General features: G+C 36.5%; 1 protein-coding gene, 1 long non-coding RNA gene and 1 pseudogene across 3 annotated transcripts; 1 reads left to right on the forward strand and 2 right to left on the reverse strand.

Moving 5' to 3' along the window:
• Positions 1 to 10,725: 10,725 nt before the first annotated feature.
• On the reverse strand, positions 10,726 to 10,804 carry LOC129246612 (small nucleolar RNA U3; annotated as a pseudogene).
• An 8,084-nt stretch (positions 10,805 to 18,888) lies between these two features.
• On the reverse strand, positions 18,889 to 35,163 carry LOC129246127 (uncharacterized). 2 transcript variants are annotated; one of them, XR_008582443.1, is made up of 3 exons: positions 34,957 to 35,163; positions 26,219 to 26,392; positions 18,889 to 19,457 (listed from the first exon to the last, which is right to left on the reverse strand). It is a non-coding gene; the product is annotated as an uncharacterized LOC129246127 (long non-coding RNA). The 2 variants fall into 2 exon arrangements; XR_008582442.1 differs by lacking the exon at positions 34,957 to 35,163 and adding an exon at positions 30,418 to 30,552.
• A 6,444-nt stretch (positions 35,164 to 41,607) lies between these two features.
• LOC129244393 (collagen alpha-1(I) chain-like) lies at positions 41,608 to 52,996 on the forward strand. Its single transcript, XM_054882014.1, has 10 exons — positions 41,608 to 41,857; positions 48,059 to 48,109; positions 48,174 to 49,045; positions 49,109 to 49,532; positions 49,597 to 50,396; positions 50,461 to 51,000; positions 51,060 to 51,393; positions 51,473 to 52,607; positions 52,669 to 52,762; positions 52,832 to 52,996. Exons 1-10 carry the CDS (start codon positions 41,608 to 41,610, stop codon positions 52,979 to 52,981), a joined length of 4,650 nt encoding a protein of 1,549 aa, XP_054737989.1. The 3' UTR covers positions 52,982 to 52,996.
• The last annotated feature ends 19,093 nt before the right edge of the window (positions 52,997 to 72,089 follow it).

Below are 72,089 nucleotides of genomic sequence, written 5' to 3' on the forward strand. Positions count from 1 at the left end.
AATTTTTCACAAAGGGAATCCGTGAATTGCCAGAAAGATGGGAAAAAGTAGTAGTAAGCGATGGACAATACTTTGAATATTAAATTTGTAACCATTTTACGTCAATAAAGTTTCAAATTTCGAAAAAAACCGCACGAACTTATTCATAGTCCTATTAGGTTGTGTCTTTTATATTAGCACATGTTAGCGGTCATATGTGTTTATATCTCCGCTTTATTTTGTGCTTGAATTTTCTACCTCAGTGTTTTTAATTCTATGTGGTATACTCGTAGCTTTAGCAATATTCGATTTTTAGCTTGTGCAGTTTTGGAATACCATCAATTTAGTAGTTCAAAACTTTTGCCGAGCCAAGCTGACGGGGCTTACACTCGAACGCTTTCGACTACTTTCTTCTGCTTTCCTTCGTCGCTATTTTTAAGGTGTTTCCACTTATGCTTCATGAATTTCTAGTTAAGTGCCATTTCGAGGCTAAGAATATTTTACAAGTCTGCCAAATGATACAAACTTCCGACTGAAGTCGCTGAGTTGAGTTGGGTAATCGCATAGCCTTTGCGATGTGAGCAGATGTTTACGGAAAAGTAGTTTTGTTTATTTATTGTAAGAGGGTGGTTAAATTTTAAGGGCCGATGTTGAATGTGAACCACACCTAAACGTCAAGTTTTTTCTGCATCTCATTTGACGTTTTTCAATCTCAGATTAACTCAATTTGAATTATAGAAAGATACACAAATATTCAGGCTTATTGTGAAAACGGGCGTTCACATCAAAATGTATATCGCGCGCTTCATCTTCAGTGATGAGGTACATTTTCACCGTTGGACTTCTTTCTTTGGAGTTATTTGAAAGAAAAGGTATACGTCGATAAGCCAGCAACAATTCAAGAGCTAATCGATGAGATGATTCGGCACATTAACGGCATAGAACCTCAATTATGCCTCAGCGTCATCGAAAATTTGGACCATCGGATGGAGGTGTGCCGTCGAGGCCATTTGGCCAATATTTTATTTCATACGTAATTGAGCCATACCATTATTATCTTAGTAAAGAGAAATGACAATAATTTCTTTAAAAAATTGTATTTTATTCAAAATCAACACCGGCCCTTGAAACTTAACCACCCTTTTGATAGCCCTGCGGTATAAACACCTTTAATTAATTTAGTTTACCTAAGAAATGCATCCTTCCTGCTCTTTTTTACCTTCTGCGTAGTATAGCCTTTAATGCACAGAGGCCGATCAACCGACAACGAAAATCCCATACGTTTTAACGGTAGTTTCTCATTTAAATTTATCATAAATATGCTATTGCTTTGCTGACATAATTACTAACTACTTTATACATATTTGTTCTTCTTATTTGCAAATGTTGCTGTTGTTGTATTGGTCATAAGCAATCATTAAAACGAATTATTCAACAATACAGCAAATAATCTGTGAAATTTATGCGCAATTCACAGGTCTATCACCACGGCGATGCTCGTGTTGGAGACTTGTAGTAGTGTGGCGACTGGTATGGTGCGGAGAGACATGGTAAGTATAGTGGTGAGTACGCATTGCAAATGGGAGTTCAAATGAGTGGAGCGAGAAATTGTCATTATGTCGGCGTTTTATTAACCATCAGCAGCGGAACAATTAAATCGTCATGACGGTCATAACTCAATTTAATAGCTGTTAATGAAAACAATTGAGGTCCACCAAGGATGCGGTGCTATAAAGAGAGGAGAGATAAATAGATGAGCAGACTAGCTAAGGAAGCTGAGGTGAAGCAGCATCTTCAGATATTCGCATTTGTGCATGGAAATGCGGTAGTTTATGCAAAGCCGAGGTGTGAATTATTGCTAATGAGACTTTTAAATAGACAATATGGCAGAATACTGTGAAAAAACAAATTAAATGAAAAAGTCAAATGGGAATATTTTTTATGCTGCTTTCAGTTTCAACGAAATATAATAGAAACTGTAAATTGTAATCTTGATTAAGTAATATGCTGATATTTATAAGAAGCAATATTATGACAAAGCACGCACATGGGAAGTATGAAAAATAGTGGATTTGGTAGTAAATTACATTGACTTGGGGGCAGTCACAAGGTGATATCAAGGGCATGCTAAGACAGAAAACGCATATTTATGTGCGCTAGCGAAATAAAATATAGCAACATTAGCTCTGATTGTTTGTCATCCCATCATAAAGCAAACACGGAAAGCCGGCGGGGCTCATTTAAATAAATAAGCAGACGCACCATGTACTCGATTTCATTCGTCAAATTTCCTTTTCAAGCTTATACAATAAATTCATTGGTAGGTATGCTTATAAGACAGGCGGTGGGACGTTAACAAGCGGCGGATCTTAAATTAAACCGCAGTAGAACATCAGACTATCAATTCACTGAAATCGCTTTGGGCCACAACTTCAACGTTCACTCTGCCGATAGAAATTTGATGCCATTCTTAGTAATGAGGGCACTCCAGTCCGGACAAAGGGTATAAAATTGGAACCTTAGAATTCTTTTTCTGCAATTATCATTCAGTTAAGCTTAGAGACGTTCAGACTACTGCAATAGCTTTCAAATCGAGATGAAAGCAATCTAAAATTTAGACACGACTGGCAGGCATTGGAATTTGTTGCTTCAAAACGCATCTTCATGGTGGCAGTTCAGTTGACAACGACTAACTTGAAATATTTGCAACAAAATTAAAGTTTTATACAATACGTGTGCCTGCACATTGACCCACGATACTCAGCCTGTACTGAAATATGGGCTAATGTAGTATTATGGGAAATGATGAAGCGGCCGAGCGCATTGGGAAGAGCTCTGAAACAAAGCTTGGAGATTCGAGTCCTCTATGGGCTTACTGTTTCCACAAGTAGGGTAGGTACCAAAGACAATAGGCACCCTCATCCGGGTGTCTGCAGAGCATTGCGCTTACTTTGCTAAGACTCCCAAAGATGATCGTTTGAGTTCTCGAGTACACTGAACTATTGGCCAGTTGGCTGGTAGCTGCAGAGCCCGAAATCTAACTTTTGTAGGTGTTGCAGAGATCATGAAAATATTAGAAGTTCTGTTCAGAAGTTCTTTTGTTAATTCTCTCAAATGTCGCAGGATGCACTTCGGATTCATGGCGGATTATTTTATTAAGCATGCAGTTTTAGCAGTGCCCCGATCAAGCAAAATATCCGATAGGTAGGGAAAGGACTGCAAAAATTTTTCAATGCATCGCAATGGACCTCTGTGACAAAAGCAGCCCATCTGAACCACTTAAACTATGAAACTCCAGGACACAAGGCTAGTAATGGCGAAGCTAGCTTTTTCGGCTTACTAACTGAGACAATATCCCTGGATTTTCCAGCTATTCCAAATATATTTTGCTGCTAAACCACAGAAAATAAGGTTCAAATTTTAAATGTTAACAAATAGAAACCATTTTAAAAATTCATAACAAAAATGATCTTGAATCAGGTAATTTATGCTATGCTATCGCCTTATTACTCAACGAACAATTACCTAGAGATTTATGCTTTAACAACAATAACCTTCACGACCAACGCTATGAACTTCACTCTGCCACACACTTAACAGCTGAGCACCAAGTAGTACAAGTACAATAGCGAGGCTGTCAATTTCGACAGCAATAAGCGAAAAGCTCCTTGTTCATATTCATTATAGGCCACTTACCTTGGCCGATGGCCGCAGTGCAGCATTGAGCATTAAAATTAAAGCCAGCTTTGCAATCCATTTTCTACAACTGACCTTCCTTCAATTGATGACTTGCAGTTGCCCGGAGTGGGCGGGGAGGCGCGTTTAAATAGGCATGTTGGTTGGTAAATGTGTGGCTAAAATCAGCGCAGTACTGCGAAAATCAATAATCCTTATTGCAGCAGCGCGAATGAACTCAAAAAACGGATGCGATGTTGAATTCTGTGGATGCAGCAACTGCACTGGCTATTGCTCTCATTTGTTGTTTGCTGCTTACTTGACTGCCACTACTGTTGGCGTTGACTTTTTTGTAATATTTTTGCATAGTTTTTACTATGCGATGCCTTTGATTTTTTCGGTTAATTTAAAATGCTTGCAAATATCCACTTCCCTGTACTTCATGCTTCCAGTGGCGACGGTCAATTGCACTTCATCAATGTTACGAGTGGGGTAGTAAAAGTTGGTTAATTGCATTTTCATGCCGCTTTAGCTAGCAATTGACCTTCGGCAGAGCAGCTTTTATTTAAAAAAAATTTCCAGTCGCTTTAATTGAGTTGATTGCCAATGGTCATAGGAGCCGTGAAAAGTTGAAACATCTGAAAGGCGTCATAATAAATTAAAATAATAAATCAATATTTTTTTACCATACAGTTAGCAAAGAAAAAGATTCTCAGCAAAGCCTAAATTTAATACAATTTTATTTATTCAACCAAAAGTGAGCTTGCACGTTGTTCAGGTGTAAGTCTGTTCATTATGAAATGGCAAACCAAACTGAGCATAAATCAAGTGACAGCTGTCAAAAAGACCATCTACGAAAAAAGTAGTGCCAACTTGAAAACCTAACCTCTAAAAAAAACACCCTGTACTAGTCAAAATACCCATTCTGCGACGGGAACAAACCACTTTTCGTATTTTTATTCGGGGTGCTTTGAAAAGGAAGAGTTTGCCAAAAACAAAAACAAAAAAAGAAATGCAGTGCTACCATATCATATGTATGTGTATGTTAAGTATCGTGGCATTTAAGGGAAATTATTTGTTTTGTTCACTAATCGCTAGGTGCTTGATGAGTCGAAAGCAGCTATTATAATTATACCTTCAAATTGTTTGTCTCTACACAGACTCGTTTTGAAAAAAAAAATTTGTTTATAAGTGCAGTTTTTAGAAAAAAGTAGAATTTCCCGAAATTTTAGCACTGAAATCGAGTTTCATTAAATTTTTATTATATTTTCTGTTTCAGTTTTAAAACAGAAATTTTTTTTAAATAATACAGATAATATATTAAAAATTAACTGATAGGTATTTGTTGCTCATATTGCGATATTTTATTTATAGTTTTGTTGAATAGTTAATATAAGTGGCAACATTATTTAAAAATATTTTTGAAAACAGTTAAAAACGTCATTAATTTGCTGCTAATATTGCTATTTTTTGAATAGTTAAATAGTATGTGGCAACCCTACTGAAAAATATTTCTGAATTAAAACAGCCAAAAATACCATTCATTTGCTATCTATATTGTGATTTTATTTATAATTTTGTTGAACAGTTAAATAAGTGGCAACCCTAAGTGGAAATCCTATTTCAAATATTTTTAAATTAAAACAGTTAAGAATACTTTTAAGCCTTCATCCATATTTTAATATATTGTATTACTGTTATACTGAATAATTCAAATAAGTGGCAACCTTGTTTAAAAATACTTCTGAGATAACAGCTAAAAATACCATTCACTTACTGTTAATATCGCGAAAAATGATTTACAATAATACTGATATAAATAATAATAAAAATAAATAAAATAAGTGGCAACCCTAATTAAACATATTTCTGAAATAAAACAGTAAAAAATGCCATTTATTTGTCACCCATATTTTATATTTTGCTTACAGTTATGTTGAATTGAATAGTTAATATAAGTGGTAACCCTTTTTAAAAATATTCCGGAATTGTAACAGTTAAAATTACCATTCATTTGCTACCCATATTATGATATTTAATTTCTAATTACAATGAAATGGTCAAAATAAGTGGCAACCTTATAAAAAAATATTTCCGAAAATACTATCCACTTGTTGCTGATATTGCGTTACATAATTTGTAGTTCTATTGAATAGTTTGTAATATAAGGGGCAATCCCATTAAAAAATATTTTTGAATTAAATTGTCGTAAATGCTATTGATTGCTGCTAATATTGCTGATTTTTTATTTACAGTTATATTGAATAGTCGAAATAAGTGACAGCTCTATTTTAAAGTATTTCGGAATCATAAAAGCTAAAAATACCATTAATTTGCTGCTCATAAGGGGGCGTCCATAAATTACGTGAGATATTTAAGGGGGGGAGGGGGTCGAGTCAAATCTCATCTAATCTTACGTTGGAGAGAGGGGGGTCTCGGCAAATATCACGCAATTTTTTTTCTGATTGACACAAAAAAATTATACTATTTTGGTCCAATATCCAGATTGAACATGCTTAAGATTTAATCTTAAGCGTAATCGTAGTATGATTAAGGTCATTCACTAATTCGTTCGAAAGAAAATAATTTCATTCATACTTCGACGTTATATATACATTACTACTGTCAAACCACTATATTTGTTTTATACCAAATAGCTCAATTTAATCTGAATTTACAGTACAGTGTAGCCCGTCGTTTGTTTTCGCGCCACTATCAGCCGAACGCGCGACTCAATGAACAAGAGCGTACGAGCTGAGTGGCAGCGACACACGGACAGGTTCCAACCTTCTTTGTTTATTATTGTAAATGTTTTACTCGACTCAGTTCATGCTCTTACTAATTTAAAATGAGTTATCCAGATTTTTATAACGCATACGTCAAAAGATACGTCTATAAGGCGAAGAAGTCCTGCCACGACGATGTGATAAAATTATGAAATACCTCGAAGCAAAAATTCCCGAAGAAAGAAGAGTTAATACATCACATTAAACAAGAGATTGAATGGCTTCTCAGGGAATCCACTGAGAGAAAAGTTCGGTCTACTTTAGCATTCCTTCAAAAGGTAGGTTAAATATATATGTTTTTAAGAAAATATTTTTTTTATATAAAGTTTATTGTTACAATTAATAGCATAAAAAAAACTGAAACAGTGAAATTCTTGATAAAATATGCTAAAATCATAACTACAAAATATTAGCGCGGTCATTTCCTTCACTGTTTTCACATAATTCAAAATCAGCTTCTTGTGATGAGCGATGATGTGGATGAAGCTATGTCGAACACTACACCATCTAACGTACGCCCCACTCCAGCACAAGATATTATGAAGAAACAGATTGCTAAGCTGCATATGGAGCTTGACCTAAGTGCTGCAGCACACGCCGGAGTGATGATATGATTCTTCACGACCGTTTTCTGCCACCTCAATACCCTATCACTCAGGTTGATGGACGTTTGACAACTTCGGACTTTAAAGAACATGACGGAAAGTCATTCGCTCCATTTCGAATACGCTTACCGATTCAACCGCTGAATGCCTTCATCAGCACGCCTTATGATCTCTATTGCCCAAGTATACGAGATAATTTAGAGAAAAGATGCTGCAGTACATGCGGTATTTACTTCGCATCTTTCACAAGAGCTGCAGAGCACAGGCGAGCAGCTCACATTGCACCAGCTAAGCAAGCGCGTATGTTCCGCAAAGTGCGACCCTCACGGATTGTCACAAGACGAGCTAATGAGTTACTGTGCGCAAGCGTCAACAGCTTAGAGTGGCTAGATCAGAACGAAGTTGAAGGAGCAAATGATTTTATTGAAAATCATATGGACATGTTGGTCCCAATAGTCTCTCTTGAAACCGCGCATGATTCTTCATGGACTGAATTAGAGTAGATATTCTTTTTTTAATAGCAGTAGTTACGATTTAAGTCTTCTATTGTTAAATTTTTATTACACTTATAACTCTCAGCAATATTGATTACTAGTCTTAAATAGTCGTAAATAAAAGCACGGAGCAAATTTTTTTTTCTTTTTACAATAACAATCCAATGCGTTTACATAAGAAACCCACATTTTGAAAAATCTCACGTGAGATTGGGGGATGGGGGAGGGGGTTGAATAAAATCTCACGACATCTCACCAGGGGGGGAGGGAGGTACAGAAAATAAAAAAAAACACCTAACGTAATTTATGGACGCCCCCTAATGCGATATTTTATTAATAGTTATGTTAAATGTACGCACTTCTAAAGGTTAAATTGTAGATTATGAAAACTTCGGTTTATTATTTCAAGGATTGGCCCTGTTCTTACCATTTTGCATCAGAGTGATAAGAGGGCACTGTTTTTTCTGTTTAATAAATTCTGGTAAGTTTTTATTAATCCCGAAATATCGTCAAGTTATGCTTTTCCTGTGGCCGCTACTATTGCCCCTAACAGCATATGATTTATCTTTACTTTACTTACTTTTACTTTTCTCAAATATTAACTAACAAATATACTAAATGATCAGCCCAAAACTAAATCATAAAAAACTTGACCCTCTTCTATACTTTTTATACATTGCAAACCCATTTTTACTCATCACATAAATAGCTAACAATGAAATTCCTGACCTTAATTCGTTCAAGTAACCACAAGAATTCAATTCATTACTTATGCAACAACCATTGGAAAAGCCGCTGCAAATTCGTGCTGCTTGCTATCAACAACCAACTGGTCGGCCGGTGTATCCACTTCCAATAAGCAACCCATTGCTGCTGTAAATGTGTATTTATTGCATTTCCACTTGAATAGCCATCGAAGTGAATGTTAAATTGCATTCCGCGCGAATTGCTTTCCTTAATAAACTCGCGCATTTGCACGCTCAGTCTGTTGCTCAGTAGCTGGCACTTTCTTTTTTTAAGCTGGCTTGCATTCCGCTATATTTCTACATAGCATGGCATACTCGTTTTGTCTGCTGCGAATAATGCAATTTTCTTTAGCAATAAATATCAGCTACCAGCGCGGGAACAAGGAGTAATGACAGCAAGTATAATACAACTTTTAATAATGGTTATAATAATAATAGTAATAAAAATAATAAACAGAAACCGCCAGAAACAGTTGCATGGCGAGCAGTTACACATTATGGAAAACCTAAATATCGACAAAACGAGGAGTCAGAGAGTAGGGCTTCATGCTGAAACAGAAGGGTTTATAATCGCTGTTCAAGATCAAGTAATCCTCACCCAAAGCTATCACAATTTCATAATCAAAGACCCGATTATAATAGTGACAAATGCCAAAGATGCCAAATACACCCAGAAACAATGTACCATATAACTGCACGGTGCCAAATTCTAGCAGGCACATATACACAACACAGTTGCCATAATAAAACATCAAGAAATAGCCAATAAACAAAACTTAACAAAAAACAAAGATTTGTAATATATAACAAATATACGAGATGCGGGAGAGAGTGAGGTGAGACAATAATGAAAATAATAATGAAAATATAAATAAGAACTTTGCACTCATTCTCTGCTGCAGTCGCTCATCCATTCATGTACTTGCGTAAGCCATCGATAATGCGGTGGATGTTCGAAAGCGCTGATGAATACGAAAGATTGCTCGGGAATCAATACCAACTTTAAATGCATACATTCAATCGACTCAATCAACGTTGTTATGAGCGGTTTTCCGCATTTCATACGGACTATTTGTGCAAATGCGAAGCTTGTTTCGAGAGTTGTGAGAAAATGAAAAAAAAAATTGAAATAAGTTTTGATTATATTTATGTACAAATGTATGTACTGCTGCATATGCTTAAATAAATTTGTATATCATAATTGATGCTATAAGTGAATGGGTGGTCCAGCGAGTGGAGATGAAGCAATGATACGTAGCAAGTGCTTTCAAGAAATTAAATCATTTGTACAGTTCAGATGATCTGTTCAACTGTGAAAAAGCTGCGCGCTTACTGCATATTTGTACCCTCATGCATATGTATATGTGTATGTAGACGCGCAGTACTCGATATTACTTACAGTAGCTCAATAATGTTTACTATTGGAGGTCTACCAAACGGTTTCGTTAAAAATTAATTCATATCATGCGTTCGCACAGGTGTTATTGCGCTGGTGCTGCTACAGCTGCTCCTTTGCGCTGGAGTAGCGGTCATCGCACTACTATCATGTGGAATTGAATTTATTGGCCAGAAAAGTGCAATTAAATGCAGACACGGTAAGAAAAAATGCGCTGTACTCAATTTAATATAAATACAAAATAATTTTTTTTACTACCAATAAGCAAGGCAGCAATTAATAGCTGAGTGCGCAGCTGATACAATCGGTGTTGCTCATAGGTAGCGTGGCGAGTTGTGCAACAATACGCTTTTGATGCTTGTCCCGCTGATTAACTAAGAGTGTGTGTGCGTGAACGTCAGTATATTTGCAGCTATAAAACAAAAGAATGACACACAGTAGACAAACATTTATTTAAAATGCTTGCGCGCTAATTGAATTTAAGTATTGAAATAAAATTCATGTCTATTGTTGAGCGTGGTTGGTTAAAAGTAATATTTTTGATGTTTAAATATATGTGTGTGTGTGTAAAAAGAAAAAAAAAATAAATAAATAAATAAGCAATATGTACATATTTCGCTATTTATGCAGCGACTACATTTGCGGTTAAGGGAGCAATGAGTGTGATCACTCATACGTCATGGCGGTCATCGTCTGTTAAATGCTGTTTGTAAGAGTGTGAATTGCTTAAGGGACTGGTACAAGGCAGAAATATTCAAACTCCCATATTGGATAGGATTAGTTGATATCCTCCAGTTTTTCCGCGCTATTAAGGGAGAAATTAAACAAATCGAGTATGAGCAATAAAAAAGTTTGCATTTTTGCAAGGTTTTTCATTTCATATATTTTCAAAAGGATGAGTACAAAATGATATTATTGAGTTGAAGTATGAGGAATAAAATATTTATAACTTTAAAACCGAAGGCGAATACACTGTTTTTTGGTCAACGGAATTTTCAGTATGACCGTTTTTTGTATTATTAGTTCCCATTCGTTGTAAAATTCGGCACCTTGACTTTTTTCATAATTGCATTGAAAGTAAATGAAGACTGACTACAGAAATGATCCTGGGAAGTATAGTCTTAATAATTATTTATGTATAATGAGTTGAATTAAAAAAAAAAACATTAAAAAGCAGAATTAAAATTTTTATCAAAGTTTGATTTTTTCTGAATTCATAGCCGGTCGAATTTCTCAAATAGTTAATCGGAAACAGACAATTCCTCTAGCTCGTTACAAAGACGTGATTTTCAAGGCTGCGCCTGAACCAACATTCATCAATTGCAACATTTCTGGAGACGAGATGTGGGTTAAAGAGTACGACACGTGGAAGTAATGGAGAAATCGAAGACGGCTCTGATGGCTATGCCGAAAATAGAGTTTCAAAAATTTTTCGTCAGCTGGGCCAAAGGTATAAGTGTGTTTTAGTTGATGGGAAGTACTTTGGTGGCGATAATACCACTTTTGAGAAATTAACTTGCATTTTGAATTTTCTGAACTTTTCCGGGAACTTTTTGATCAAGGTGGAAGTAGCAAACTTCTTAAAATGTCTAAAGTGCCTCGAAAAAAGTATTGTCATTAAAATACCGAAGAATATTTAATAATTTCGTTGGTTTTTGCATACAAGTTACACCTACTTCTTAAACTTTGATGCCACGCAGTGGTGTATTTGTAATAAAATGCGTTCGCTTTCTTCGTTTTTCCAATTGCTTCAACCACCTGAAGCTAGTGCAGTGTCTTGTTGTTGGATTCAATACCATATGGGCTTTGAATACAGTGCTTTGTGTAGAGAACTTTGAAGAGTCAGTGGAAAATACCATACCAATACAATTTAATTACATTCCTTTGCTCCATTGTTGAGCCAAACCTGTGATTACGTATACGCTAAGGTGCACACCTTAAAGCAATTTCGGTTAATGCCAACTTGCATGCTTCTATGACTCTTATCACTTTTATTTCAAATATCGTAGCTGTTGCAAAGAGGCAAAGATGTTCACAGCAATGAAAAGTAGAAAGCACAGAAAGCTAGATTTTCAGCAAAGCAAGCAGTTCTAATGCCATAGCGAACTCACTTCCTTGAATCCCTCGCTAGTCATTATAATTTTTTTTGTATTTTTTATTTTACATTTTGTTATTTTACTTGGCAAATTGTTGAAAATTTCAAATTGGAATATTTCCACTTCATTGATTTTCTTCAATGTGCCAAAGCTTCAGTTGGCGAATGTCTCGCATGTGTGTGTGTGTGTGACTGTTGAGTGTAGATCCTTGAAATACTTCAGTGCTATAACATTTGCATGTTGAATGCTGTAAATAAGCAACATATTCGCATAAATATAGAAAATTGAGACAATACGCAAATAAGTGGAGGACGTGTGGAGGTGGGCAGTGTGTGGGTGTGCAAAAACAGCAAGTAATCAATTACGTTACGTAGCGTTTAAGCACTAGAAAATAACAAAAAGCAAATAGCAAATAGCAAATACGAAATATATCTGAGCATTTAAATGCTTGAATGTGTGTGTTGCTTAATGTGAATATCTATGTATGTGAGTAATTCGTATTTATAGCGTGGAGGTGAATTTGCTGGTTTTAGAAAATGGGTAATTGAAATTTTCTTTCCTACATTTCGCAGAAATGTATGCTGTAGATTTAAGTTTGTAGAAGCAAAGTTGTATTTATTTGTCTTTCACACATACTAATGCATGTATTGATAAACTGTGCACGTGTAAATGTGCATTGCGCTGGTTTGAACTATGCAACTTCTGCAAAAATAATTAAATGTAATTTAAAATGACAAGTGGTTTCTTGAATCAGGCTTTTTATTTTGTTATATAAAATATTTTACACGCCGGAATTCACAATTTTTTTTGTTGAATAATTATTTTCATACAGGGTGGGCCATATAGCGTTTGCTTTTTGAACCACCTATTTTTTTGAGAATGGTAAGACAAATGACATATCAAATGTGTGCATAATATACTTAAATGTTTGACATTTACGAAATGGGACGCTATGCGCTTGAACAAAATTGGGAAATATTAAAAACCTATTTCCTAAGTGGTGAGTCTTCTTCTTCTTCCGCGGCTACAATAAATGACGAGCGTTACCGTGACATGCTCAATGAGTTTTTGTTTCCAAAAATTGAAGAGGATGACATGGACGACATTTGGTTTCAACAGAACGGTGCAACTTGTCACACTGCCAAAGTTACACTCGAACTTTTGGCTACCGTTTTTGAATTCCGATATCAATTGTCCGCGTCGGAGCTGTGATTTAAGCCCGTTGGACTATTTTTTGTGGAGAGCCGTTAAGGACAAATGCTATGCGAACCATCCAGAGACGATTGATGCTTTAAAACACGAAATCGAAGTTACCGTTCATGAAATTGGAGCCCAAACAATCGAAAATGTGCTTAAAACTTGGGTTGATCGAATGGCCTACTGTAAAGCCAGTCATGGCAGTCATTTGAACGATACTATTTTTTATTCATAAATGACAATGTTCAATCTTCAAAATGAAAAAAAGTTTGAAAAAATATTTATTAGTTGTTTCTTTATAGCCGATTCAAAAAGCAAATTTTACATGGCCAACCCTATAAAAAGGGTTCTCCAATAAGAGGTGTAATTTTGATAAAAGATCAATCGTTTCATTGCTTGTGTGGCACGTAGCGCCGTCTTGTTCAAAAGAAACGTTGTGCAGATCAATACCATGCAATTGCGTTCTCTAAAACTGGAGGATATTTACAGATTTGCCAAAGAATCTGGAAAATTCTCACAGAACTAACTATCTCTATCTCTGTCTCTATTCTTTCCTATCTCTTTGTCTGATACTTTTCTCCTTCCCTCCTTGACTATCTACCCTCTTTCCAGAGCTTTAAATACAATGGGATTTTTAGCCTTAGTGTTTTACGAGTCACTAAATCTCCTGGTGCTCCTTGGCTCGACCTTTTCAAATTCCAATTTCGGCCATAAAAAATCATTAAACATTTCTCGATAGCGCAATCCATTCACCGCAACTGTTGTTCCAGCTTCATTTTCGAAAAAGTAAGGCCCAATGACTCCGCCGCACTATAAACCGCACCAAACAGTCACACGTTGAAGATAAAGAGGCTTTTCAACAATAACTCTTGGATTTTCTGAGCCCCAGATCCGACAATTTTGCTTTTTGACGAAGCCACCGAGGTGGAAATGGGCCTCATCACTCAAGATGATTTTTCGATGGAATTCCAGATCATGTTCATGCATTTCAACGACCTAATCAGCCAAGACACGACGTTGTTGATGATCGGCCGGCTTGAGTTCTTGTATTAACTGAACTTTATTAGTCTGAATACTCAAATCTTAATGCTAAATACTGTGTAATGAAGTTATGGAATGCCTAATTCCAAAGAACGTCTAGGAATGGACAAAAATGGGTTGTCTTCAACACTTTCGGCTACAACAGCAATATCTTCGGATGTTATTGAGCGACGTTCCGGGGTTTTATTCTTCACATAACTAACTGTCCCAACAGCTCGAATTTTTTCAAAATATAATATAATAATATTCAAAATAACACCTGGTATTGGAAAGCCCTTTACATGCGTCCATGCTTAGATTAAAGCACAAAGATATTTATCTACGCATATTCACCGATATTTCTAAATTCAAATATACGTACATATTTTCTATTACCTCAACCAGTTACATATATGTATGCACATATGTATGCCCACACATTAATAAATAGTTAAACCATCTTAACCACATGAGACGCTAAGTCTCGTGGGAAACTCTCAGCGTGAATGTTCTTTAACAACTGTTGTGCTTTTTTTCCCCTATTTTCCGCGAAGCATGACAGAACTGCATAGTGGTATCTGGTGAATAGGTGTACCCAAGAGAATGGAAAAATGAAGTAAAAACATTGCGTGCACACTTGAAACAGTGAAAACAAAAAAAAATGTGCGCAAATAAGACACTTAACAATTAAAAATACAAATACTCATACTTCTCTATCAAACAGGAAAAAATGAATTTATTATGCTTGCTGTAGACTGTAATTTTTGAGCATAATTATGTGTATGCAATGGAGTTTCATATGCGCTTCTCCAGGTTAGAAACACATTTCGAAAATAAATCACTACTAATTTACATTTTTAAATTTTTTTAAATTTTTAATTCACTGTTGAGTCTGTTCTTCACATGTATATGGGTATACGGGCTCAATATTAAACACACAGACTAGTAATTGGACGCGTAATGACCAATATAACAACTTTCAGCACTAAAAATAATTTTGTTTTTATTTAGCAAAAAAATTATTCAAAACCAACCAACCATTGAATGATTAATTTTGTGCCGCCTTGAGTAGTTTTGAGTATTCTATTTTTTTTATGAATAACTATTGTTTACGGGCTACCCAAAACTCATACAAATCCATGTTCAAATGTACAAAAATTAGAAAAAAATATCAAAGATTAGAAAAATTGTACAAATTTTTCATTCCAAATTGCATGGTTTTTATTATTAATTTCTGGAAGCCGGAAATTGCTGAAAATTCGGTTGATTTCTCATAATTTTTTTCCACTACTTGTCTGTTTTGTATAGTGAAGTTCCCTAGTTTACAAGTGTGAAATATGATTGATGTACAAAGCCAATAGTAAAAATTACAACTGTCTTCCACTTCCCATCGTTTCCTAAATAGAGGAAGCATTCTTCGATGTACACAACAGCATATCCAGCTAAACTCGATTTTTTAAACAAATATATCGGCGCTTATGCTTCATTCACCATTTAAAGCTTTCACTTGCAGAATCAGTTGCGAGGGAGTGTAATATTCTGGGGGTCTTATTCGTCGAGTTGTCCATGAAGATCTCCTCTATAAGTCCTACGCAGAAGGCAGTTTTTGTCAAAGCAATCACGCGAACAGCAAATTATCCGACAAATTGCTTTATAGACAAAATTAAACACCCTGAAGCGCCGCAGAGTTATGGTTTTTTTCTGACGAAACATTTTTTTATCAAGTCCAACCGCAGAAATGGCTATAGAGTTTCCTTTTGTCATACACACGAAGTTTCCAGCCACTGTTATGGTTTAAGAAAATGGGAGCATGTTCAAGCCACCGCACTTCTTTACTCAAGAATTTTGAGTGAATTTAGTTGTATATATCGAGGTTCTAGAGACGATAGTGAGACCCTGGGTTGATGTGTGCAACATCACACAGCCCATGCACGATTAAGCAAGACTCTACTTCTTTACACAAAGTTCTGACCATCTTCATTTAGTTTTTTGAGCTTAGAACCATTGAGTAGCTTGAGCCATACCTCAGGATGTATACGTTGCTTCGAGTTTTGCTAAGCGGCACTTTAAAGGTGACATTAATAAAAGTTTTCTGGCAGTTTCGTATTTGGCGAATGCAGCATACATTTTTTAAAATGAAGGTGATAAAACAGAAAATTGTTGCATTTTTTTAGTAAGACCACGACCAAAGTAAAAATCGGCGCAGTTGGTGAAAAAAATGTGTGCCGCTTATGGATCCAATATATTTAGTATTGAATGCAATAGCAAAGCATTGGTTCTAGTGCTCAAGTGGACGTCGAAGGTGTGATATGGTGCTTATAAAATCAGGGAAATTGTGGAGCTTGCGAGCAATAATTCCATTATCGAAGAATTGAAGGTTCAACTATATCAAGAAATAAATTTAAGAAAGACTCCTTTTCCTAAGTTATTTTCAGTGCGTATTTATACCCGTATAAGTATATTGAACTACTATTGAACAGTGCACGCAGACGGCTGTCTATAACTAACGATTCAAAACTACTCATTAATGTCGTTTAGACTACCTCATTAACAGGAAATCAGCTAAAACGTATTTGTTCGTCAAGAAAAAAAAATAGTCGCAGGTATTCACTTCAGTACTTAATTAGCGCCAAACGGCTACAGTCCAGACGCTTGATGATGACATTCTACACGTCCGGTATGCGCGCGCCTCACACCATCACAGCTGGTGGCTACGGTCATGTCAATGGACCTGTAATACAAGTTAAACTGACGGCAAAACAATGGCGGTGCGCAAATGCCACATCCTGCCTCCATGTATGAGCATGCATGTATTTGTGTGCGTGTGAGTGTGCTTAAGCGCTTGTTTAGCCGCGCGCAAATATTTGCCACAAAGCGCCGAGTCAAACATTAGCCACTGCCAACGCCACGGCGGTTGAGATGGCCAAGGAGATAAAGGTGTACTGTCACAGCTACAGTTGGTCTTTGTCTTTTGCGTATCTTTTTTCGCACGGCCATTTAAAATAATGATCTCAGCCAGCCAGTCAGCAGTTAGTCGAGCCTGTCATACGCATGCATTTTTTTTTTCGTCTTTGCGTTGATTGTTTGCCAGCAAGCAGCTTGCCGTTTAGAATGTCCTCGCCAGTGGTGTGGACTGTCGCTCCTCGATGTACGTTGGTGTTTATGTGATGCTTATTTACGCCATTAAATTGGATGCGCTGGGCGTTGGGCGTGGCGTGTGGTGTGAGTGGCCAGCGTCTTGGCATCGTTAAGGTGACATTTAGATAAATATTATTAAGCTTGTTTCTATTTTTATTATTATTGTACTTGCACTCATTGTGTTGTGCTATGCGTGTTGTTGTTAGCTTCAGCTTTTCTTCTTTTGTTTTAGAATTTTAATACTTTTGTTCTCTTCAGCCGCCATGTGAAGTTTTTCGCTTTTTGCCGTTTGCCTTTAATGGTTGGCTTGCGGTGACTCTTGTTGCTCTGCGAGTGACACTTTATTTGTTGTGCTTGACCCGCAGTTTACTTTTATCACCGACGCAGACAGTAACTTCGCTTGGTAGTAGGCGAAAGGAAAGTACTATATTAATAATGGCAGCCTGCGAAATGAAGGCTTGGGAAATTATGAAGCTATTTCTGGGTATACTATGCGCTGAATTTATTAAAAATTCGAATGCAGCAAATTGAGTTTTAAACTTTAAATTCAGCTAATAGAGTGGAGAATTTTTTTAGAAAAAAATTGTTTAAATATGTGAAATCATTAAAGTATATACGAGTAATATTCAATTATTATTAGCAGCGTAAAACAGAAAAGTTTAGACTTTGATTTTTGGTTTTTTAGCTGAAAATTAAAAAAAAACAAAGAAAAAAATTAATAAAGCCTACTTGACGCCACAACGCCTACCAACGCGATAAATGATACTTAATGAATGAAAATTGATAATGAACCTTGTTATTTAGTCTTTTTGCGCTTTAAAATGGGCTACTAAACAAAAAAAAAAAAAAAAATAAATAAATAAATAACGCCTGCAAAGCTTATCTATGCGGTAAACGGATTTATTATGCTAATTACTTTATAAACAATGGATAAATCGCAATTGATTTCTATGAACTTAACTATGATTAGATAAAAAAAATTGTATTGAAAAAAAAAATCCAAAACAGAAAGTTTAAGTAATTTAAGTATTTTATAAACAACGTTTTTACTGGTAGTGACACCAATGCACAAAACAATTATTAAATGCTCAAAAAATAAATATTTATTTCGCTTTCAACCCTTTTCATTTTTCCCCCTTCATTTCATTTTTTCAGCGCTGCATTTTTCCTAAATGCCTAGCTTAAATTTCATTTAAATTCCTATCTATTTTTGTAAAATATTAAACAATATTAAAAATTCAAGCTCGTATTCCTCATTAATATTCAAATTTAGTAATAGTAGAGTGCCGCGTTTGAGTATCACTAAATGGAAACTTAGCCGCACTTGACGCGCGCTGAAATATGTGCTAAAATCAAAGCCGTGGGAAACGCTACATTTTAAAAGCCTGAAATGCAGCCAAACATTTTGTGTATACAAATATAATATACACACATGCACAATTTATGGCCTGCAACATATTGCCTTTAAAACGCTTTCAGTTCATTCAGCGTTGCGGGTAATTCAAATAATAATTTCCATTATTTTCCCTTGCCGCATTTCTACGCTGAAAAAATATTAAACTCTAATAGGCGCCAGTTTTGGGCATTTATTTTGGCAAATAATAATTAAGTGAGAAGTGAGCTTAAAAATATTTGCTTTATTTGTGTTTTTTTGGATTTATATACATATTTATTTAACGGCATTCCTGCTATTTTTGTCTAATTCAATAATTTCACACAGATACATTTCAATGTTGCGTATACCACCTGTCCGCCCGCTTGCATCATAAAAGTCAAATATTGATCAATTTTATTGCTTTTCGGTAATTTTTATTGGTAATTATTTATTTGATTTGCGTATTAAAGTGCTGTGAATGTATATATGTATGTGTGGTACCTAAAATACGCAGTTTTTGCAAGTGTGCGTTTTATGCAAATTTTTATAGAGCGCTTTTAAACGTGTCCGTGTGTGTGTTCGCAAAAACTAATATAAGTGGCCTAAATATTAGTTTGTAAGCACCGATTTATGACAACTATTTAAATTATTTGTAAATATTTGCTATTAATTTCAAGCGCTTTTCATTAAATGTTTACATAAAAATAATGTGATTTTAAGTGCGAAATTTTATTGCTTTAAAATAATCAGTGTTTTGCTCTCAAAGCTAAATACCCTAAATAGTTGCACGAATAGAAAATGTTTTAGCACACAGTTTCACTTGAATTTTTTCATACATATAACTGATATGTTTGTACATTTTAAGTGTTGAGACCCTGGCTGGCGGCTTCTACTATTAAAGCGCCACGGTTGCATCAGCCTCTTTAAAGTTGAAATGCAGGCAATTTGAGCTGAAGAAAGAGAAAGTTTACAAATAAAATTAGTATTCAGTAAAAGAAATATTATTTAAGTTGAATGAAGTTAAATAAATGAGTACACTCGGAGACTCCCCAAAAAGCTTACTGCGGTACAGAGTAAATAAAAATTTTCCCTCAAAACTGATTTCTGTTTATAAAGACTTACTCTGATTCCCAGCAAAGAAAATACGTTTTTACTTATATTTGAACCATCCTAAAGGTTTAGTACATACAGAGAACCATCTGCACAATGCAGAAGCTCGCACCAGTGTACCCTTCTAAAAATATTATATGCATGGCATCCTTCGAAGTCAGGGATCGAAAATAATTATTATTTTAAAATTGTCAATGAAGAAAATCAAAAGCTTTCAAATATCGTAAAACAATTTCGAATACTCATCTATACATGCCAATTCTTTTTTGCCATCGTTTCTAGCACATAAAACTATAAGAATTAATCAGAATTTATAAGAAATTGAAATTATTAGAAAAAAAGGTCTATTAGCATCTTAAAGCATAGCTCTAAATCCATTTTCGAGCTCAAGAAATTATCTTTCATTAATATCAAGCTAATATAGAGATTAATATTTATTTAAGTAGTATGAATGCACTTGGAAATTTCTTGATACGAGGAAATTATTTTCGATATAATTTTTTTTGTATAGCGTCAGATGGCGCTAAATATTAAAATAATATTTTGATTTTTAATTTTTTAAAAGCTTTAGCTTGTTTTACATAGACATAAAACATTTCGTGTAGCCACTTTTTTAACGAGGGTTATTTGAAAAGTCCGTGCTAAGTCAGAAAGATGGCACTACTGGCGCATATCGAGGTTATGTTTAATTAGTAACATCTCTTGAAAGAACATTCACCAAGTTTAAGCCAGCTTAATCCATTCATTTGTGTTTGATATACGTTTATATCGAGGAAGTTAAGTGATTTTCTATCACAACAACGAACCAGCTCGCGCCTCAGCAATTGTCGGGAAATGGAGTTCGAACTCGTTTCACAATCCCTATATTCTCCAGACTTGGCTCCCTTCGACTGTTATTTGTTCCCCAATTTGAAGAAATGGCTGGCGAGAAAAAGATTTTACTCAAACGAGGAGGTGATCGCAGAAAAGAATGCCTATTTTCCAGACTTGGACAAATCCTATTATTCGGAAGGGATCAATAAACTAGAACAGCTTTGAACAAATTGTATAAACATAAAAACATACTATTTCGTAAAATAACAAAGGTTCACCGCAAACAGTTGAGTATTTTTTTTTATTTTTGCATAGCCGTTTCAAAGAGCCCTGCAATTACAATTTAAAAAATCATATATAATTTAATATCAAAAATAATTTTTGCTTGTAAACGATATTGAACATTTTCTTTCATATTGGTGGATTTCGAACAAGTGTGTTGTACGAGTTTGCAATAAAATTCGGAAAACATCGGATGAAAAAGAATTGTCAAAATCGGAAACGATTTTTGAGCGAATTCATACTTGCACTTCTCTAGTCTATAATTTTATGAGCTATAAAACTGCTTAATCGAAATTTCTTTTAAGATTCTGATTGAAAAGTGTGACATTTTGATGGAAATTTGTATATTTGTTCTTAAATTATTAGGTGCGCAACTAAGTTCTTGCTGCTTTTTTGATGAAAATGCAACTTTATTCTGAAAGAAATGGTTACAAGTGTATGATTGAAAGTATTGCCCATCGCTGGCTATTACTTTTTCCAATCTTTCTGGTATGCCGAAGCGTTCATCTTTTGATGCTATCCACGGATCAAGCCATTTTTTGATATCTTCAAATGAATGGAACTGCTGGTCAGCTAGAGCATGTGCCATCGATCGGAACAAGTGATAATCGGACAACGCAATATCTGGAGAATATGGCAGGTGGGGTAGGATTTCCCTTTTCAGTGTTTCCAGGTAGGTTTTAACGGGTTTGGCAACCTCAGGTCGAGCGTTGTCATGCTGTAGAAAAACTTTTTCATGCCTCTCCGCGTATTGGGGCCGCTTCTCGCGCAGTGCTCGGCCGATGATGGTTTCGCTTGGTTTCAACAGTTCATTATAAATAACACCAACTTGGTCCCACCAAATACATAGCATAACTTTCGCAGCATGAATATTCGGCTGAGGCGACGACGTAGAAGCATGACCGGGCAGTCTCCATGACTTTCTGTGCTTTAGATTGGTGTAGTGAATCCATTTTCATCATCCGTCACGAAGCGATGAAACAAACCCTTCCTTTTCTTCCGCTGGTGCAGTTGTTTACAGGGGAAAATACGACGTTCAACATCCCTTGGTTTTAATTCATAAGGAACCCAAGTCCCCTGTTTCTGAATCATTCCCAAAGCATGCAATCGCTTGGAAATGGATTGGTGTGTAACTTCTAATGTTGAAGAAATCTCTTCTTGCGTTTGACATGGATCCTATTGAGCAATGCCTTCAATTCAGCGCCTTCGATGGTTTTTGGCCTTCCTTCACGCGGACAGTCGTCAACTTTGAAGCGACGGAACCAATCTTGGCACGTTGTTTCATTTAAAGCAGCATCTCCATAGACTTTTTGTAGCTCTTGATATGCTTCAACCGCCGTTTTTTTTCGAATGAAAGAGGAAAATCAACACTTCCCGCAAGTGACGATTATTCGACACAAAATCCGACATTTTCACAAAACCAAAAGTATACGATACCAAAACAAAATCACTAATGTGTCGAAGCAGTGCGCTTACCATATGTCTAAGCTTGGTTTATGACGTTTATGTTATGTTAGAATCGACTAGCACACACTGCTGGCGGCATCTTTGACAAACAGCGGGAACTTAGTTGCGCACCTAATATTAAAATTAAATATCATAAGATAAAGTATAAGATATATGGTACGCAGTTAGTGGTTTTAGAGGAAGAAAGCAAAAAAACTTTGGCGAAAACCGAGTCAAAATACCGTACGACGAAGAAAGTGCATTTGAGACTTGAGAAGCTAGTAGCTATGTACAATAATAGTCAGTTATTCCATCTGCGGCATAGTTACTTGAATAAAGGCTTCCTGGAAGTTTTTAAGTCCGAACTGTGTGAACTTTCACATCAAAAACTAAGGCGCTTAGACCTCAGCTTGTAGAACATGCAAGAACAAACAAATATTAATAATTTTAATTTCTTTTGTAAAATTTAAAATATTTTTTTCCATTTCAAACAAAGTCAGAGTGCAAAATTCGTACACACAAAGTCGGTGGTGGTCTCGAATAAAGCCTGTTGAGTAAAATTGGCGCTTGTCGCAAATAGCCATAACTAAGTTTGACAGCTATTGAATTCAATTTGAAATAATTATATAACGAGCCATGGCACAAGAACGGAGTTGTAAGCTTTTTTATTAATTTAATAAATATTGCTTAAACCAATTTTTTTTCAGCACAGAACGCATAAAAGTAAGCCACAATCCATGGCACTGTTGAACGATTTCAAACACGTCAGAAAATCACTTTATCAGTAACGCGCACGGTTTAAATTCATAAAAAAAGTAAAAAAAACGGCACAGAAGAAAAAAACGACTTCATTGCTTCAAAATATTTGCAACTAAGTGATGCGTAAAATTGGCATTCCTGTCAGTATTTGAAGTGTATAAAGACAGGCGCTTGGAAATATTTCATTGCCAGGAACAGAAAACAAGCAAAGTGAGTAGAAATACAAGATAAAAAAGCACGCATAAAACAGACAAAACGCAAAATGGCAAAAATTGCGAATATTCTAAGCATAAAATACTAAAATAAAAAGGAAAAAAATGCATAAAAAAGAAATTAAAAAAAAAAGGAAAACACAGCAGAAAAACAAAAGTGTCAATGGAATGTCGATAAGCGCAACGCATAACATCTTAGGCCAACTCAAGGTTTTCAGCTTCATCACTTGTACACTTTGCTTGATTTTGCTAGTTAAACAGTTATTTGTGTAGCCTTAACTGTTAAATTAATTTTAACAGTTTGTCCGTTTGCCGCAAAAACCACACACCCAAGTGGGGTCAAACTAACTTAGTGTACAAACAAATCGATTTGTTACGCCAATGACAGGTATGCGCACGTGCGTCTAAAAGACGCTAGGGCTCAAATCTAAGTACTTGGCTAAAAGCCAGGTCAAATTTTTGCAAAACAAAAAGGTGTAAAAACTGACCTGGGTTAATGCCGTAAAACAACTGCTTATCAGCTTTCTGTACGTATGCCCTTTTCGTTCTCTTTGTTTTTTTCACTGTATACATTACAACAACTGTACTTGCCTCATTTGTATTTGCTGAAACAAGTTCCAGCTTTGCGGTGGGCAACGAGCGAATCAATTTGGCGATTTAGCTTCACCTAAGCTAACTTAGTAGCATATCGTGGCATGGACACCCACGCACACACATACAAAACCCATCGCTTTGAGTGCTCAATACGCATACATATAAGAATGATGGATTATGTTTACTTTGGTTGAAAGTTGCGCAATATTGCCAATGACTTTTTCTTAGTTTTATTTTTTTCCTATTTTACGTGCACTTTGTGTGGTAATTATTTACAGTTTTCCGCAAATCTCTTGCTTCCTCTCCCCTTCCTTCCTCGTTACTATTTAGTTTGTTTCTTGATTTTTTTGTGTCGCTCAATGGACATCACAACTTGTGCGCTAAAGGTGTGACAGGCCTAAGCGAGAATTTGTATCTCATAAATATTTTGTTGATCTATACATTCAGGTTCAATTCATTCATATTCAAGTTGGCGTAAAATACCATAAAATATCTATTTCGTAGTTGATCAGTTAGATGCGGTTGAATAAATCCTTGAATTGCCTTGGCCTTTGACACTGCCCGAATATGAAGATGTATGCTTTGCAGTGGATAGCCAAAATATACAGCAAGTATTGTAACCCATGAACTGCTATTTAGTGTAAGAAGTCAAACTAGTCCAAGATGGAGTAGTACTGCATTAGTTGCAAAATGTATAATTTGAAATATATGCCAAAAAAAATATTTTTTATTATTAGGAAGAAACCAAAAAGAGGTTTCATCGGCATGTTGAAAATACTAGTTGCTTTTATTAAAATAAGAGAAAGATAAAAGTCACCCATGGAGCTCAAATGTGTAGAAGAAAATTCCTGTGGCTATGGCCCGAAAATCCTGAAGAGAATGTACACCCTGATAATTAGATGTGAGGGATGATTAATAATAATCAGTTTTGAAAAAAGATTCATGAAAGCACACCAAATGAACTGGAGTACAACTGCCTTTAAAAGGGAGTCCCTACCTTTATAGGACTGCACGGACAGCTCGAAGAAAACTGAAAGCATAGACGCTGGGATATTTGTCCCCAAAACAAAGCTGTCGGTGGCGTTACGTAGTTTTAAGAGCATCTCCTAAGGGAAAATGTATGTCATCTGTATGCGTGCCTAGATAAATTGCAGAAAATCATCCACAAAGATCAGATTATCATTCTAAGCAAAAGCCCGGCTGCACTGCAGCCTTTACCTTTTGGAGTTCCATATTTTCGCATTCAGCTTTTATGAGCCCGGTGCCACAAAAAGGTGAACCGGAACGAGTTAGCTGACTAAACTGACTAAGATCTGAGCCCTTTCTGGAGATAAGATAACATACCAACAAGGAGCTCAAGATACAACGACAACAATGTCCATATAACAAGATCTAAAGAACTTATAAGCCTCTTTAAGAATCAGCTGAGAAGCTCACTGGTATTCTCGTCAGGTACTGGAGATGGTGAGGTCATCTGCACAGGTTCGGGGGATAGACTTATAGTATAAGTCTTGCCCACTCTGGGACTCATTTTCAGAGAAATCATCGCATTTGCTGCGGTACTATATAAAAAAGGAGAAGTAAGTATCTTAGCTTGGCAAAGTCAGGGCGCTTAACTCAGCCCATTATCACCTTGGATTTCTTAAAAGAAATGGATTTTGACGAATATTATGAAGGTCATTAAAGGGCGTATTCCTCTATTACACGTGCCGCTGAAGGCTCGTTATATTGGGTTTGCTTTCTAAAAGGAGCAGAAAGTATCTTTTTTTTATTTAAATTTTTTTGCTTTTTATTTACTTTGATAAAAATTAAAAATTTTCTGCACTCGTACTTAACTTTTATGACTTTTTAATTCCATTAGCTCTTGTGGCAAACAGTCGCTGACTTGAAATTTAGCACGCAAAACGGATCCATGTCACGCCAAGTTAAGCCATTTCACGCAGCCAGGGACTAGAAGGTAATACTGGCAATGCCAGCAGCCTTTTAGGTTTCTTCAATATTGGTTAACCCTTCTTTGCTAATCAGGTAAATTTTGCATATAAACTATGGAATGAACTATTTTAGGCATTTATGTGAAGGAAAATTAAACAAAGTTGCCAGATTGCCAAGCCGAATGTATCCAGAATTGATCAATTGAATGGACTGAAACAAGAAGGCCAGATTGCTAGTTTCATACTGGTTAAATCGCTGTTGGAGTAATGACAAAATCACTTGAAGCTATTCTAAATTATATTTAAATATTTTACAAAATACTAACAAAACTCATTTTGGGCTCTAAAAGCAAAAATTTCTAAAGTGAAGTTAGGTATTTTATTAAGAGGTGGCTCCCAAGTGCGACTCTAGATGCGTTTTTTTAATTGATTTTTAATTGAAGTGCTAATCTATTGGTGAATGAATAAGGAAGCATTTACTGGACGGTTATGGGAGGTAACAGGCAAGCTAAGGCTTAATTGCGAAAACATCAGGAAGAAGTTCCAAAATACTTCTAAGCTTACCAATAAATCTGCTGTAGTAGTCCCTTTCTACTAGCCGTCACGCTTTCTACTGGACAGCGCAGAGAATCGAATCAGCGAATATTATTAGTCCAAGAACGAGAAGCAGCAGAGCTCTTAGTGCATTGGTGCACCGCATTTACCAGATCCAAATTTTGCGTCCTAGAACCATCATACCTGGAAGCAAATAAACGAAGTGACCTCTTGTCAAAACACCTTGAGTATATTTTTTAAAAATAGTTTAATCAGGAAAGCCTTTAGGCGAATGTAGGTTAATGAGATTGATTAACATGCATTAGGGTGGGTTAAATTGCATGAAACGATTTCTCAGCGGTTTTGGATGCTACATAAATTTTAGGAAAAAATTTCCAGTAGAGCAAAGTTCTAAAGTCAATTTCGAGCTTTCCAAAATTATTAAAGTTGCTATAGGTATTTAATTATTACAAAGTTCACATGAAGATGAATATTTACTAAGGTATTTAAATTTTTTTTTTTAATTTTTTTCTATATTAATTATAAATTTTTTGACAATTAACAACCTAAAACAAACAAATATTTTGGCATTCGACCTTTTTTACTTTGAGAACTAGGTGTATTTTTTCACTTTCTCGCCATCTCTATTTTCGCATTAATTGTAAATAGCTTCTTTTCAAATCTGGTGGGTATTTTTTTTTTAAATTTCATGCAGATTCCAAAATTGGTAGGCCCGATGCCGAAAAAAATTGTGCCATTGAAATTGACCCGCCCTAATATATTATACATACATATATATTTAATTGGCGCGTACATCCTTTTTGGGTGTTTGACCGAGCTCCTCCTCCTATTTGTGGTGTGCGTCTTGATGTTGCTTCACAAATGGAGGGACCTACAGTTTCAAGCCGACTCCGAACGGCAGATATTTTTATGAGGAGCTTTTTCATGGCAGAAATACACTCGGAGGTTTGGCATTGCCTGCCGAGGGGCGACCGCTATTAGAAAAATGTTTTTCTTAATTTTGGTGTTTCACCGAGATTCAAACCTACGTTCTCTCTGTGAATTCTGAATGGTAGTCACGCACCAATGCATACATATATATATTTGACATTCTTCATTAACTAATTTTTTTAAATCATAGCTATCAACTTCAAACATTTTTCATTTAAAATTCCATCTTTCCTACGAAACGAATATTTCATTCCCAGTTTCAGTTTAGCGCCACAATGTCGTGCTATTCTTTTGCTTTGGCTCATTATGGCCTCATCTTTGAACTTAATGAACGTGTAATTGCCCATATTTGAATTGCAATCAGCTGCTGGAAGTCGCTCATTAAGGTAATGGATTTACGCAATGGAAGAATAAATGAATAAGAGTATTCTATTTGCATAAATACGTGGCTATATAGTTGTAGGTATATCATTTGATGAACACAAAAGTGGTCAAAGGTGAAAGAAAAAAGCGAGAGTTTGAGAAAAAGAAGAAAAATGTACGTATTTTTAATATCACGGTTGATTTTCTTAGTAGCTTCATTTCATAAAAATAGGTGGAAGGGATTCTCTTGAAAAATAAAATACATGTACCTCTTCCTCTTCTTATCAGCTTCAGTTAGTTCTAGATAGGATATTGTATGATAGGATAGGACATTGTACGATTGTATGATTAGTATGATCACACACCTCCCGCAAATATTATGAAGGCACCACATATACTTATGCAAATTCGTTCGTTTTATTCCTGTGCCGAACATAGGGCCTCAACAAATTGTTTACAATGGCCCCAATTTTGAGCTGCTATTTTAACTTCACTCCTTGCTTTATTCGTCTTTTCCATCTCAGCCTCAAAAATCCTTATTAAAATTTTATACGGTCTTCCCCTGCTGCAAATGGTATGCGTGCTCCATTCCACTGCAGTTCTGGTGACAGCGTAATTAAGCATGTACATACATGGCCAAGCTAGTTCCATTTTCGTCTGATAATTTCCTTAACAATAGGCTTTGTGGCTTGCCAAAGCAAAATGCATTGAATGGTATTGGAATGGAATAGACCTTACGCAGGCAACGGTTAACAAACACCATATGGTAGGTTTTAAATTATTTGTGTATTATTTTTTAACTTCATTTATTTTCTATTAAAAATATATATCACTATGTTAGCGAGGCCACAAAAATTTTAAATTTTATACAAGATTTATAAAAATTCGACCAATTTTCATCAAAATTTTGAAATCCTAATCAGAAAAAAACAGAAAAATATTGGGAACGCAGCCCATAAAATTTCAGTAAATAAAATGAAAATTTGAAGTGGCGCAAAATTTTCGATGATTTTCGGTAATTTTTTCCTTTGACGGGTTGCGCATTTTCTCCATAGAACGAATGCACGCAATGTTTTTTTTGATAATTTTAGGGGGTTCATAAGAAAATACTCGCTATGCACTTTCACTAATTTAGCAGAAAATGTAAGCAAAATATGCACAAGGAGGCGCAAAATTAATCATCCGAGTGGAAGATTTATAATTATAATTTTTGCAATTTGTTTTGAGAACTGTACAGCTGGAGAATATAAACAGACAAGCAATAGTGCACGTAAAGAGCAAAATAAAGATTTCCATCACTCAATCACTTTCCTTTATTTAGTGAAAAAACGATTCAAAACCAAAAACGGGTGATTAATTTTGCGTCACCTGTGTAAGCAGGAAATTTCGCGTTTCTTCTGTAATTTATTTGAGGTAAGTAGCCAGATTGGCTTTTAGTAATAATATAGTTTGTAAGATATTTGATACACAGTAGGCCTCATGGATAAAATTTCGATTCGATTTTGAGCTTGATTTTTATGCTCTAGCTCAAGATGAAGCTCAATTTATGTTTGCCCTTATATTCTTACTTAAGTGATAGATTTTAACAAAAGCTTGACTGATTTTAAATTTGCCCACCAAATACTAGGCTTGCTAGAATAAAGATGAAATTCAATTTTTTTATTTGGTCATTTTGACTTTATGATTCCTTCAAATAAATCCTTTAGATGGAAGATGGAGACTTAAACTTGCATCATTATCTTTTCCAACTCTTGAATCCCTCATATGCATTTTTAGTATGATCTTAAGCTCTTCCAACGATACAGTCTTTATTTTCACGATCGTTGCAAATCTCCATCCTTTCGTGGATCATTCCCATTTTGGGAAGAGGAAAAAGTGCAAGAAACCGAGTATGTACTGTGTTATTTGAAGTCAAAGCTGTAGATTTTTAAATACATTGTTTTGATAGAAAATAAATTCCGAGTACGGTTGTTAAATCTACAGAGAAGAACTAAAAATGAAAACTTCCGAGTGCGTTTCTGGCATGAAAAAGCTTCACATAAAAAACCATCAGATGCTCCAGGGTGGAATAAAACTGTAGGCTTTTTGATTTGTGGACAATAGCAAGACGCATACTACAAATTGGAAGAGCAGCTCGGCGAAACACCCAACAAAGTATGTACGCGTCAATTATATATATAAAATATTTATTTTTCCCATCCGATGGTACTGCGGCGTAGAATTTATTTTACCTACCTATCAAAGTCGTCAACAAATAACATAAATTTCTGCTCAAACACTCATAACATATAAAAGCTAATTAAAGCTTCATTAATATCAATCTAAGGCGCACGCCCTTGCCATATTTATACTTACCAAGAACGCTGTGATTTAATGCGCTAACGTGATATTTGCATGCTTCACATATGCACATAATGGTTACATGGAAATTTAGCTAGCAAGACACATCCTTCAACGCACAGACATACATACAGGGGCCGCGTGGCTTGTACATACTCGCACATATGTGCGTATGCCACAAGAAAGACAAGAAGTGTCAAAGTGTTGCAAGCCAAATTACGCTAATTAATAACGTGACATTTTATAAATCCCAGCGATCTATCTTTTGAGTAACGTCCCTGCGATAAAGAAAGAAAGTAGGTGGGCAAAGCAGCAGACGTAGTGTTGTCACACACACGCTAGTACAACAGTTAGCTATTTATTTATGGGTATGTGTCCCACCAAAGAACACCCAGCATTTGACAACCATGCTGGATGTCCTTCGGTGGGTAACTTCCCCTTTGATAATGCGCGCCAAAAGCTGCTAACTTCATTTTGTACCCACATTTTTATCTAAATCGGAAATGAAGCGATTATTTAGCTAACAAAATGGCAGCTAACATAGCTGACACATTAGCAACTATACAGCTACTTACACTTTGTACACTCCACATACACCCAAAGCCTCTGACAGGGTGCGCGTGCATTAATGCGGCATGCCTCCGTATTAAGTTGTTGTTGATCAAGCGTTTTAGGCAGACGAAATGTCAACTGCAGGAAGTTAGGCGAGGTGGGCGCTGTAAATTTCGGAAGTGAGAAAGGTGGCTAAGTAAGAGAAAAAAAAAACTAATATACATACATATAAAATGTATATTAAAGTATACTAGGTGGCGCAAGATTAATCACCATATCGGGAGATTTATAATTTTTGCAAATGGGGTCGCCTCACACATATTTGACACTTGTGAAGCTGTCCAGTGCAGTATACAAAAAGACCAGCAATGGAGCGCGTAAAGTTCAATACAAAGATAACTTTCACTCCAAATAATTTGTTTTTATTTAGTAAAAACGTTATTCAAAACCAAACTTGCAAAGAAATTATAAATTTTGCGCCACCTTGTACACCCAAAATTTTCAGTAACCAAGTGAAATTATCGCAATGCGGATTTATATTTTTTTCTTCGCTTTACGCTTCTCGTTCTTGTCTCTATCTTTCTCAGGAAGCGTGTTTTTGTTGCTTGTAGTTGTTATTTTTTTATCGTTTACACATCATACTTTGATAATGCAACATTTAAGACATCATACGAACGTGCCGCTAAGCAAAGTGCGGTAAGTAGGCGATTACTCTGTGGAGTGATGCGGCGGCGGTGGTTAGGGTAGCTGGGGCGTTAGAAAAATCGAGGCAAAAATGTTTGCGTGTTTTCAGCAATTTGATTTTCCTATTAAAAAAAGTACGCTCTAGGCTACAATAACGGTAACAAAAGCAATAAGAAACAATGCCATTATGACATTCAAATGAATGCGCAGGTTATCGAGTACGAAAACTGTGTGTAATGTGTGCCAAAATTCAGGAAGAGAATCTATGTAGGCGTTATGGAAAATTTCAGCTATACTCTTAAAAAAAAACTAAAAAAATTTAGAAATAGAAAAAATATAGAAATATCTTCCCTGCTGAATGGAGAGTGGCAGAAATTAAAAAGATGCTCAAACCGGTAAAGCCAGGCGATGAAGTATAATCTTATGGTCCTATAAGCCTTCTACCACTTCTCAGTGATAACTCGAGAATCTTGCAAATGCATTTTTGTTTCTTCGTTTCAGATGATTCTGCTGCAAGTTCTGATGTACATCGTAAAACAGCTTTTTATGAGGCGCCGGAGGTTGCTGGATTTTTAATATTTTGCAATGAAAAATTAGAAGATAATACTCAAGAAATTTCTGAACAATCTTTTTGCACTGAGTGTGGTTAGGTTATTCACCAATTAATTTTCTTCACTCAACCTGACAAAGATAAATTTGGGCTGTAGCAAAAATCCACTATTAAGTTGCCCTATTGTCGACGCTTAGTGCCCGTTTTCGAAAACCTCTGGCATGAAACATCAAATGATAGAAAACGTGTTTCTAATAGCGGTTACCCCTCGGTAAAGGTAAACCGCCGAGTGTGTTTCTGCCATGACAAAGCTCCTCATAAAAACCATTTGCCGTTCGGAGCTGGCTTAAAACTCTAGGTTCCTCCATTTGTGGGAAAACATCAAGACACACACACACCCCACAAATAGGGGAAGTAGCTCGGTCAAATACCGTATAAAGGGTGTAAAGGGTTATGTTGAGAAAAATTGTTTTGGAATATTTCTTTTCTACTGGCTAAGTTCCAAAGATATATTGTCTTAAACAAGTAACTGCCCCTAAATTTAGACTACATTTAATGCATCCACAATAATGATGCCAGTCAATAATTGTTCTTACACGAAATACAGTTTACTAGAGCAAATCTTTAGACATTTGGTGAGCGATGTTTTTTAAATAATATTAATATATCTAATTTTTACATATCCATATAAGAGTTTTTTAATCATCAAATTACATTTTCTTTTAACGCATGCTACTCACATCCACTTTGTAGCTAGCCCTCTGCACCTTGCTAGCAGTGCAGTGAGGCTAGAATTGTTTACCTAATCGTTTATCAGATACTGAAAAGCTAACAAAATAAAACAAAAAACATTCAGCTCGCAGCTACACATATAAATATACATCGGTGCAGAGAGTTCAGCAAAGTCTTACGGATGCCAAAATATGTAAAATGATTGAATTCTTGCGCGAACGACAATAATCGTTTTATGCCAAGGCATATACGAATAGTAACTCAAAATATGTACACACACGCACATACATATATGAATAATAATATGAAGGAAGCGGAAACAATACGATTACTACGACAAAAACTCAAGCAGTGAAGCGGAATCTCCAGATGGATTGCAAGAGTTTAACAGGAAAATAAAATAAGAACATCACAACAGAAAGAAAGGGAAATAAGTGCAATGAAATATAAATGAAAATCGGACTTATTCCAGAATAATAATAACGAATAGTTGATAAAGTTGTATGACAGCCAAATAAAAGGAATAAATGAAGGGAAGCTCCTGTAGCACTATGAACTTGTGGCGAGATTGGCAGGAAAACATTAAAATTTTGGCCTAAAAAAACAAGCGCATAAATTTGCTGTACAGCTGTGAAAGAGCCCACCAAAAGACCTGTCATTCGGTTCTAACGTAAGTGGACTTATGCTTATGATTGCGTACACGCGTTGAGCTTAGCGCTTGCTTCTATAAAAATTGTCATAAAGGAAATCGATTTGGGACCAAAAATAAATTAGTATTTGATTTCCATGGGCTATTTTATTTGGCAATGTTACCTAGCTGATTTTGATGTCCACAATTGATAGGCATACAGAAGTGTAAGCTTGCTTACACACACACGTTCGCGATAGTATGTCAGTGAAGGCGCACAAGCGAAAACAGAAACTCGGCCGACCCAGAGGCCGTACCAAATTATTTGCCAATAAATATGCACAAACATATATTTTCAGCGGTAGCAAAGTTTTGCGTACATAGGGTAGCCAAAAACAAGCTGAAATATTGAAAATTTATAATGTTACAATGTCCTCGATATTGGAAGAGGAAAGGCAGGTATTTTTGTTAATTTGAGATCGGCTGATATTTAATAGTGCCGCAAAAGCGGTAAAAACTATTTTTTACGAAATTTAATGAAATAAAAAAAAAAACAAAAAAAATTATAATTAAAAAAGAAATTCAAATAAAAATATTTTTTTAATGGGAAAGCGATGTTTATTACTAGAAATAAAATTACAAAATCTCTCAAAAATCGGATTGAAATATGACAATTTTCCAAAAATGAGCTTTGCATAAATTGTCAACATCGCTTGCAAACAAAATTTGTAATGGGAAAGCGATGTTTACCACTAGAAATAAAGTTTCAATATTAATCTGATGGAAAATAAAAAAACTAGGTAATGTTTTTTATTGGAATATAAATTATTTTTGTGACAAAATTTAATAGAATTAAAAAGATTGAAATAAAAAGAATTATCATTAAAATGTTGTATTAATTGGTTTTATTTATCATTTTTAAAATTTTGTATTAATTTGTTATCATTAGAAATGGCATTTCAAGTTTTAATCTGAATGAAATTTTTTACTAAATCTAACAAAATTGTATAGAATAAACAAAAATTTTTAACAATATTTATCATTAGAAATGCATCTTAAAAATCGCATTGATATATGACAGTTTTCCGAACATTTGCTTTGTATGGAAGAAAATTGTCAACATCGAACGCAACAAAGTATGAGTTAAGATATGATATGCGACTTCGTGTTAAGATATGACTGAGGCTATTATAATGTTTTTACCAAATCTTCCTCTGAATATAATTATTCCGGCCTATCACATTTGGTAAGCAGATGATGGAACTTTATGTTTTGCTAGATTTATAGAAAAGTTGTCTAACTGGAAATAGAAAATAAAAAGTTGGGTAAATTACGTGCTTGATTAGGAGCTATATAAAAATAGTTAATATGACACAATACTTTTAATAAATAATAATTAAAATTCTATAGTTTGTACCCTACCGAAGAGAAATATTGCTTACACATTGAAAAATATGAATTTTTAGTGTTTTTGTATAAAATTTGTAAGAAAGCTACATTTCACCCTTTAAAATACAAGAACTTTGCGGCACCATTAAATATCTAGCGATGTAAACTAAATTAGAGAATACGAGTTTGTTTTTTCAATATACAACAAAACAATTTTGATATCGACTTTTTGTTTACTCCCCTAATGTACATGGCATACGGACATTTAAGTGAAGATATGTGCACATACCCGTTAAAAAAAAAAAAAATATTTGCCTTATTATGCCTGCCTATGTATTGTACACTATACAGTTGCTATGTTGCTTGTATGGCCTATTTGCCTACTTTTGGGCGCTTACACAGGTCGTTGGCGTATGCTGCTGCAATTCCCCTTAAATCTTATGCCATGTTATTGTTACCCATGAATTCCAAGCTTTTAAAAAATTTTTCCCCATGTATTGCCACACAATTTTAAAGAATCATACATATTTATGTTTTATTAACCTTTCAAAAATCGCTAGATAAATTCTATATACTCACAATTTGTATGCTGTGCTCATTCTACACTTGCGTGCTTCCATTCATGTGCATTGCCTATTTACCACTACCTACATTTGTTACATATGTTGGAGGATATTAAATATATACAAATATATATATTTATCTCTGCATATCAGTGTTTGTTTGGTTTAATAGGGAAAAGTGAAAAGCGGCTAAAGCCGAGATAAAAATTGTCTGCTTGTGCGATTTATTTTGTATTATTTGCAAATGTGTGTGAACTGGGTTACGGCACTACCAATGTAAGGGCGCTTTAAGTACTTTAAATAGTTCGTATGTTAAAGCAAAAGCACCAATTACTTCCAATTGCTTGGAGCTGAGGATGAAAACTTGTTAAATTTGTACAATAAGAGGAACACCTTCGTTAAATGAACTATACGTTCCTCTTTAAGCAGTGAATGGGAATATCGAATTAAAAATAGTCTACTTTTCGGCGATATGTGAATTTAATACACGTAGATTTAAGGTGCAATGCAGATAGAATAGTTCATGGAGATGAATGTAATATTTATATTTTCCCAAAAAAGTATTCAAAATGAAAAAAACAAATATTGAAAGTCTATAAGGACTTTTCGTCATCAATTGGTAGAATAAAAAGATGGGTTACTTGAAGACCATTCACGCCAAAGACGTCCGAAAACAGCAACAACACCATAAATTGTAGAAAAAAATTCAGGATAACGTATTGGAAAATCGTCGAGTGACTGAAAGAGATTTAGTAGAAGCCCTAGGCATCTCATTAGGTAGTGTAAGCAATATTTTGACTAAGGCATTGGGTCTCAGAAAACTGTGTGCACAATGGGTGCCGCGTACGCTAACAAAGGAACAAAAATACATTCGAATGCGATTTTCTCAGCGACATTTAAATCATTTTCGAAAGGATAAAGTGGATTATCTTCATCACTACGGATGAAACTTGGGTCTAACGCCATAATTCTAAAACAAAAAAAGAGCCTAATGAATGGTGTGAACCTGGTTCTTTGGCTCCGAAACGAGTTCGTGAACAAAAATTGGCCAAGAAGGTGTTAGGATCAGTGCTTTGGGTTGCGAAAGGAATTTTGAACTATTTGCAATTTGGTAAAACAATAAATTCTGAATATTTAGAGCCAGTTTGCAAAAGAAAAAAAAAATTTTTCATCAGGTCAATGCCACGTGTCATAAGAGCATTTTGAAAATGGCTAAAATCCTTGAATTAAAGTTCGAATTGTTGCAGCATCCACCGCATTTACCAAATTTGGCCCCTAGCGACCTCCATCTGCTTCCAAATCTAAAAAAATTCACGTGTGGAGCGTTTTTCATCAAATGATGAGGTCATAATAGCTCTGGAAGCGTATTTTGCCGCCCTTCCAGTGTCTCACTTCAGGGATGGAATTTATAAATTGGAGTCTCGTTGGAACAAGCGCATTGATGTTCAGCGAGACTAAAGAAGGACTAAATAAAGGACACTGAAAACAAAGTATATTTCAAACCATAAAATTGTGTTTTTCTTGTCGAACTGCAAAACATATTGAACAACCTAGTACTTAGCTGACAGTTTTTTGTTGTAATATAACATAACAGTAGTACATTTCTTGTATTTATTCTGTAGGTGCAAAGTAACAATGACATTACTAGTCTACAAGAAAAAAATTGTGACTAGATTAGCAAAATTAATGAATTAATTTTCACATTTTGGGAGCAACAAATAGGAGGGGGAGGTCAACCAAACACTCGAAAAGGGTGTAAGCGCCAATTACATACATATATTTTCTCAAAATCAGGTTCTTATAACTCAATGGAACTTTTACTTTCAAAATCCAAGATTTTTTTCCTTTGAAGCTTTTTTATTTTAGAGTTTAGGTTTAGTAATTTTTACTTTGGAATTTGTTAAGTAACTAAATTTAATAGTGGATATTTTGAATAACACATGAATTACTCTACTAATTCTAGTAATAAAATAAAGTGAACAAAAATTTATAAATAATAAAAAGAAATTGTATAACTTAAAATATCAAAAATATCAAACACGGATATGCAAGTGAATATCAAGTTATTTAAGAATTTGCAGTTCCCATAAAATTCAAATCCTTTTTTATACACGACACCCTAATCAACTCCTTTTTTTAATTTTTTTAATGCCATTAGTTTCGTTTAATTTTTTGTAATCATAGTAGCCAACAAAATTTCACAAATAATTACGTTAAAATTTAATTTAAAAATAGAAAAACTCAGACAATCCATTTAGTTCGATTTTTTCGCGTACACCAAATCGTTTGAGCAACACGAAACAACTGAATTGTAGGAATTTCGAATTTTACGAGATACTGCTTGTTTCCACTTGGGGGTGTTAAAATTTTCGCCGCTATCCTGCTGTGAAGTGATTCAATTTTTTAGTGCATGCAAAATGCCTGACAGTGGAAAGCAACTGACAGTTCCAACAAATAGTTCGAAAATCCATGCGTACTGAGAAAAGCGATATTCGAAGTTTCGCGGTGTTAACAGGTCGCTGCTTTTAAAAATGTTTTCGCAACATATAAATTCGCGCATAAAAAATGTTGCTAGGTTAGAGCGAAACATTCACCAAATACGCATTTCGAAAAAGTCTAATTACGATATACGATTGCTAGTTAATATTGAGGAGTAGCAACATTGTGTTGTGCAAAGTGGAGGGATGATAGCAACATGTTGATAAACATTGCATAAGGCAACATATGGAGTGAATGCATCAGAAAGTAAGTTGTGTGCTTCTATATACTGCAAACACCCGTACGCAGTTGCTGATATTTCTAAGCGAATTTCATATTTTTTAAGATGCCCTGACAGGGGTGTTTGAACTTCCAATTGCGGTCTTTTCGCGTTACTTCACTTCATAGGGTGCACTGTTTGTCGAAGTTGAAGAGTTATGAGTTCTTGGCATCAAAACTGATTATCAGGGGTGATATTTGCTTTTTTGACGCAGTAAAATGGGCAGTTAAACATTTGACCCAACTGTGCGCAGACCATTGTTTCATGGGCAGGCAATCAGTTATTGCACTATCACTATCGCGTGTGACAATCTGCTGAGGATGAATCGTTCGATGCATCTTTGTCTCGCTTGAAATGATTTGATGTTTCTTGGTGGGATTAAACTAATGTCAGTCTCATGCTTGGTATCTGTTCACGTGTAGTTTTTAATGATTTGGCTTTTGTTTTACTGGCGCTAGCACACTCACTTGCCTGGCAAAGATTACTTGATTGGAATATACTTTTTTTTGTGTTGTTTTTTGTTTTGTTTTACATAGCAGAATATTTTATTTACTTTTAAACAATTATCAATGACTTACTAACCCCAATAGAAAAATCAGAGCGCTCGCTCTTTGTTATATTTTTATGACATTGTGAGTCTAAAAATATCAGTCCACCTAAACATATGAAGTAACAGCTGAACAGCCACGCTTCAACCAGCCGGCCGGCTTACAAAAACGCTTATCAGTCTGCTTGCTGCGCATGGAAATACGCAAACACCAACATTTATGCCGCCAACTGGGCGAGTATAAGAACGACAACATAGGAGCGCAAGATCTTTAGAACACTTCGAGAAAAACAAAGAATTTTGCTGTGCTCATATCATAGCATACAAGCTAATACTCCTCACTTTAACGCACATTTCTTTCTAATTGAAAATATGCTCTCCTCGCAGACTCGCAAACGCGTTGATCACACGCCAGCGCTCTTATACGTAAACGAGCCATACGAAATTCGAATAGTTGCAGATAGTGATGGTGGCCTATTGAGGGCTGTTGCTGATAATTCTCAAACTGAATTATTTCTTGTAGCGTTCTGAAGTTAAGGCAATTGCTTTCAGATTTTCGTTTTTCATCTGCTGTGATCAGTGAGTGCTATAAAAAGCCAAGCGCGTCTTGAAAAAGCTTCAGTTCGTTTGGTTTTCGGTTGGTTTAGATTTGGTCCCGGGTAAGAAGTGATTTGTGTGAGAAAATAGTGAGAAGTGCGGAACGGAAGTGAAGGCAACAGCTAAACCTAGAATAGGGGTCAGTAGGCCATGTAGCAGATTTGCATTTAACGCAAAAAGGATACTATAAGGGATATTGAATTACAGAATCGGAAAGTTGTAAGAAGTGTTTTGATAATTGGAGAACTGTTAATAAAAAGTATAAAAATGGCAAGCATAATACCGGAAATATTGCTATAAATAAAATTCATATGCATATAGATGAGAGTGTGTGTGTGCGTGTAGAAATACGCAAAGCATATGATTACATAAACGTAAATGTGACGCTAACCGGATATTACATTTGTGTGGTTTGATTTGAAAACAAAAAAAAAAAAAGATGCTGTTGAAAACACTTTATTATAATGGTGGTTTTATTATGAAATTTTAATTCAAATAAAATGAAAAAAAAATGTATGTGACAAGGATTATGCAATACTACAAATTGTGGAACACGTCCGCGAATATGCAGCCACTTAAAGCAGCGAGATGTATTTAATTTAAAAGACGGATTTTTGGTTTTAAATTAAAAAAAAATAAATATTTGAGTAAAAAAAATTATTTCAATAAAAAATATTGTAACACTTTTTTTAATAAAAACTAATAAGCTAATAAACTAAAATTTCAAATGCTTGATCTGCAAATTTTGAATAGGAAATGAGTCGCGCTATAAAGTACACAGTCGCCTAACAGTTTTTTAAGTTGTACGAGGATTGCTATTTATGTTTTTGCTCTTGGCCTAGTGTTGTGAGGCGACAATGAATTTTCTATGAAAAAATTAGACAAAATATATTTTAGCATAAAGGCGCTTAGCACGTTTCGACGTGTGAGCTAAGGTGATTTCGAACAATTTAAAAATCTCTCTGGAAACGCAACTGGACCAAGGTGTCTCGGAAATTGGTTCAAATGTATGCACAAATGTATTGAACATAATTGGTATTATTTTGAAAAACAGTAAAACCATTTTTAACCACCAATGCTAGTTTTCCCATTCTTTGATCAAAAACATAAATAGCATCCCTCTTATAGTACTGTTTGAAAAATAAAACTGAAAATTAAAGGTCGTGCATATTCGAATTTCTCACATTAAATAGCTTGCGTTTTATTGAGTCAGTGGTTAATTGTGTGAAAAAAAGGTTTTGGGAAAACGGTTTTAAAAGAGTAATCGGTTTTATAGTTTCAATGTTAACTTTATTTAAACAAATAGGCAAGAAAGAGGTTTGAATTGGTTTTAAAATAATGTTTCTTAGAGTAGTAATAGCTTTTCATTTTATTCTCGACTTGGTTTGACATGAGTGATACAGTCAACCGGTACTTAGTAGAGTTAAATTATGAGTTCCAATGGATAACTAGATTCTAACTTAAGAAAAAAGAACATTTAAAGAAATTGTATGCGAGTATTTGATTAAATTTTCTACATATTTTATTTGAGTCCTAAAACCGATTACCTTCAACATTTAAGTAATTGCGCATACGAGCGCTCTGCTGCATACCGGAAACATTTCGAAATTATCAAAATATTATTTTTAGTTGTATTCCTTTTGTTTGTGATTTAATTTTTAATTAACGAAAATGTACCTGCAAATACATAGACAATTAACGCACACAGCCAAGTTCTTAATCGGGGACAAAGCAACAAATTTCGGTCATTAATAGCTTCAGACATACCAGCAACAACAAAAAAGAGTGAACTCAAATCTATGCTGTGGCTTGATAAGAGCCGCCATAGTCCGTATAAATCGAATCAAATATGCGGGACAAGCGGGAAAAAATTTTAAAGCGCGTATACAAACACACTCGCACGCATACACAATTAATCAAAGCAAATACAAACACACATATACATATGTGTGTGTGGCCATAAAAAACAAAAGTAATACAAACAAAAACAATAGTAAAAAAAGCTGACTGCCGCTTTTTTGGACAAAGGCATCCCACTTCTAATGGCTGTGTGTGTGTATGCGTTTTATCAATTCAAGTTGATGACCTCGTCCAAATAAACTGAGATTACTGTGGATTGGCCGAATGAATAAAAAAAAAAACAAAAAAAGAAAAACATGGAAAAAAATGAAACTAGTCTCTGTTGCGATGGGGACGTGTCGCGTTCAAAAATGTTTTTAGCGCATAAAAACACACACATAAAGCAACGAGAACGACTTGTTCAAACAAATGGTGGCAAAAATAAAAAACTGCACTTGCACTGCGTTCACTTTTGTGAGCGTGTTGCCTACGAGCAGCCGGTTGACCCAGTTTGGCTGCAGTAAAATCGAAATCGAAGCGTTGTCGCTACGCATTGCCCGTTGATGCGAATAGCAGATTTCGGATTTCGGCTTTTAAATTTCGTTTTTTCGGCTTTTAGTCCTTTCATGACATTGCCATTTCCATTTCTTTACCTATAGTTTGTTATTAAAGCTGTTTTTTTTGTTTGTTTTTGGTTTACGCTTGCTTATCTAAATCCTGTCATTCAAAAAGATTTGCTTGTTTTTTGTTCACATTTTTCTTTGTTTTATACCTTACATTGTTTTTATCTATTCCACTGTGCAGTTTATGATGCAGAAAATGACCTTATGAATACTTAATCCAAAGCATTTTGAATTTTTCGCGATTCAAAAAAATAAAAAATAAAAATAAAGATAAATAAAAAATAACACCTAGCAAAACAAAAAATGAGATTCAAGCCTTTACATCTCCTATGCCTCGCATGCGTTCTGTGCGTTTTGCTTGAGTGTGCTTGGGCGGAGAACTCTGCTGGAGCGCATGTAGGAAAGCGAAAAACACGTACTAAAAAAGTGAAAAAATACCGTAAAGCATTTAATGAGCGACCGCAAGCAGAGGAGCCGCAACCGGAAGCCGATTTACCGGGCACAGATGAGTTCGAAGCATACGATTACAACAACTACGAAGATGTCGACGTGGGTGAGTATAAGGAGAAGTTGTGTGGAAAGGAGTAATGCAAATAATAATTTAAGCGAAAGCCGGAAAAAATGCATTTCACATCTTTCACATAACCATCAAATTATAGAGCTCAAGTTTCATTATACAGTGAAGGACATAAAGCTCTTGTTATTTCATGCATCCAGAAAAAAGGCGCCAGAAAATACTTACTCGAACTTTTCTTCATTGGAAAGCGTAACTTTTATCAATAAAAATGAAATACAATTTCATTCAAATGACTTTGAAGAGAGTTCTGTGTTCCTTATATAGGTATATACTTCCAGGACTGGCTGTGTATTAATTCTTTCTGTTAACTAACGTTACAATATATTTCCGCTGGATTTATTTTTAAAACACGCAATTTTAGTTTTTTACTTTCTTTGAATGCATATCATTCACTGAATGCTAGATTAAAATTTCAGAGAAAAATTCACGGAGTTATGTGGCTTCAAGCAAAGAAGTCAGGTTAGGTGAACTTGAGACATAGGAAACTTAAAACGAATTTTAGGGATTTATTTCGAAACATGGAATTTTAGTTTTTTACTTTCTTTGAAAGCATATCACTTCCTGAATGGCATATCAAAATTTCAAGGAAATCAGAGAAAAACGTACGAAAATATGTAAATTTCTAAATAAGCGTAGGAAAGTTATTGTTTCGTACTATCGCGCTGTTGGAGAGGCTTTTTGGAAAATATCAAACTACTGATATTATATCAATTTCTTTATGCACTTAAAGTTCAAAGTAAACTATAAGTAATATTTACTTATGAAATTCAATCGCCCTAGCCACTATTGATTCCTACCTCTACGATTTCTACTCATATACACCTCGAAGCAAAACAAATTTTTATATTGTTTTAAAAATTCAATAATAATTCAAAAATATTCTGTGTATATCCCAAACAAATATTTTCCAATGCATGCCTTTTTATTATTAACATCTTTTTCATTGACGTCTATCGAACTTCAGCAATTCATCTCTGTGATATGCACTTACGCACACACACATATACGCACGCTTTTAATGACATCTCCATTCAATTTCAATTGCTCAGCTGACAACCTCGTTTGTTGCTAATTGGAGCGCAGTAAACTTTTATGTTTGTTGCACGTTCAAGCAAGCAATCTTATTGCAACATCAAGGAAAAACACAAAAAAAACTAAAATAAATAATTTCGCTTTACAGCGAAATCTATGTGAATGATGCAGAATTTGTGTCAAATACGAGAATAGCGCATCTGCAAATCATCAAATGGAATCAATGAATGGACACAGAGAATGAGTCCATTGAAGTGAGTGTGAAATCGATTAAGGCATTCGATGATTTTCTTAAGGGAAAAGCGAATGCATATGAATTAATATGCAGGTCAAACGGCTAGTGTTTGTTTTTATGTTTGTAGATGTGCAGATGGAAATGAACTGATTAAAAGTTGTATACTTTTCAAAGGCAGGCAGGCAGGCCAGGCAGAAGAGAAAAAAGCAGAAAATATGAGTGAGCGATAGGCACGTCTATGAATATATTTGCGTTTTTGTGCGTATTTAGATTATAGATTTAGACATAAACCTTTTTGATAGATAAAAGCATTAAAAAAAAAAATGATATTTGCGTATAAACTTTATAAGGTAGAGCGACTGTACTGCCTGGGTGGTGTATGGCAATTTTTCCGCCTTAGTATGTCAGTCGTTGATGGTTGTATGAGGAAGAGGTTGCTGCTCGCTGCTAATAAGTTAGCTTGTTAAAGGAATGAATCAATTTTAGTTTGTGATGCTGAATAATTGTTTTTACTACCTGTTATACCTCATGGAAATAAGTATATGTGCATGACAATTTATGTGAAAAAAATATATTTCAAATGAAATAAAATTTATTGACTTATTTTTTACTTATAAATCTAATCAAAGCAATTAAAAAACAATAAGAAAAACTTCATTTTTTTTTTAACTTACAAAAATAAAAAATAAAATGAAAAAGTTTAATAGGAAATAATTATATGTGCATTTCACAATTTTGTCGCATTTCTTGCCGAAGTTCAATGATTTCAACTTATTTTTTTTAATTTAATAATTAATATGGTTGCCTTTGGCTGAAATAACTTTGTTTAAGCGAGTGGGCATTGAGTCGGCCAATTTTTCTAGCGTGGATTTGCTAATTTTTGCCCACTCAGCGACCACAGCATCCTTGAGGTGCACAATGGACTCAAACTGACGTCCATTTTTGTAAACCTTGGCAGAAAGTATGCCCCAAAGGTCCTCTATTGGATTAAGGTCAGGACTTAATGCTGGCCACTCTAAAACATCAATATTTCGTGATGAAAAAAACATTTTGGACAAGTTTGCAGTATGTATTGGAGCATTGTCCTGCTGAAAATTCCACTTGTCAGGATAAAATGTTTCCGAATAATCAATGAGCTCTTGGTCAAGAAGCTGTATGTACATTTCCGCGCTGGTTCTTGTCGGAATAAAGCATATTCGGGACTTTCCAGCATATCCAAAGGCAGCCCATACCATTAACGACCCTCCACCGAAGTTGCGTTTGTGACGGGTTTGTCGGGGCAGTCTTTTATCTTGCCAATACTTGTGGCAGCCATCTGGACCGTCTAAATTAAATTTTTTCTCGTCGGAAAAAACCACATTTCGGAACTCGTGAGTCCAAAATTTGTATTTTTCCGCCAATGCCAAGCGGGCCTTAAGGTGACGTGGTAGTAGCTTTGGTACAGGCTCTCGCAAAGCATATGACAGATTCTTATTTTCGCAAATTATTTGGTTGACTCGTCTCCTGGAAACGTTGAGGTTCAGATGGCTGCAAATTTCGCTGCAGGACATCTCTTTTTGGGCAGCAAGACGCCAAATCTCCCTTTTGGAGCGTTCTTTAAGAGACGTTGGTCGGCCGCTGCGCTTGCTTTTACCATAACTGGATGCATTTTTGCAAAAGTTTGCTATGGTGTTGATGTGACGATCTACGCGGGAAGAAATTTCTGCAATTGTTTTGCCACTTTCTCTCATTCCCAGGATCAAACCACGCTCTTCAGCGGTCAAATGGGTCCCACGTGGCATTCTACAGTTCAATTCAACAACAATATGACAATTTCTAATTGCTCACGCTTTTAATTAATTACTTACGTGATTAATAATTAAAAAAAAATTAAAAAGAATTGCCAAAATATTTTAATGTGATCGCGATCGCTGCCAAATACCCACTAATGTCATATTGCACATATACTTATTTCCTATGAAGTGTGCTATGATGACACACAAAACTATGATAACGGTACCGCGAATGGTGACGAAGAAGAATTTTACAGTAATATTCTTGCAGTAGGCTCAATTGTGTATACCAAAAATAAATAAAAAATAAATGTACCGTTAATTTTAGTAGAGATACAGAAAAAAAAATTTGTGCACATATACTTATTTCCATGAGGTATTATTGGCTTTACCTTTGTCTAAGCTGCTATAGAGTTAGGTTAAAGAAAAAAGTTTTAAACCCCCGTTGGGTCTTCTATCGTCTGCTGCCGAAAGCTAAAAGGTGTGACTATTGAGTAATGTGAGATAAGTGCTGCTAAGCTACCGCTAACGGTTTTGTGTAAAGTTATCTTCCAAATGTTGTACCTCTCACTTCTGTAAAAAAATACTGTAGATAATTCGTTCAAATTACAATTTATTTCGCAGGAAATATTGGGCCTAAAAATTTTACGCTTGAAAAGGAAATCTTTTTTGCAAAAATATGAAATGTAAATGACACACATTTATTGGTACAGGAGTAAAAAAAGCACGAAAAATATAATTAAATTTCAGAACAATACATATAGAACTTTCGATACTCGTGGGTTTGTGCACCTCAACTGAGCTTCTGAGGGTCACTGAGGTACAAATCAACATTACCACCAACACGCCTTTGATGAACTTTGTGATGTAGCGAGAAAAAGAACACCCAAATTCTGGAGGAAAGGTCGTGGGCTCTTCATCAAGACCATACGCAGTTTCATACAAAATTCTCGGGTATTAAATTTCGAGACGAGTACAACATTCCAGTGTTAGACCATAAGCGCGGTGCCTTACACTGTGCCACTCTTATATCTTTCATATGAATACAATTGAATTAAAATGAACAAGATTTGAGTCTATTGACTGACAGGAGAAGATTTCCAGCACTGTTAGGCTAGGTTAGGTATAGCTGGCTGATCTGAATAGATCTCACATAGACCGTTCCAACACTGTTACGAGAAGTGGATGATTCGCTTGGAATGGGGTTGGGATAGTGGTGTGGGGTATATTTATACACGGGGACTTACTAACTTATTGACTTAACTTAATTTATTTATTTGTTATTTGATTTTAATAATTTGTTAATGAAAATATGGTTCATTTTCGTACAAAGGCCATATGCTGTTTCAAGGCTTGTTTTATAGCCCATTAAATTCTGGTATAACAAAGTGCAAGTTTGAAGCGACTTAAAATTGCATGGATTTTTGACAATTCCTTCTGCTGACGGTGTTGGGTATTTTCTTCCATACAAAAAAATGTGGAGCAGGCGTTAAATGGAGAAAATGCACAAGATCAGGACTAAAACAAATTCTCAAAAAATCAGTGTGATTTTTAGTCTACTTGAAACCTGCACTTTATTGTACCAAAATTCAATTATCTATAAAACTGCATTCCCGAAATTTTTGTAAACGTTCTGATTAAAAGTTTGATATTTTGTTGCAAATCTGCCGAACTTTTACAAATTTTATACAATGCTCGCAACATTGCCTTATATGGTTTTTGTTGTAGTGTGAACTATATTTAGAAAAAAAAAAAAATAAAAGAAATAACAAAATAAATAAATAATTAGTTAAAATTTATTTTCATGTAATCTTGGCGCGCATTCCAATCGACGAGGCTTGTTCGCAGGCAACAATCTTTGCGTCAATTGAATCTTATACGGGAATAAATGCAAATCAATGCGGATAATTCGTTGTAAAGTGGTCCGAGCAATGCCCAACTGCTGAGAACGGCGATTTTGAGATGTCCTTGGCGATGGCTTTGTCGGTTTTGATTTAGCCTCTTTGGATTAGAAAGAGCATCACCAGTCTTCGTACAAACGTTTAATGGTGTTCTTAGAAGGCGCACTTTTCACATTATTTAATTTTTTATACGCACGTTGAGTTTTCACAATTGATTTCTTTTGTTGAATGTAAATTTCAACAATTTGGGAGCGCTTGCGTGGCGTTTACTGTTCCATGGTAAAAATCTGCTTAGACTGACGCTTCCAACGCGGTATGTAATTAAGCGATCTGATGTCTCCGTCAAAAGATACAGGGTTGCCAGATGGGTCCGTTGAATATTGGCAACCTTGTATTAATATTCGCCGCCAGCGAGAGTGATTATACCTCATTAAACTGGTATAACTCAGTATTTACAATGCTGCCAAATCTTTCTTCTGATATTGGCTTATTAGGCTGTGAATTGGCTTTGTGTTCACCTTCTTCTCCTTCTTCTCTTTATTGTTGCTGACTTTAGACTAAAAATAAAAACAAATGCAAGCAACTCGCGTAGTTATACCTGAAAGCAGTCATACTAATACTCATTAAACGTTTCCAAACAAATGCAATTTTCGCAGATCTTTTCCAATGCTGCCAATGTTCGTTATCCTGATGATGAGTCGAAGAGGGCTTTTAACGCAAGTGTGTACGAATATATGAAGAGTAACTGTATTCAATTTTTTGTGTAAAGTAAGACCACTGTATTCCTGAGACTCGTTTCATAAGTAGATTACCATATAAATAAATTGTATATTCAACTATTCTTCCGAAATTACATTTGCTTGATTTGCAACTGATGAAATGGGAAATTTTTGCTATACAAAATAAATATATACATACCGATGGGAATGTGTGTATGTTTATAATTGTCTCGATTCTCATGTTGACAAAGCGATAACAAAGTTGTAATAGCATAATGAAGATAGTAATGCAAGGATGAAGATTGTTCTTAATGAAAAGTGCAGTAGCAGAAATTAATTGGAGTTGCACAAGTGGAACACATGTCGGGAATATTTACATTACTTATGTGCGCTAGTAACTATTTGCTTTTAGATGGCGTAAAACATTAGCACACATAAACATACATACACATATATACACACTTTTACTAGCTAAGTTACTAGCACAACCATGTAAACTATGCGCTCTCTCTTTCCAGATGCCGACGTGAATGTAGGCGGCACTAACGGTTTCGATACCCATCAGGAAGGTATAAATGTTCATTCATGTTTTATACAACTTTATTGACTTATTTGCTTCCATACATTTTACAGCAAGCAACCCGTCGAATATGCCAAATGTTGAAGCCCCCGCCAACGTTGTGGGTGCTTTTTCATGTCTGTATGAGGGTAATTGGTATCGCGATGGTGATGAATTTACCAGCGAGCGCAATGGCTGCACAAATTCTTGTTCTTGCACTGAAGGCAAGGTGATCTGTCGCGAGACTGAAAATTGCATGCACATCCCACCAGCAACTTCCACCACAACAACTACCACGACGACAGAGCCTAATCTCCCAGCTACCGCTGAAGACAATCCTTATGCTGGCGTTTCCACTGGCCCACGCGGTTTACCTGGTTATCCGGGTGCACAAGGTCGTCCGGGAGAGGGTGGTATACCTGGTACACCTGGTAATCCAGGTGTGCCTGGAAATCCTGGCGTGCCTGGCCCGATACCGGATATGAGTTATTATCACCAACAGTTGGCCGCTGAGTATGCAAATTCGGATAAGGGTCCGAGTTCGTTACCATTCGTTCCGGAGTTTCAGTATCTGCAATCATCTGTGGGAGCTGTCGGTCCACGTGGTGCACCTGGTAGCTCAGGTCCTGTTGGCCCTCAAGGTTTTCAAGGCATGCGTGGTGAACCTGGCGAGCCTGGACCACAAGGTCCACCTGGTTTGATGGGACCACGCGGTTTACCTGGTCCACCAGGTAAAGATGGTTCTCCTGGTGAGGATGGTGAACCTGGATTGCAAGGTGCTGCAGGTATACCAGGGCCACGAGGCTTACCCGGTATGCCGGGTATTCCCGGTTTGAAGGGGCATCATGGCTTGCCTGGTATTGATGGCGCAAAAGGTGAGCTAGGTGCTCCTGGTGAGAAAGGTGGCACTGGCCCAATGGGTGCTGTTGGCCCTACAGGCCCACAGGTATGTTTTACTGTTGAATTTCCTTTTGTTTATGAAAATAGATATATAGTTTTTATTTGACAGGGCCCTGCTGGTCCTCGTGGGGAGCGTGGGCGTGAAGGGCCACCGGGTCCACAGGGCGCCAGAGGATTAGATGGTAATCCGGGTGCTGCAGGGCAACCTGGTTCTATTGGCAAGCCTGGCCCACCAGGTTTCCCTGGTAGTCCAGGTGCCAAAGGCGATTGGGGACATCCAGGACCAAAAGGTGATCAAGGATTGCAGGGTCCACGCGGTGAGGCTGGACGTCCAGGCGCTGCCGGCGAGCCTGGCATGTCAGGACCGCCTGGTAAAGATGGTTTACATGGTGACAAAGGTTCGATGGGTGCACCTGGTATTGCAGGGCCGCAAGGTTTTCCTGGACCCCGTGGTCCGGATGGCATACCTGGCAGTCCAGGAGAACCTGGTATAAAAGGCACACCAGGGCAACCTGGCGAACGTGGTTATAAAGGTAATACCCATGTTTTGTGTTTTATTTGTAAGGTCTTTTAAAAACAAAATTATAACTTTTCCAGGCGATCAAGGTATTAAAGGAGAATCTGGTCAATCAGGTCCGCGTGGCTTACCAGGTACGGTAGGGCCGGAAGGAAAACGTGGTAAACGCGGTATGCGAGGACCTACCGGACCTTCAGGCCCAACTGGCGAAAGAGGACCGCAAGGATTGCCTGGAATTTCTGGTCCAGATGGTCCTATTGGTCCAAAAGGTACTCCCGGCGACCGCGGCATACAAGGACCACACGGCATAAAGGGAAGTCCAGGCGATGTTGGACAACCCGGTATACCAGGAGTTCAAGGTTTGCGTGGTTTGCCAGGACGTATAGGACCTCCAGGAAAACCTGGACCTGTGGGTGAGAGGGGAATTCCTGGCGCCGATGGAAGGCCCGGTGAACAAGGTCTGCAAGGATTGCAGGGACTACCTGGACCAATGGGCATTCCTGGCGATAAAGGCTTCACCGGAGAACCTGGCAAAAATGGTGAGCCAGGTCCACCGGGTCCTCAAGGGCCCCATGGAGATAGCGGTAAAGATGGTTTGCCTGGCGCACAAGGCCCCCGTGGTCCTCCTGGTCAAGATGGGGAGCGTGGAGAGTCAGGCACTGCTGGGCCCAGAGGTTTCCAAGGTCTACCTGGCGCCGCTGGTAATCCAGGCGCTCCAGGAAAAGATGGATCTGCCGGACCACCTGGCCCACAAGGTCTTGTTGGCCCTTCTGGATTACGTGGTGAACGTGGTTACCCTGGTGAAAGAGGTCCAGTAGGTCAGCCTGGAACACCTGGAGAGCGTGGAGAACCTGGTGCGCCAGGGCATGACGGACCACCAGTAAGTATAATCGAAGAAAAAGCATGCTTTTTCGAATAACAGTTCTTTATTCAATATAAATTAGGGTTTACCTGGAAAACTAGGATCTAAAGGACATATGGGAGCGCCGGGAATGTTGGGATTGCCTGGTCCGAGAGGACTTTCTGGGTTGCCAGGAGAAAAAGGTGAGCGTGGTAGCATAGGACCATTTGGTCCGGAGGGTCCACCAGGCCGTCCAGGCGATCGTGGCCCACAAGGAATTGTAGGACCACCTGGAGCACCCGGTGAATCAGGAGAAAGGGGTGAGCCTGGAAGCCCTGGGCAACCAGGTGAGCAAGGAGCAGCAGGTGGCCCTGGTGAAAGAGGACCAATTGGTTTGCAGGGCCCACCAGGTTATCCTGGAGCCCCAGGCTTGGCAGGATTACCCGGAGCAAAAGGCGATCGTGGTTTAATGGGTATCAAAGGCGAACAAGGCATGCTAGGACCTCATGGTCCCCCCGGTGAGCAGGGTTTGCAAGGTCCCGTGGGCTTAAGTGGTTTGAAAGGTGCTCGAGGTGAACCAGGACTCAGGGGAGAACCAGGATTAAGCGGATTGCCTGGCAGACCCGGTGATCAGGGTCAACCCGTAAGATGTTTAGTCTTTGTTGTCAACATAAAGACAAATGATAATGAACTGTTTTATAGGGACAAACCGGAAGCCAAGGGTTACCTGGCGTGGCTGGATTCCCAGGAGCTAAGGGAAATCCTGGGGAACCCGGTAGACCAGGAAATCCAGGATCTCAAGGTTTGCAAGGTGCAACTGGTTTGGAGGGACAAAAAGGTGAAACAGGCAGTGATGGACCTCCTGGGCCAGCGGGTAATCCAGGACCACCGGGTAATGTTGGTGAACGCGGAATGCCAGGCTTGCCTGGTCCACCAGGCGCGGCAGGTTTGCGTGGCTTAAGAGGAGTTCCAGGTGAAGCAGGTCCACAAGGTAGACCCGGAAAGGATGGTGCACCGGGAGCGCAAGGCCTGCAAGGTATGTACAAATTTTAGTACAAATAAAATTAATTTAATATTGTAGAGTCTTGGTAATAATGTTTGAATATTACTTGTAGGACCACAAGGCCTACCGGGCCCAATGGGTGAGTCTGGACCTGAAGGACCACCTGGTAAAGCTGGACCTCCTGGAATTGCTGGTCGTGTTGGTGATAAAGGACCTCAGGGACAAGTAGGAAATCCTGGACCACCGGGAAATCCTGGTCTGCCCGGTCCACCTGGTGCCATGGGGCCGGTAGGTTTACAAGGTGAGCGTGGACCAAAGGGTGATCTTGGTTTACCAGGTGTTGAAGGACCACAAGGCCTGCGTGGCAAATCTGGCCCACCAGGTGTTGAAGGACCAAAGGGTGAACATGGTGAGCCTGGTCCTAAAGGTATCAAGGGTCATCGCGGTCTTATCGGTTTACAGGGCATGCCCGGCCAAGCAGGTCTTAAAGGTGACTCAGGTCCACCAGGCATACCCGGTCAGCCGGGAAAGTCAGGAGAGATGGGAATGCGTGGTCCACAAGGCCGCGATGGCAACCCAGGGCCTATGGGCCCGCCAGGTCAACCTGGTCCACGTGGCTTAAGCGGCGGTGAGGGTAAACCTGGACCCATGGGACCCGCCGGTCCCCCAGGACCACCAGGCTCACCTGGAGAATCGGTCGGATACGATGTAGCTGCACTTACTGCTTTACTCAATCAAGGCCAAACAAAAGGCATCGACTTCCAAAGTGACCAACCGAATCTCCTACCAGAAGGACTTTCCGATGACGAAAAGGAAGCGATGGTAATCAAGGCGTTCGAACACTTGAAGGCATCTTTTGAGAGATTACGAAGACCCAACGGTCAGCAATCGGCACCAGCCAAAACGTGTCGCGATCTTTTCGCGGCCTATCCTGACTACAAATCTGGCGAATACTGGATCGATCCAAATGAAGCTGATCCACGTGACGCTATCTTGGTGTATTGTGAGCGTGAGACGCGCGGTTCGTGCATACTACCGAAGCCACAAGAAACGCCAGTGTTAAGCTACAAAGGCGCTGAGAGGGAAACGTGGCTGAGTGAAATGCCTGGAGGTATGAAAATCACCTACAAAACCGATTCGCATCAGTTGGGCTTCCTGCAATTGCTTTCCGCTAAGGCCTCACAAAGAATCACTTTCAATTGTCGAAATACAATTGGCTATTTAGATGAAGACAAAACGAACGATCGGTAAGCGGAAAAAAAGTTTACTTGCTGTGTCGGTTTAATGTTACTTATTGTTTCATTTTAGAAATGGCCTAAAGCTGTTGTCATGGAATGATGCAGAATTAACGCCAAAGGGACCGCTGCGTCTGCGCTTTGAAGCAGAAAGCGATGAATGCAGGGTAAGTGACAGAGGATTTCTTCCACCACGACTTATTTTTTTTATAAACCTTTTCTTATTGCTTTTTCAGCATCGCTCGAATTCTTGGGCCAAAACGGTGATCACATATAAAACTGAGAAGCCACAGAGGCTGCCAATTGTTGATGTTAAAATCAGAGATGTTGGCGAGGCTAATCAACAGTTCCGCATCGAATTGGGTCCAGTATGTTTTTATAATTGATAGGAATACACAACTCTCTCGCTCTCTTAGGTATAAGATATAAATACTATACTTTACTTGATTTATTCTTTTGATATTTTGTTTTGACTATAGCAAAGGGCTCTCAAAACGCATTGTAACTTAATTTAATGCTTTTTAATTTTACTTCTTCAACGTCTGAATGCTCATAAATTTCGATGTAACTCTATACTGTTGGCATATTTTTAAGGACAATAAATGCACTTTTTTACGTGAAATGATTTTAAACTTTATTTTGAAGCCTCGAATTTTCAAAATCTATTGGCCCACCGTTCATAAAGACAACCTACTTCATTTTCCTACTTTCCTACATTCACGTTTCCACGACATTCGGTTCTACGTAACCGGAACGACCCGGATTTATATCCGGCCAAGGACTGTCACTTCAACAGCATTCCTCGTTATGCTCGGGGAATGTTATGCTGCTACAACAACAACAACCTACTTCAACCCTGTAAGTTGTAAAAGGTTTCTAGTTCTACTTCCTGATTTATAAATTAGGTGGCAACAGCATTTCATGTTATTTTAAAATTTTCCTAATCCCCTTTTTTTAAATCCGTATTTCAGTAATTAATTGCATCGCGCAATTATTCACCATATTCGTATGAAAATTATGCCGTTAGCGGCCATAAAAACGTTTTGCTTTCATTTTGGCTTTATTTTTTATTTTAAGCAAATTTCGTACAATATACAAATATTAAATTCAGTTTAGTAATTGATTTATATTTTTTCTGTTAAAAATTATGTGGCAACGCTATTTTTTATGGTTTGAGCCTTCACGCACATGTTTTGTTGTTTAAGGATGTTTTAATATTAAGTAGGCTTTGGAATTTATTTCTAGTTTTGCATTAAGCGTTAGGTGGCAGCATCATCCAAAAATGTTTTTGAATGGACAATATCCATAAACATTTGTAGTTGGATACCCTTATTTTAACATTTTATTCTAAGTTTGGTAATTAATCTCTAATATAAAATTAAATATAAAGTGGCAACGCCACTGGAAAATTTTTTTTGATCAATATTTCTTTTTAACACTTTTCGTTTAATACTAACTCTTAGTATTTATTCAGTTGTAAAATAAGTTAGAATTCTTTTTTAATAAATTTCAGGTGGCAACGCTGTCAAAACAAAAAAGTTTTCAGGTTTACTAAATATTCTTTATCTCAACATTTATTTCAGTGTAGTTTTCGTAAATTACTCTTATTAAATAACACAAAGATGGCAGCACTCTACAAAAATGGTATTACAGAAAAAACGAGTGTTGCATATGAAAAATTTTCAAATAAAGTAAAAACACGTATTAAAATCGAGTTTTTGAGTAATTTTTGAGCATAGTTCTTTCTCTTTCATAGAAATTTAAGACATATATCTACATACATATTAGAGCGGGGGCTGTATGGAGTTGAGTATGCAAAATGTGAGGACCGCATTCTGTAAATAGTTTTAAGCTCAGAAAAGCTTGCAGATTATGATTCTGGATGTTGCCGGGAGATTTGATGGTCCATTTTTTTTTTTACCCCACCCCCTTAGTATTCAAGTATAGTGCAGGCGCTAAAGGACATTGAGTATGCAAAGTGTGAGGACCGGCAACAATGCTGAAATTCTTTTACTTGAGACCCTACACAAAAAAAAAAAACACATGTTGCCGGCAGCTGTGATGGTCGCTTCCCTTTCCCCCGCCCTTCACCTTGTCCAAGCTTTATTGCGTCATAGCACTCGTATTAGTCAGAAGAAAATATTTCGTGGCGCATGACGGTTTATTTTTTCGTAATCACATAATTATTTTAGCTAAGTTTTCTTATAATTCAGTGTTTTATTAGTGTTTTGTTTAAATAAACACATGGACAATGTCTTTAGAAGTGATAAATATAAGGAAACGAAAACTATACGAAATTTCGTGTTTGTTTTGTGATGAAACGGGTAATTTAGTGATGAATCCAAAACCACAATCATTTATAAATATTGAGAAAGCAGCAGATTGGAGAAAAGATGACATTAGTGAGAAAATTAAAAATAATGCAGACTTTACTGAATACAAATGTACCTGGCATCGAACTTGTATGGTAAGTTACATTAGCAAAGAAAAGATAAGACGTCGAGATTTGGCACTACAAAAGCAGGAGAATTTTTCTATTTCTACCTGCTCTGCAGAAGCTAGTGTGTTAGGACTCAAGGCACCCGAAGTTCATCAAGAACAAATTTAAAATTTAATAAAGATCTAAAATGTTTAATCTGGGGTAAACAAACAAGAAATAAAAACAAAACACTTTATTTGTGCTCCGAAATGTCAGCAGCGGAACAAATCTTAAATACTGCCCGAAAAAGACAAGATGATGTTTTACACAAATTGACACTTGCGAACATCCAGCCGATTTATTTGCAATGGAAGTAAGGTATCATAAACACTATTATCGTGGTTATCTACGACTACCAAGAAACTCAGCAACTCCAGCAGGTAGACCTCCAAATAAAATACCTCATGACATTCTTATAGAGGCATTTGAGAAGCTGATTAATGAAATAAAACATAAATTAACAACTCACTCTTTTGAAGTGTCATCATTAGCTAAGCGACTAGCTGAACTCACTGACATAGAAGATGCAGTTGTAGAAAATCGTGATATTAAATCACTACTAATAGATAATAACTAGGAACGTTTTCACCAGTTTTATTTTCATATCCAAATGATCGATCGAAATCATCATTAGTGTTTATGGGTAACATATCACTGGATCAAGTCATTGAATATATTCGTACCATAACTTCAACAAACTCCATTGTTCAAGTGGCAAAACATCTTCGTAAAGAAATATTAAGTACTGAAGTAATACCAAATGGGTTTTTATGTGATGAAACTTTAATTTAACAATTTTTAAAGAAAAATCATTTACCGAATAATTGGCAAATTTTTATGCAAGTGCTAAAAATAAAAAATTAAGTGAAAATTACGATCGACGAGCGTTATCAGTGTTTCATGATATATAGTACTTCACGATTACTGAGAAACCGACTCTAGAGCATATTGCTTTAGCTCAATCTATTCATCATTTGACTCGATCGAAAAATTTAATCAATATGATGAATAAATTTGGTCATTGCATTAATTACAAAGCATTAAAAAACATCGATAAAGAAGTACTAAGGTCAATTGTGTGTGAAGATATAGACAGAAAATTACTTATTCCTAAAAATATAGTTCGAGATTCGTCGTTATTTATTCATGGAGCTATAGATAATAATGATTTCAATGAAGAAAGGTCTATGGTTTGAAGGTTCTTATAAGAAAAAATACATTTCAGGGTGTCATTTAGCTTCTCAATCCCTTGGCGAAAACATTTCTCGTATTTTGCCAGCATTACACTCTCTAAGTGGTGGCGATTCGACTAGCAGATTGGGCTCAAAAAAAAAAAAATAGTTTAAAAGCTGCATCGTTGGATTTTGTGCAAAATGGTCTTAGGCATTAAGGAAATCCATACCTAACAGTCGAACTGTCGGAATTAGAAACCATTTGCACCTATCTTTTCTCAAAAAAACATTAACTGCTGGTGAACTTCGCTATAAATTAATTTGTCAAAATATCGGCTTCGGCTTAAATTTATTAAAAGTAATTTGCACATCAGATGCTATACATTTACATTTGTTAAGAGCTTCAGTACAAACATATATATGGATAAATTCTGACCAAACAGTACTACAGCCTATTGATTACACCTTATTAGGCTATAAAAAAAAAGATGGTAAATTGTATCCACGTCAATTGACGAAGCGACCATTACCGGAATTGTTCATTCAACCCTGCAAATGTGCATCTAATTGTCAAACAAAGGCTTGTTCTTGCAAAAAGTTACAACTAAATTGTATTTCGTTGTGCAAGTGTATTAATAATAACTTCCAAAATAAAAGAGATTAATTATTTGTATTTTTTTGTATGACTTATGTTAAAATGTTCTTTTTCCTATTAAATCATTTTTTATCAAAAATTTGTGTTTTATTTTTTATTTTTTTTTTTTATTGACTAACTAAAATTATCTTTAATCATAAGAAATAATTGAATTTTATCACTAAAACAATCATTGAAATGGTTTCAAAGCACTTGTTCAGTCCATTTACTTGAATACTAAGGGGGTGGAGTAAAAAAAAATGGACCATCAAATCTCCCGGCAACATCCAGAATCATAATCTACAAGCTTTTCTGAGTTCAAAACTATTTATAGAGTGCGGTCCTCACATTTTGCATACTCAATGTCCTTTAGCGCCTGCACTATATGTAGAAGTCTATATCCATCTTAAATTACAATATAATATCAGCTTTAATCTGTGCTGTGTTTAATAAAGCGCTTGTATGTAGAACAAATGTGTCTGCATGTATTTGTTATATCATTTCAGCCGACACCACTTTCAAGCATTTTAGGAGATGCATATCTTTAGGCGCGCATTTTATTTATGTAATTGAATCAGGTGAGAATCGTATAATTACATTACAGAACTTACGAATTATACAAGAACCCTTTTCAGCAACTCACCACTACACATGCACTAATTTCGCGCTCAATATTTATCTATCGATTTTTCACGTATAATACATTTATTTGCCACAGCAAGCACACAACTTAGAGCTCAACCCATCTAACAATGTTAAATCGTTTTCGGATCGCATGTGCACTGTAAATAGTTGCAGCTGGTTGCCATTAAACATTTTTTTTTTCAAAACGCAATAGTTACCTCATGCCATTGCAATTACTGCCGTATTCTTGCTGTTGTGCTTCATTTCCCAGTTGCCGATTATTTTCCACCTCTCGTTTCGTTATGCCAGCTTCTTGCTACTGCTTCTTCGTTATTTGCAATGTTACCACACTATTTCTGGTGCATCGTACCAGGATCTAAGCGGATTTCTTTTGCTCGATAGTATCCACCCACTTGCATTGCTAAGACGATTGTATTGCTACCTACCTTGGCAAGCATCTAAACATTGTAATTTGATTTAAATGCAACCAAATCTGCTGCTTCGGTATTTGTACATATACTTGTACCGTAATATAGCTGCTGTGATTTGTAAGTGTGCACACTTGCATGTCAATAAACATATGTATGTTTATAAAATCATTGAAATTTGTTTTCCTACCCCCGTAATGGTGTATGTTTATGCGCTTGTATGAGTTTGATTGGAAATTGTCGACACAAGACTTACAACTTTGAGCGGATTTAGAACACAACAAAATACAAACGTGTGAATGTATATTTGCAGGTGTATACCTAATTGTACAAATATCTGTAAGTGGTCGTGTACAGTGGGGTTGCAAATGAGTAAAATATGATAGTTCGCAATACTCTAAGCGCTCTTGCGTTACAACACTTTGCGTTACAGCAGCAATATTCTCAATAGAGCATCTAGTTTTTGGTCTACCAGTCCTTTTTCTAACCTCGGCAGAAACAGTTCCTTAAGAGGATTACCGAAACCTTGAAGTCTTGCTCTAGCTAGACCTGAACATTCGCATTGTGTGGTGTAAAATACTTGCTCTCACCTCTTCCGCCTGACACCTTTTGCAGATGGGATTGAAAGGATGGTTAAGTTTGGCTATATGATCCCCTTGGGCGAGATCATCCTAACAGTTAAATCGTCCTTTGGATGTTGTACGATGGGCATGTTTCTCTTGTTCTGGTACATGTATTTAATTGCGTCCACCATTTTTCGGCTAAAGCATAGTAGTGTGAAGCAACTGCCACTGCCTCTGTTATGTCTAGCGCCTAACATTTTCTTGGTAGCTCATCAGCTATCTCATTACCCTTAATATTCCCATGACCGGGAACCCATTTCAGAGTAACTGCAAAACTAGTTTCGGTGAAATGAAATTCGAATCTAAGGCCTTGATACTGCTTGACAATCTGCAAAGTTTGGTACTCTTGCACCAATTTCTTTGTAGTATTTTAGGGATTTGCATGTTTCTTTGATTGCTGATAGTTCTGCCTGGAAGACGCTGGCATAGTCAGGAAGTTGAATTGATTTGGATAATTTGAGCGGCTCCGAATAGATTCCAGCTCCCATATCACTGTTCAACTTAAAACCGGCAGTGTAGATTTCAATGCCGAATCTACCTATCACCTTCTTTTTCCCCTATTCGGCTATCGGTGGGAAACGTACTGTACAATCTTTCTTGAAGTTAAGTTCGTGGATTGTGAAGTCGGATTTATTTTTGAGCAGTGAGGCCCCTTTTAGGAGGATCTTGCTATATTTTTATGTGTAAGTTCAATGGTAATAGCACGAAATCCCGACGAACGTAATTACAAACAACAAAATAGAATGGGCTATACAAAGTTTCGACCCATATAAATCGCCAGGACTGGATGGAACCTTCCCAGCCATGCTCCAAAAGGTAAGCCATCTTGTGGTACCATGGTTAAGAACGATATTCAGGGGATGCCTGAGGTTCAGCTACGTTCCTGTATTGTGGAGAGATGCAAGAGTTGTGTTTATTCCAAAAGCGGGAAAAAGCAACCCTCTATACTCAAAGGAATACAGGCCCATTAGTCTGACCTCATTTCTCCTGAAAACGTTAGAGAAGATTTTAGATACATTAGAGACACAATTGCGCCGGACGAATTATCCAAGGCGCAGCATGCTTACACTAAAGGCAGATCCACTGAAACTGCACTTCACTCACTTATACTAAACATAGAAATTAGAATATAAGGAGTATGTTCTAGGAGTATTTCTAGATATATCAGGAGCCTTTAACAACGTGACAAAAGATGCTATTTTAAATAGCATAGAGTCACTTAACGTGCAACCCGCGGTTTATCTATGGATAAGGCAGCTACTAGCTAGCAGAAAGATAAGAGCGGAGTGGAACGATGCGACCGTCACCAAATATGCATGCAGAGGTACTCCGCAAGGTAGGGTACTATCGCCGCTATTATGGCTACTAGTAGCAAATGAAATTCTTAAGAAACTTGACAGAGGGGCACCTAAACTAGTGGCATATGCCGATGACATAGCTATAGTAGTTACAGGAAAGTACCTGGACACCATCAGTAATGTGATGAACAACACTCTCAAAACGATACACCAATGGGCATCTCGCGCAGGGCTAGGAATAAACGCCGGAAAAACGGACATGGTACTTTTTACCAGGAAGTACAAAGTTCCGGCGTGGAACCTACCGAAGCTAGGCAACAACGAACTACTTCTCAAAGACTATGCGAGGTACCTCGGAGTAATACTGGACAGCAAATTGCTGTGGAAGCACAATGTTGGGGAGAGGGTGAAGAAGGCCAGTAATGCATTGTACGCATGTAAAAGAATGCTGGGCGTTACTTGGGGTCTATCACCCTCTCTGATGCATTGGTGCTACACAGCAGTAGTCAGACCGATATTGCTGTATGGAACCTTAGTATGGTGAACTGCGACAAAAAAACTGACATAATTAATGCCACTAGAAAGGATTCAACGCCTCGCTGCTCTGTGCATAACAGGAGCGATGAAGACCACTCCAACGGCGGCGCTGGAAATGATACTCAGCAGCATGGTGGGAAACCTGGCAGCGAAATCCGCGAGGAGGCTAATGGCTGCGGGGGTATCCACCTGCAGAACCTTCGGTCACTGCTCAATAGGAAAGTGGAGCTCAGGTGGCACGGACTACATGACTCCGTACTTTAATTGGGAGAGAAGGTTTCGCACTACAATTGAAGAGGAGGGATGGCACAAAGGCATGAAGCCTGGCCTGGCCTGCTCAAAACTAGGAATAAGGCAGCCTATAAACTGCCAGACCACAGCAGTATTTTCCAAGCGGAAGTTTTTGCTGTGGGGAAGGCCGCGGAGCTAGCCTACTCTAAAACAATTAATATATACGTGGACAGTCAAGCAGCAATAAGAGCAATAAGCTCATATTGTATTAAGTCAAAAAATGTTCGACGGAGCAGGGAGGCCATAGAAAGGCTAGCCGCATATCTACTGGGTACCTGGTCACAAAGGCATTATGGGGAACGAAATAGTACATCAGATAGCAAAAAGTGCTGTGAGACTACCATTTGAACAAGAGAACGACATACAAAAACCGTTAAACACAATATACAACGAAATGGACGACCACATGAAAAGGCAAGTGGAAGCTAGGTGGACTAACTTGACCACATCTAAAACAGCAAAAGTCATGTGTAGAACTAACGACAAAAAACTGACTCCATTCGTACTTACGCTCTCGCGAAAAGAATGCAGAACTATCATAGGTATGCTAACATAGGTATGCCACAATCTATTGGCTGCATATGCGTACAAGATAGGGATTGCTAACACGGACAAATGCAGAAAATGCAGAGACGATGTTGAGGAGACTTTCGAACACCTTCTGTGCGCTTGTCCGGCATTATTAAAAACGCGACTAAAATGCCTGGGAGCCCCACTGTTTGAGGGTCTGGAAGACGTCTCAAAAGCGGAGCTCCCAGCCCTACTTAGATTCGCTAAAAGCGCTGACATCCTACATGATGTCTACTTCAGGTATTCATAGAGGTCGGTCTCCATCTGGTATCGCTAGGGACCAAAAGGTCTATGCGCGGCTTATTGCCAACCAGGCTAACCTAACCTAACCTCAATGGTAATAGATGTGCTAGTATGTTAAGCACTTCAGTAGGACTGGTGCCAAGCGCTTCTGAGTTTAGGATACACGCTGATCTTTGCATCTTGTTCAGCTTGGTTTGGATGTATATCTTTACTATAGCAGGTCACCGGCCTAGTGCCACATAAGGCTGTATAGAACCAATTGGATAGCTTTGGTTGAAGACCACATTTCTTATCCAACATTCTGTTACACTTGTAAAGTAATGGGTGAGGTAACAAATGAGCAGCCTATATACATCAGACCTACATAATGACTTAATGCCCTCCTTAGTAAACCCAGGGCCATTCGCCTGTCTGCGGCCCTCTATTGTCTCTCAGTACTCACTCGGCTCTTAGTTCATCTACTCAGCAATACGAATGATGACCAACTAAGGCTACAATATGTGTTGGAGAAAATGCGCAACATCTTTACATATTTATGCTCTGATTACTGCCATAAAGACTATTGAACTTGAGGGTTGTTTCTTTTGTCGTGTGCACACTCCGCGTAAGTCTCTCACGACAGCACACTCTTAGCATAGGGCATTTACAAGCACTTGGTTTAATTTATTGAAATGCTACTTTTTATTCAAATTTATTCCGTGCTTTCTGACTAGCAAATAATGCATTTGTATGTATGCAAATCGTCATTGTATAAACATTGAAATTAATATTTAAATAAATAGATTTTTTTGTGGCATGCGAAAATGTGATTTATTTGCTGCCTTAGTGTTGGCAGAGCAAAGGTAGTTAGTCAAAACACCACAAATCAACAAATCGTCATACATAAATGCATGCCATGCGTACACTTCTATACGAATGTGTATGTGCGAGCATAAATTTGCTTTCAGTGCTCTATTATTGTCAATACTTTTAATGCCGTAATGTAATACATACATATATATATGTATGAACATATACGCGCACACCAATTTGTAATTTCCGTGTGTCGCAAATGATCGCTGTTCCGCAACTATTTAGTGTTAGTGGACTTTGATTTATGCAAAATTCATGTGCGTATGTTTATATATACGAGTATGTATATATGTGTGTATTTCTCTGGGATTTTGCCACATTCGGGAATTCGCATTGAAAATCATGGCATAAATTCAAGGTACAATTTACTTTATAGAAAAAGGGACAAAAAAAAAACAAAACAAAAAAAATTATAATATTTGACAACAAATATTTGATTGGTTATTGCATGCAACATAAACACCAGTGTGCGCAATTTCCGCCCGCACACAATCCCACTCAATTATGAATTTTAATTTAGTGTGGTTATTGACGTTCTCTGCTCTATATATACAAATATATTTGTACGAATATATATATATATTAATAACATATACAGTTGCTGTCAAAATAAAAGTTGTGCTAGTACCGCAAACAGTAAAATATTTTTATTTTTCTCGTTGTCTTCTTTGTGCATTATTCTCTTTAGGATACTCTTGCATAGACAGAGTTCAATGAAAAAAGCGCCGTTATCCCTGTATACGTTAGCACTTGGTATCGTGATTTCATTTATTTTCATGTGTATTGGCTAATGAGTCAGTAAAAATAATAGTAGTGCAAGAAATGAGCTGCCAAAAAATGCATATAATATATTTATTTGAGTGCTTTATGTACGAGAAGGTAAATACTGCCTTTCCTTTCCAAATCATTTTATGAAAATCTCATTCGATTATGGGGATGTACCACTAAATCAAACATTGAAGCGGTACAACGCCTGTAGACATGGCCTCAGAGACATGGTCAACGCATCTTGGTATGTGCGAAATCACGACCTGCACAATGATTTGTCGGTGAAAAAAGCGCTGATATAATCCCAATTATTACAAATAAGCAACAAAGAGCACAAAAACCCGGGGGCCACAGAGCTTACCAAAACAGTCTGCACAAGAAGACTTCGAAGAACTAAGCCACGAGATTTAGTCGCCAACACTGTATAATTGTTTGTAAAATACTTATAATTGTTTTTAAATTTCAATGTTAAGGATAAAATAATTTTATTTGTTAGCTTAAGCTAGGCGTAATACCATGAAATGTATACAAATTTTATAACGTTTCAATAAAAAAAAAAAATTATGAAAATCTGATAAAAAAATTTTCAGCTATGGAACGAGGCAAGCATTGCACCGCCGAACAGCGCAACCTTATCAAAAAATTAATTTCGAAAAGAAAACTTCGAAAGAAGTTGAAGATATTGGAGGCTGTTCACCGAAAATGATTTGTTATGCATTAAAATAAAAATTACAACCTGAAACAAGTAGATGGTGTCCAAATCAATTAATCGTGTGGTTAGGACTCAAAGAATAGTTATTTTGCACCGACTACTAAAATTAAAAGTGAACTGGAGCTGGAGGCAAGCTTGGAAACTATACGTAGAGGTTTGCGGGAACAGAACTTGAACGCTCATAGCCTTAGAAAAGTGCCATTACTGTCTAAAAGGCAACTAAAGGTGGCAAATGAGAACTTCGATTGGCCCACCGAGAAATAGAAAAATATATTGTAGACAGATGAATCCAAAATCGCGCTGTATGGTAAAAGAGGACGTATACAAGAGAATAATGCATCACACGACCTGCTGATTCCGAATACAACCCGAAATGCACAAACAGAACTATTAAACAAGGAAGATCAGGTGTTATGATTTGGGCATTTTCTTAATTTTATGGTGTCGGACCGATAAACTACAGGGTGGCTGATGAAAGCCGCTACCAAAAAAAAAAATTGAATAACTTTTTTTCTTTCTTTTTGTTTTAATTTCCAGATTGATCTTTAAAATTTATTAAAATGGATAACTGGGACACGCAAACAAGAATTTGGATAGTCCGCCGCTATCACGCACTGGAGTCCGTAGTTTTGGTACAGAGAGAGTACAGGCGGATGTTTGGCGGCGATCCCCCGAGCAGATGGACCATAATGAGACTGGTGAATAATTTTGTTGAGCAAGGAACAGGCGCAAGAAGGCCTTATCATCGAAACCCACCAGTTCGGACGGAGGAAACGATCGCTGCTGTAGCTGCAGCTATACAAAGCAAACCAAGGGTTTCAACAAGAAGCTTATCTGCTCAACTTGGTGTCAGCCGACAGTCTTTGCAAACAATAATGCACAAAGATTTAGACTTATTTCCCTACAAAATTCAAATGGTTAACAAACTGAAAGCAGCAGACTTGCCGATTCGCTTGGAATTTTGCCAGAAGATCCTGCAAATGGTGGAAGAAGACCAAAACATGTTAAACTGCCTTTTCATGTCTGATGAGGCCCATTTCGATTTAAACGGGAATGTGAACAAACAAAATTGACGAATATGGAGTACTTCTAACCCACAGATACTCCACGAGACGGAATTGCATCCTCTTCGCGTGACAGTGTGGGGTGCGGTTTCTTCACGCTGTATTGTCGGGCCTTATTTTTTTGAAGAAAATGGTCACACCGTTACGGTTACTGGAGACCGTTATTTGAAAATGCTGAAAGAATTTTTCTATCCAGAACTACGCCGAAAGAGAATTCCTTTCAACTCTGTGTGGTTTCAACAAGATGGGGCAACGTCTCACATAGCCCAGACTGTTATGACAGAGTTGCGACGAAAATTTCCCAATAAACTGATTTCAAGAAACTCCGAATTTCGTTGGCCCCCCAGGTCGCCTGACCTTACTGCACCTGACTTTTTCTTGTGGGGTTTATGTAAACAAGAAGATTATAAAACAAAGCCAACAGATTTGGATGAACTAAAACAATCCATTCGGGCAACAATTGCGGCTATTCCTGTCGCAACTCTCAAAGCAGCAATGAACAACTTTTTACTAAGATGCCGCACTTGTGTCAACGAGCATGGGGGGCATTTAAATTCAATTATTTTTAAAACTATATTAGTTAAGCTACATTTAATAAAATTTAATGACCTTCAACTTGAAAAAAAATAAATGAATTCCATACACTAAAAAAAAAGTTATTTGTGTTTCTTAATGCAGCAAAATTCATCAGCCACCCTGTAGATAAAGGAGACCGTTAAAGGAAAGAAATGCCACTGTTTTTGATCTTCCAATAGTACATACAAACAAGTTGGCGCAGCAGTGGTTTTAGGGAAATAGGGTTGAGGTTAGGAAATGGCCTGCACAGTCTCCAGACCTCAATCCAATAGAGAATTTGTGGTGCGATATTATGGAGGCAGTTGCTAATAACCATATAGCAAATAACTAAAGGAATCAGTAGAGCGGGCATGGATATCGATGCCTAAGGAACGGTGTGAATGTCTCGTTAATTCGCTGCATTGGCGATGTGTTGTGGTTATATCGAAGTATTCGCTACCAGTTACTATTTATTATTATGATTATTTAAGTATTATTTGTCCTTTGAATCTGAGAAAATCATTCAACAATTTTTTTTTACCGCACATATACAAAAGTTCGTAAGAAAGGAAATTTTAATAACGTTGTAATGAATTATTTTTCGAAGTTTCCTCCCATGATTTTATTGTAGTTTAGTTTCTTAAAAAAACCCTAACAAATAAAAAACATCTTACTTCTTCTTCATTCATTTTCCCCTGTTTGGGCACTACTATTACTTTGACCGGAGCTGTTTGTATATATACACACTCACTACAGGCAACAGATACTTGTTAAATATACTCGTGCATTCAGTGACGTATTTTGGTTGCTATGCCCCAAAAACAAAAGCAAAAACAAAAAAAAAACAACAAAGAATAAATAGCTGCTGTAAATAAGTGCAAATATAATATTGATGTAATATATGTCCGTTGAGAGTATGCAAAATCTGATGTGCCCGTCAGCGGCAAGGTAGTTGCGTATACGCATGGCTAGTCGGTGAGGATATGCATAGACACTACAACGAGTAGATATTTATGTTGCGTAGCTTTTGACAGATGCAATTTTGGCAGCAATCAGTTGCGTGCATTAGTATTTGTGTGTAGATTTAATATTGTAAAATAAATAAATTCAATTTGTTGGACGGGATTAAGTGTAATTAGAGTAATGAGTTGTAGGAAAAATGTGTTAAATTTTTGGAGCGGAAAATGATAATTATAATTATACGTGTTGATTAAAAGATAACAACTAAACAAAAAAAACAAATGATGGCTGCATATAATTAATTGTGCAATGTTGGTTTTATAATTACAGATGCATATTTTAAGTATAATTATGTGATATAAAGTTACGTATGTACTAAGTATTCGAGCGTAAAATTTGATGCAGCTATAATGAAAATTTGGCAAAATATCGATTATCACCATTTATGGGTTAAAATATTAAAATATCTAACTGATTGCTTGCCTTCTATTAAATTTGAAATAGAAAAACAACAAAATCTATTTTCATTTCATTATTTTATTTTAGCTTAGCCGCCTTTAAATATCAGCAATATTTCGCCTTTTCTGTTCAATATCAAATACAAATAAGTTGAAAAATACTTGAGCTGTGAATAAGCATATCATTTATGATTTTTTTCAGTTTTCATATTAAAATTGGAAATTTCTTTAATGTGCGAATTGTGACTCGAATTGTGTAGGATTTAATTTGTTACGAAAGTTATTGACTATTACAAATTCGAATTGATGCTGTTGTCAAGAATGCATACTAACACCATTCAATACATTATATTTATATGCATGTAAACTTAACGCCTTATACTTCATATTTTATAGCTAAAACTCTCAGTTCCCATTTTCGAAATTTGTACTTATTTGTATAAGTTAAGTTTTTATATTAAAACACTTTTTTATTTTTTTTACATATCTTTATTTAGTCCCGACCATGACTTATCGTCGTCAATCCATAAATCAAATAACTGACTTATTCTACGCTGCCACCTTAAATACCCTTTGTCTGTCTATGTTGTTGTTGTTGTCATATGCCTTGATCCCGCATGCCCGGTGACACTGTTATTGGGATGTATTGTTAGCGAACGCCACTATTAAGTTGTTGTTAAGCAATGCTCTTAGTCTGGGTACCGTAAAGGGATTTGCTGTTTTTCATTGTTACTGATGATCACGTTAGGATCCCATAACTGGACATATTACGGCGTGATGATTATAGACGGCGTATTTTGTGAAAAACAATATCAAAGCAATGCTAACTGCTGGATCAAATATTAGGGCAGGCATGATATGATAACTTATATACTAACAGAAGTTCGGTAAGCCGGGTTTTTTTTTAATTTTTTTTTGAAAAATTTTAAATGCCATTCGTTTTGGTATAGTTTGCTATATTTCTTTTCAAGTTCCAGAAAAAGAGGACGCAAAAACGTGAAATAATTGCTGCAATGTCAGCTTGAGTAGATGACGAGCTTGACTATGTGACAAAGCTTCATTGTTAAAGTATGATTCGGAATCCAAACTGCAGTCAATGATATGGAGTCTGAAAGCAGCACATCCACTTGTACAAAAGTTTTGATCCCGGTTTACTTCACCAGAGCAAACAGTTTGCTGCTAGGTTCTTCTCAGGCGGTAACTGTCAAATGGTATACTGAAAAGTGCTTTCCAAAAGTGTTCAATAATTGCTTGAAAATTGAAAAAACGAAAAATTGAAAACTTCTCACACCACGATAACGTGTCAGCTCACACTACTGAAATGACCAGTAACTTCATTGCGCTGGCTAGCATTGAAAAAAGTCCAATAATAATGTATTTCCAAAATTTAAAAAAAAATTTAGAGGAAAATTCTTTGGTAGCAATGAAGCGATAATAAATTCTGTGAATACTGAACTTAAGAAGCAAAGCTATAAAAATGCGATTTTGAGAACTGTTCTCAACAGAGGATTAACAGAGTAAAAAAATATTGAAATTAATGGTGATTATATGGAGAAGATAAAAAATAATAAGGATTAAAAAAATGTATCTATTTTTTAATTCAATTTACCGAATTTTTGTGAGTCCCCTTGTATATATTTTTATTTTTCTTTTTTACAATTTATTTCTTTCTCATTTAATTTTAATAATTTTTGCATGAATGGTGCATTCCACTAAAAAAGAGATATAATTAAAGGTTCAAGCTTTGTGCAAAATTTCAAAAAAATTCAACGAATTTTCGCCCAAATTTTAAACGTTTTAATCAAAATTTGTAAAATAGGCTTGGATTTTATAGCTCAGTGAATTTTGGCACAATAAAGTGCAAGTTTCAAGTGGCATAAAAAACGCGTTGATTTTTGACAATTTTTTCCTCTGGCGCTGTTACATCAAAATTTAAAGGTGGGGAAACTGCATACTCATTTTTTTTTAATTTTGATTAAATGGTGTGAAACTTTAACAAAGTTTTTTGATTTTTTTCTGATTCGCAAAAAGTTTGAAACTTGAATTTATATGGGTTTTGTCGCAGAATTCACTATATTTTCCTCTATTTTCATAAAAAAAAATATAGTATATAAAAATTCAATGAGAAACAAATAAGTTGTCAATAAGCTCTAGTGCCAGAATTATATAACGCAATGTATCGTCCTTGGCTTCCAATGGTAATTTAATTGGGTAAACGCACACATAAATTTTGAAAATTTCGGTCAAACCGCAGCTGAATGTATTTTCAAATAACCCATTTTCCGTATATGTATTTCTGCATCCTTAATGCGTGTTTGTGTGCGTGTCTAAAATTTTGATTTATTACCTTGCATGAGTGGAAAATAAGACGTATGAAGTGAGCAGACAGACGAACTTACAAATATCAGTGGTTAAGTGGGTTTTCGTTTACTTGGTAGAGCTTCGCATACCTGTGAGCCATTATGAAAGCGAAGTCCATAGATTAGTTATAAATATATAATTATAAATATGTAATACGTACTTTTGTGACTAGTCAGTAAGTGTAGTGGTGCTGAGTGCACTGATATTAATAATTTTCGAAATAATGTCAAGGTTTTGTTTATTATTTAATATTTTTATACCATAATACCATTTCTGCTTGTATTGACATTTGCAATCCAAAAAGTTTATAGGCAGCTTAGTTATTTGTGGCAGATTAAATAGTTTGATTTCAATTATTGTTGTTGCGGTCATTATAAATAACTTTCAGCGGTTAATTTGTTTGGAAGTGAGTGATACACTGAAATTTATGCAGCCTTAGCAACTATGGGGGGCAGTCAAAAGATTTACGCAGTGATAAAGAAGGGGTGTGTAATAGTTTTTCCTCTTTGATATTTACTCACCGAAGTCTAATACGATTCATAGAGTTTGTTAAAAAACAAAAAATAATAATAATTTTCGGATTGCAAAGTTGACTGAAAAAGCTAGTTTCATCCGTATTTATTTTTCCTCGATGTACGATTTTTTAAAAAGTTATTTGAAGTAATTAAATATGTGCTGCAGAGAGTGTGACTTAAATGTCAGGATACTAAAGCAATGTAATAAAATGAACTTTTTTGGGTACAATATAAATTAATAATTTTGAAATTATGAACATAACGGATTAAGGTGGAAAAAATGTCGCGATTCTCGAAGGCACATTTTTCAAGTTAAGCCGATTTGTCCGATTGACTTGACATTTAACAGTATGCAATCAGCGTCAAACTAAAGTATGCATTACATACATAGAGAACAGTATCTGGAGCAGCGGTTTAAGTTATGTAGTATGATTATAAGTCGGATATGCCTTAACATTAATATTCATAAACATTTATTGTTTTGTTTTGGTTTTTAATTTATTGTCCACTTATGCATTCACTTTGTTGTGCCGTTTAAATAGTATCATATTTCTTAAAAGGTTCATTACACTTGAAACTAAACGCAAACATAGCTAACGTAATTATTTTATGTGCGGCGCGTGAATGCTCGAATCATATTACATAAGTAAACACCGAAAAATTGTTATTGGCTTGCATTGACAAAAATTACTATAAAAACGCTTGTACGTAGTATGTAAGAAACAAGAAAGAAAACAATCGTTTTACAAGCTGGATGTCTGGCTTGAAACGATAAATAAATAAATAAATCAAAAAATAAAATAACAAATACTTTCTTTACAGTTATCAGCGGAACCATCCCTATAGATATTCTAGCACAAGCGCAAACGGAGATGGGAGGCAAAAAAATGAGGAATCCCAGTACCACGCTATCTTCGATATTAGAGTTCAAACGCTCACACTTTGGCAGGCAAGATGGAACTCTGAACGATACGGTAGATGGATAGCGAGACTAATACCCGATCTAAAAAAGTGCGTAGAAAGTGAGGTTAACTATTACCTCACACAGTTTTTGTCCGCACATAGGTCCTTTCGCAAGTATCTGTGGCTAATGGGAAAAGTGAGCCAACCAAACTGCATGTATGGAAATACTGAGTATGATGATGCGGAGCACACCTTCTTCAAATGTGAGAGGTGGAACATAGAGAGAATAGGTCTGCAACGAGCTATTGGTGTATTTAGACCTGAAGAAATTATCGAGAAAAAGATGATAGATGAAGAAAAATTGAGTGCCGTCACAAATTTCGTGGAGGATATTATCTGAAAAAAGAAGCGTGATATGAAAGTCTTTCTGAAGAGCATTGAGCATAGGCTTCTCAAAACAGGCGACTCTAGACGCAGGGTGAGTGAGTAAGTGCCCTTTTTAAGGACGCCGTCTTGGAGAGGAGGGATATTTTTAGTGGAATCACCACAGACGTAGTAGCGATGGTTACTATATGGTGCGAAGGCATTTTTAACCCAACCTCCCCGCCAAAAAACAAAAAAAAGTAGGCATCACATATTTATAAGTTTTGACTTTTTCCTCTATCCTGTTTTTGATTTTTTTCTTAATACCTCCAACAAAAGCAATACAATGTAAAGCTTCAAACTTTATACCATATTTATAAAAATTCGGTAAACTTTGGTCAAAATATCAATATTTTTAGTCAGGGAATACACAGTTTTATGACCCATTCAGTATTTCATTCAAAAATCGAGTCTCAAATGGCTAAAAATTCATGGTAATTTTTGAAAAAATTTTTCCTGAGATTTGCGCATTTTCTTCAATATAAATACATTACAATGGCATTCTGAATGGTTGTATGAATTAGTGTTTCGATATACTACTTTTAATGGGTGATCAATTTTGAGGTATCGGATTTTAAATTGAAATAAATCAACAAAAATTTAAATTTATTGGGCAATTTTTATTATTTTTGTGTAGAACCACTGATGAAATTTATTGTTTAAAGGTAATCCCTTTCAAATGTTGGCCGCAACTACGCCAGCAATTTCGAATGACCCATTGGAGGACTTCGGTCTGTATCTCGCGAATAACCTCGTAATGTTGGCTCCCAATGCCTCAATCGAAACTGGTTTACCCACAAAGCATTTAGATTTACATATCCCCACAAATAAAAGCCCAAAAGTGTGATATCACACGATCTTGGTGGCCAATCTACTGGTCAGAGACAAGAGATCAATTGCTCACTGAAACGATGACGCAGTAAATCCATTGTTTCACAACCTGTATGGCAAGTAGCGCCGTCTTGTTTTGAACCAAATGTTGTAGATATCACGGACTTCAATTTCCGGCATCAAAAAGTCGTTT

The sequence above is a fragment of the Anastrepha obliqua genome, chromosome 4 (genome assembly GCF_027943255.1).
Source record: "Anastrepha obliqua isolate idAnaObli1 chromosome 4, idAnaObli1_1.0, whole genome shotgun sequence".
In the NCBI taxonomy this organism is placed as follows: Eukaryota; Metazoa; Arthropoda; class Insecta; order Diptera; family Tephritidae; genus Anastrepha; species Anastrepha obliqua.

What these genes read in the sequence shown, in the direction of transcription:
- LOC129244393 (XM_054882014.1), top strand. Translation starts at nt 41,608, where the DNA reads ATGAGATTCAAGCCTTTACATCTCCTATGCCTCGCATGCGTTCTGTGC. An exon ending in TTTCGATACCCATCAGGAAG is followed by an intron (nt 48,110 to 48,173) that starts GTATAAATGTTC and finishes TACATTTTACAG; the next exon opens with CAAGCAACCCGTCGAATATG. An exon ending in GGGAGCGCAAGGCCTGCAAG is followed by an intron (nt 51,394 to 51,472) that starts GTATGTACAAAT and finishes TATTACTTGTAG; the next exon opens with GACCACAAGGCCTACCGGGC.